General features: G+C 37.9%; 1 protein-coding gene across 1 annotated transcript; it reads left to right on the top strand.

Moving 5' to 3' along the window:
• The first annotated feature begins 4,286 nt into the window (after window positions 1-4,286).
• LOC127082271 (uncharacterized) lies at window positions 4,287-6,622 on the top strand. The gene is made up of 2 exons (XM_051022510.1): window positions 4,287-4,394; window positions 6,098-6,622. Exons 1-2 carry the CDS (start codon window positions 4,287-4,289, stop codon window positions 6,620-6,622), a joined length of 633 nt encoding a protein of 210 aa, XP_050878467.1.
• Window positions 6,623-60,948: the final 54,326 nt, after the last annotated feature.

The following is a 60,948-nucleotide window of genomic DNA, read 5'->3' as shown; positions in this document are numbered from 1 at the left end:
ACCGCATCCAGTATCTAGTACCCATGATGCAGAAGTAGATAAATTAATTTCAATAACAAAAATACCTGAAGTTGAAGTCTCTACTCAATTCTTCTTATCTTCCAGGTACTTTGGGAAGTTTCTCTTCCAGTGTCTTGTCTTACCGCAATGGAAGCATGTGCCTTCCTTTGCAATGCCTCCACTAGGCTTCAAAGCAGCAACAGTGGGTTTGGGTTTGGCATCTTCCTTACCTTTCCCTTTATCACCCTGCTTGGTGGGTCTTTTGTTCTGTCTATTTCCATTTCCGATCATCAGAATGGACTTCCCTTTTGACTTCAGATTCTGCTCAGCATTTCTTAACATGGCTAGCAGTTCAGAAAGAGATTTGTCCATATCATTCATATTGAAATTAAGGACAAATTGATTGAATCTATCTGGCAACGATTGCAAGATCAAATCAGTCGCAAGTTCCTTTCCGATGGGAAAACCCAACCTCTCAAGGTTTTCCACATACTCAATCATCTTGAGCACATGGGGACCTACAGGGGATCCCTCAGCTAACTTGCCTTGAAAAAAGGATTTTGAAACTTCAAACCTTTCATGTCTTGCTTGCTCTTGATAGAGCATCTTCAGGTGTTCGATCATATCGAACGCTGCCATATTCTCATGTTGCTTTTGCAACTCTGAGTTCATGGTAGCTAGCATGAGGCAAGCAGTTTCATTGCTATCATCGACATGCTTCTTATAAGCATCTCTTTCTGCCTTAGGTGCAGAACTAGGGGGTTCCTCTTCAGGAACAGGTTTCTCCATGACATACATTTTTCTATCATGTTTGAGGATAATCCTCAGATTTCGGTGTCAATCCAGAAAATTTGTCCTAGACAATTTTTCCTTGTCAAGGATTGATCGTAAAATGTTGTTAGAGGTGTTTGTTGTCATGGTAATCTACATGAAAATAATGAAAATATAAGTATCAATAACATATTTAATTAGGCCTTTAATTAAATATGCTCCCACTATTTTACTCAAAACAAATGACCCTCACCATTTGATTCAGAAAATCCCGTTGGAAGATTTTCTAGTGGGTCAAGATCCACATTTCACTTTGTTTTAAGTCCGGGTAGGCGGATTACACAAGACTAGGTTATTTAGGTAGGAACTCCTTCCAATCGTATCTAATACAACTTTCAAATATTTTAGTTGGGTGAATAACTCCTTATTCCAATCCATCTCATGGATCATTTCCAACTCTTGCTTCTAAACATATATAATCTTATTATAATTTGTTTAGTTAAGTTTGACCCATTGTTTTAGCAATTGGATATTACAATTATCCCATCGCACCTTATTAATATAGAACATGCACCTCACGTAGGTGAAATCTACATTATCCGATACTAGTCTTGATGAGTGCTAAAACTTGGAAAGCATAAACTTAATATTTAATTTGAGGGAATTTGCAATTATTCTGATCTCACCGACTTATTTATCATATAAATCGTCTCTCACATGTATCAACATACATTCACATGCATCAACATACATAATGAAACAGTTATGGCCCCTAGCGCAATTATTCTCCCAAGCCAATGAGAGAACCTAAGCTAACCTAATAACGATCTAAGCTTCTCCAAGCAAGACCTTCAAGGTTGTCCTCCTTTGATATTGTCTTCTTCTCTTTCTTCATAACATTAATTACATAAAAGAAACTCGTTTTACATACGAGGGGGTGAGATGAGAAAAGAAGTTACATTAAGAGATTAAAAGAGAGGCACGACACGCAGGTCGTATTTTAAAATCCCAAAATAAAATAAAGGAAAACTAAGGTCATAACCGATCACCATAAGACAATAATAATAAACACATTATTATTATTAATTTAAATTCTGTTAATTAATTAAAACCAAATTAAATTTCGGCGACCGATCACACTAAGCAAACTTTTAATGAACAATTCATTTGAAATCGACGTCGATTTTCGCATCAACACTTGATACTTTATAGCACAGCTCTTGCGCAGTCACAACCCTAATTGCATAACTCTTTGACAGCATAACCATTGTGTCGTCATGAACCCTAATGCACCAATTTCAGACCGTCAAGCATACCTCGATTGTTAATTCAGTATGATTGATCAATATGTCATTGCTTCACCATACTAATGTCGGATCAAGAAGCAAATGACCATTGATCGCTCAAAGGAAAACAATCATTAAGTGTTTGAATGAATGAAACAGAAGCAGTATATCATATGTACCGTATTTTGCATCAGGATTACTTATATCATATATATAACTTGATCGATCTCAATTGTGTAACCTACGGGCGATCGATGTATCGCTGCTTCACCATACTAACGTCGGATTCCGAAGCATAGTCAACATCAATCATCCAAATCGTACACACATGATGCCAAATTTAATTACTCGTTTATTCTTTGATTCATTCTGTCTTTCAATCGTATTAATACAAAAAATACAGAAAATAAACAACTATCAGATGCATGGTTTCGCAAGTGGCTCTGATACCACTGAAGGAGAAGGGCGATCCAAAACGCAGCGGAATTTTAAAAAAAAAATCTCCTTTAGTGATCCTTACGAATGGACATGATCAGTGATAGAATCGTTACCTCTTGTGACGATTGAAACCTTTGATGCAGATCTACGGAGCAATCACGAACGTTGAACGATGACAACGCCTCTACTCAGTCCACACGAACGGATTCCTTCAATCTCAGTCCTAGCTGCTACGAATGAAGGCTTTAAGAGAGAAAGAGAGAGAGAGAGAGAGAGAGAGAGAGAGAGAGAGAGAGAGAGAAACGAAATTGCAACAATATAAATGCTTTTGCACAAGGGTTCTATTTATAGAACCACTTATGTGGGCTGCAAGCTAAAAAGCCCATTTAAGTGTATGTGGCCCATATCTTATAATATGCCAAAATCACTTAAGCGTGTGGTACCTTACCATATTTCGTATTCTACTTAAGTACATATTACCTTAAGATGTTCTACAATTCACTTAAGTTCACCGTACCTTACGGTGTTCCTTAGTTACTCTATCTCTCATCAATCCGTCCTTTTGTTTGTGATCCTGTAGGTTTTCGCGGCATTGGCAATTATATTAAATCACGTATTTAACATAATAAACAGTGAGCGGTATCTAGCAACACATCACTGTTACCCAAGACACGAAAATATCATGTGATATGACAAATCCTTTTGTGATAATACTTATGTGTACAATTACCCTTTTGCCCTTATGTCTATATTGAACACAAGGCATAGACCGTGTCATCCTTGTCCAGTTCAATATTGGGCCCATAGACATTTATCCTATTACGCAGGATGGGAAAATTCCATCTAGGTCACTCATGTCCCTTAGCATGCTTCGTGGAGTACCCATCAACTATCTTTATGGTCGTCTAGTTACGGACAATGTTTGATCAACAATAAGGTACTCGACTCTACATCTAGGGCCCATAGTGGTTTCAGGTCGAAGGGTGGTATACACCATTATCACCATGAGAATAACTTATGACACTTTGTATAACATTCTATATAGTATTCTCATAGCGGGTCAATCCAGTATAAATATTACTCTTAATATTTATACATATGTTTAAGACTTGATAACTCCTTATCCATGATCCATGAGATGTGATCATCAGTCTATATACATAATAGTCTTAATGCTTTAATATTATCCCACTTCACAATAAGGCTCGACTATGGATACTTTAAGAATAGTGTCCTTATGTTTAATGTGATCTCATGATTAAGTCACACTTGATACATTAAACGGACTAGCTATTCTAGGGACTTTATTAGACAACCATAATAAAGAAAAAGCCTTTTATTATTAATAAATAATTCGATACAAGTACCAAAAGTATTGGCCTCTAGGGCTTACACCAACATTCCACACCATTGAAGATGAATGGAAATGGTAATCTGGGTACTAAACTTCCAGTATTTTATGGCAAGAATTAGAACCAGTGGATGATTCAGATGTATGTGTTGTTTGGTGCTCAAGATGTTCTTGATCTCATCAACGACGGTTACGTTCCAGTTTCACTTCCAGAAAATGCAACAGATGCACAGAGGAATGCTTAGCGTTATCTGAGAAAGAAGGATCAGAAGGTGTTGTTTTACATTCATCAGTGTGTGGGTATAAACGTATTTGAGAAAATCGTTTATTCGACTACGACAAAGGCTACGTGGGATACACTGCTAGGATGCTACGGAGATGAAGCATTAGTGAAGAATGTAAAGCTTTAGTCTTTATGTAAGCAGTATGAGAATATCAACATGAAGGACAATGTGAAGGTACCTTACTACATCTCTAGAGTGATTCAATTCATAAATGAGATGAAGTTGTGTGGAGAAACTCTCTCTGATGAAAGGATCATTGAAGTGGTACTTAGATCTCTTACTCCTCAGTTTGATTAGATTGTTGTAGCAATCGAACATTCTAAGTATCTTAGCACCATGAGAATTTAAGAGATGCAAAGCATTCTATAGGCACAAGAGTTGCGTCTAACCGAGAGAAACTATAAAATGGAGGTAGAGCAGCAGGCTCTGAAAGCAGCTTCTGGTAAGAAATATCAGAAGCAGTCTTGGTCAGAAGCCAGGAAGAGATCTGATGATGTTCAGAAGTCATAAACCTCAACTTCTGAAAGGAAGAAGAGTGCTCATAGGGGGGATGAGAAGTATGACAAGAGGAAAACTCAATGCTATTGTTGTAAGAAGTTTGGTCATTTCGTTGCTGATTGTTGGTAAAATAAGGAAAGGAAGTCAGAAAAAGCAAACGTAGTCAGAGGAGATTCTGATGATGAATATATACTATTGCTGACTTCTGAATCTGATGATGCGTATTTGACATACTGATGGTTTATGGATACTGGCTTCTCAAATCATCTAACTCGAAATAAGAAATGGCTGGTTGATTTTGACTCTAGAAAGAGGATATAAATCAGATATGTTGATGATAAATACCTTAATGCTGAAGGTATGGGAAATGTCAGATTTGTTCTGAATAATGGTAAAACATCATTGATTCAGAATGTGTGGTATGTTCCTAGAATGAAAAGTAATTTGATGAGTGTAGGTCAATTAACTAAGAAAGGATTTTCAGTTACCATGAAGGACAATCTTTTGAAGTTGTATGACTGTAATCAAAAGCTGATTATGAAGACATAACAAGGGAGGAATAGAACATTCAAAGTGAATATTAAAACTGCAGACTTTGGATGCCTTAGTGAAACAAGTGTTGTGAAGGAAAGTGAGTTATGGCATACAAGATTTGGCCATCTGAACTTCATAAGCTTAGGGCATCTGAGTTCAAAGAAGTTGGTACATGGAATTCATGCAATTAAGAATCCAGAGAAGTCATTCAATGTGTGCATGAGAGGGAAGCAACCAAGATTGTTGTTTGCATCTGAAATGCCTCCAAGAGTAAAGCATGCTCTAGGTGTGGTGCATTCTGATGTGCGTGGACCATTTGCAGTACCTTCACTTAGAGGGAATAAATACTTTGTGTCATTTGTTGATGAGTTCACAAGGATGATATGGGTATCCCTTATAAATTTCAAACACAGGGTGTTTGCTGAATTTAAGAAATTCATAATCAAGGTTGAGAATTAGTATGGTCAGAAGCTAAAAATTCTCAGAACTTATGGTGGAGGTGAGTATAACTCTACAGAATTCAGAAAGTTTTGTGAGGAGAATGTAATTGAGCATGAGGTGACTGCTTCATACACTCCTCAATACAATAGTCTTTTTTAAAGAAGAAACTAAACTTTGCTTGATATGACAAGGAACATGCTGAAGGAGAAGAAGCTACCTCACACGTTGTTGGGAGAAGCTGGTGCGACTGTAGCATATGTGCTCAACAGGTGTCCAAAAAAAATGAAGGAAATTGTTCCTTTAGAAAAGTGGACTGGAGATAAGAAAAGTGTGAGCCATCTGAAGGTGTTTGGTTATGTTTGTTACAAACATGTTCTAGATGCTAAGAGAAGGAAGTTGGATAACATAAGCAAAGTTATGTTGCTTGTAGGGTACCACAGTACATGTGCTTATACGCTCTATTATCCTGTCACTAACAAGGTTGAATTTATCAGAGATATGTCATTATTAAGGAATCAAAAGCGTGGGATTGGAGTAAATCTCAATCCAACTTTGGTGTAGTGCTAACTTCTGAAGATACTCTAGAGCTCAAAGGTTTTGAAGATGAGTCAGAATCAGAAGATGATTCTGAAGGTAACTCTGAAGGTGAGTTTGGCTCTGAAGGTGAGTCTGAATCTGAAGATGAATTTGATTCTGATCCAGATTCTGATGGTGATTCGGACTCTAGTGAAGATCCAGACTCTGGGAATATTCTAGACTCTGAAGATGGTCATGCCTCAAAAGGTGGTACTTTTGGGGTTCCAACATCTGATAACGTTCCAGCGTCTGAAGAAGATTCTGAACAAGTTCATATGTTACAAAGAATCAGACAAATATCAAGGAGATTTGAAGAGATTTATGAATTTGAAGGAGAATCTTATTCTGATGGGGATTCTGCCTCTAAAGATGAGTCAGAGTCTGACGGGGATTCTGAGTCTGAAGATGAGTCAGAGTCTGATAATATCTCTGAAGCTGAATAAGACTCAAATGTATCTGATGATAATTCAGATTCTGGTGGTAATCCAACCTATAACAGTGGTCATGCCTATGAAGGTGAAGCTTTTGAAGGTAGTCTAGTCTCTGAAACCATACCATAGGGAATTCTTCAGACACCACAGAGATTTGCAGAGTTTGACATGTTGCAAGATATTGAGATAGACTCTGAAGAAGAAGTCATTCAGTATGCCATGTTAGTAGACTCTGAACTAGTTAGTACTAAAGAAGCTCTCAAGAAGAAAGTGTGGATGAAGGCCATGGAAGAAGAACTTGAGATTCTGAAGAAATTTGACCTGCTGAATTGTAAGGCCACAGTCACACCTTCAGAAACAAATCACAAATTGGATTATGATCCTGAAGGTGATGATGTAGATGCTACAAGTTTCAAGCATTTGGTTGGATTTCTAAGGTATTTGTGTAATACCAGACCTGATAGTTGTTATGCAGTTGGAATGGTCAATAGGTTCATGAGTAAACCGAAGTGGTCTCATTACCAAGTTGTTGTCAGGATTCTGAGGTATATTGAGGGAACTCTGAAATATGGAGTTTTGTTCCCTTCTGGAGAAAAGACTAATTCAGAGTTGATGTGTTACTCAGACTATGATTGGTGTGGAGATAGAGTTGATAGAAGAAGTGCTTCTAGATATTTGTTTAAGTATCTCGGAGATCTTATTTCTTGGTGTTACAAGAAGTAACCAGTTGTTGCTTTATCAACCTGTGAAGATGAACATATTATAGGTGTTATGGCTGCATGCAAGTTGTTTGGCTTTTGAATTTACTACAGGATCTGAAGATCAAGGTAAACAAGCCTTTAAAGCTGATGATTGATAACAAGTTTGTAATCAATCTTACCAAGAACCTGGTGCTGCACGGATGAAGCAAGCATATTGAGACTAAGTATCATTTTATGAGAAGTCAGGTTCATAATAGAGTGCTAGAAGTTATGCATTGTAGCACCCAGAAGCAGCTGGCAGATATTCTGACGAAAGCGGTCAAAACTGATCAATTTCTCCACTTGAGGGATGGAATTAGTGTTGTTAGTTTCGATTAGCTGAATATAAATTAAGAGATGATGTTAGAAGTAATTCATATTCAGTAGTAGTAGTAGTATTAGTTTTTGTTAAGCTTAACCTAGATAGTGTAGGTTATCACTTTTGCCTACGTGGATTATTGTTGTGTATATATAAATAGTGTAGTTGTTAACAATAGGTAACATCATTAAGCAGCACAGTACTGAGTGTGTGCATTGTGTACAATGTGTGCAACCATTTGTTGTAACCATTTAGTAAGAGTAGTAGAAGTTTGTTATTCTCTCTCTTCTGTCTCTTATTCCATCTTCATCTTCTTCACCTTGTGCACCAACACTTTCCATCTCATAGATCACTATTAAAAAACACCTATTTTATTTTAATTAATAATTTTTATTATTTGAGATAAAAAATTCTTATTTTCAAATGTCAAAATTTCTCTTTTTCTCACTGGTTATTATCAACAAAATACCTATTTTATTTTAATTAACAATTGTCTTTTATTTGAGACACAAATTTTTTATTTTCAAGTGTCAAGATTTCTTTTTTTCTCACGGACCACTATCAGCAAAATACCTATTTTATTTTAATTAACAATTGTCTTTATTTGAGAAACACAATTCTTATTTTTAAATGTCAAAACTTTACTTTTTCTCACGGGTTACTATCAGTAAAATACTTATTTTATTGGCTTAATTGCAATTTTGGTCCCCCTATTTTGTCTTTTTTTGAGTCTTATCCCTTTTTTAAGTTTTGGGTTGAATTTTGGTCCTTGTTTGGGGACTAAAATCTAACCCAAAAACTTTAAAAAAGGACTAAAATGTGGTTTTTAAAATAGCGGGACCAAAATCCAAAAAATAAAATAAAATAAGGGGACCAAAATTGCAATTAAGCCTATTTTATTTTTATTAACAATTGTCTTTATTTGAGAAACAAATTTTTTATTTTCAAATGTCAAAATTTCTATTTTTCTCACGTGTCACTATCAACAAAATATATGTTTTATTATAATTAATAATTGTTTTTATTTGAGATACAAAATTATTATTTTTAAATGTTAAAATTTCTTCTTTTTTTCTTTCTCTATTTCACGGGTTCTATTTTTATATAATTATTTAATACAATTGAGTTTATATTATTATTGATTATTGTAATTAAATAATCTATTTTAAATTTACATGTATATTTAAATATAATTTATATTGTATTCTATAATTTCACTCGTGCAGATGTAGGGGTATCTTCCTAGTACTAAGAATAAGAAAGGTGACAAAGAATCACCTTAAAATTTAGTTTGTTCAAAATGGGGATAGGTCCCATCAATGCGAAACCTAATTATAATATTAAAAATAGGTCTAAAAAATATTAATTTTTATCGAATTTAAAAAAATAGTATAAAATCATAGATTTTAAAAATAATTTATAAATCTACACTTGTAAAAAAAAAACATGTGTAAAATAGATTTTAAAAACAAACTACAATTTTACTCCTGTTATTAAAAAACAAATGTAAAATGTATTTTTTTAGGAATTAAAAATATGGATCCTCCAGTATTTCGGGCCAATGTTTTAGCACTTGTTGCACTAGGCATGCTCGGCTCAAAACAAAATAAAGTTTTTGACATATTTAAAAAAATTGAGAATTTACTTCAAAACTTATTTTTGAATAAATATAATTTTTCTAAATTTTTTTTTTTAATAAAATATTAGATTTTTTACGAAAATAAAAATATCAATTTTTTAAAAACTAATTGGAAATAAAAAAAACTTGATTTTTTTTCAACTTTTTGTTTTATAAAAAAATAAAATTATAATTTTTGTAAAAATGAAAAATATTTTTTTAGAAAATGAAAAAAAATGATTTTTTTTAAAAAACAATCTATTTTTTCAAAAAACTAAAAAGCAATTGATTTTTTTCGAAAAAAAAAATATCATTTTAGAAAAAAAAAATTAGTTTTTAAAACTTATTTTTTTAAAGAAATTAAAAAAAATGATTTTTAGTTTTGTAATCATAAATAATTATAAATATTATTTTTTAAAAAAAAAATTAAAATCGAAAAATTGTGAAAAAATTAGGCATTTAAGTCCTTCTTGAATTTTGGAGGCCTTTAGTTTAGGGTACATTCTTTTTATGGATTTCATTTATTTTTAAAATATTAAACGGCTTAAAATTTGGAAATTGCTTCACACACAATAACACCATATGGAAATATGAAAATTGTCATTTGATTCTGGAAAGGCATTTTCAGACACACCCTAAGACTGCATTTATGTTCCTCATAGGACAAATATCGAACTCGATACTTCGACAACTGGTTCGACAAGATACACCAAAACCAAAATAATAACAAGTACTAGATTATGGAGTAGAAAAGCAATAAAGAACACAACCCAAAAAAAGAAAATTCATTATTAGTAGCATAGTATAATTGAACTTACAAGCAAAAACAAACCTTATGTTGTTCAATGCCTACCTTCCCTTGAACATGAGAACCTACTCACTTTCTTCTCGGCCACACAACCCATGATAGGGGCAAACAATCACTAAACCCTAGTGATCAACTTCAATCTTAACAAGATGAAATAATATTGAAAATTACAACTCAAATAGATAAACATTCTATGTCAAGTTACTGGTACATAGAGGTGTACATAACAATGTTGAATTTACAACTCAACTAGACAAACTTTCTATGTCAAGTTACTGAAACATAGAGATGTACATAAAAATAACACGGACTCTTATAAACCCTATCCAGCTATATCATCCTCAACATTAAGAGGTTTATTATGGAGTGAATTATCTGATTCATATTTCTTGTAGTTCAATTTCAATCCACTACTTCCAGCTTTACTAACTAGTCTTGAGTCATAACCATTCTTCCTCTTTATCTTATTCCTCTAAACCAATCTAGGCTATTCAAAGTTGGGAGGACCTCCAGCCTGACCATAAGCCTTCCCTTCAATGATATCATCTTGCTTAAGTCTAAAATCATCCTCAAGAGATGATTCAGACTTCTGAGACAGATGTTGGAACATTTATTTTGACATCTTGGTAAACCTTTCTTCTTCATACCAATTAGCTCTATCAGTCTTAAGGTCTTTCAAACTCGCAATGTCCTTTTCAGATATGACCCTTTTCGAACAAACTTTTTTACCCTTGTTGGTTACATTACTCTTGGAGTTGTTGAAGTTCTTATCCGTCCTTTGAAAACATAGTTGGTTCACATTGGTAGATAAGTTTTTTCACAGTGGAACCTCTTCTTGACCCAGATTAACTATTTTCCCTGAGCCCTTGATTCCTCATTTTTCTCGATTTCCATGAGTTGTCTTATCTTTAGTCGTGTGCATGGTACCCTCACTCTTACCATACCATTCTTTCCTTGAGAAACCTTTGTGTTCTGTATGAACTCTGGTGCTGGTTGATCCAGTATTGGATTTCCACTTCTTCTTGGCATTGTCTTCCTTTCTTCCTCTGATATTTAACTTAAGCCATTAAAAACAATAAGGCCTTGTATGTCCATATATACCACAGTGGTGACATATCAAAGGTTGTTTCTTATTGTGATGGGATGACACATGTCGAGCCTGATGCCGTGACATGTGATCCAACCTCTGAACTTCAGTCTGCTCTATAGGAATAAAAACTTTCACTTGGGGATTCTTTTTGTGTTTATCTTTAATGTTGACCCAATATTGATTCCCTTCATGTCTCTAGTCATCTCACCAAATTCTAACTTTTCATCAAGTAAATTTGAATCACCATTCAAGTTACTTTCAGAAAGTGTCATGATTTCAAGATTGGAATTTAGTGAAGTTTCCTCTTCTATACATGCGATGGTAAAGGTAAGCTTCTTTGTTTCCTTCTAAAGTCCACTAATGATTTCCTTCTGGATGTCTATTCTTAAGCATGTTGCTTTCCACTTGTCATGCAAGATCTAGAACAATGTTTCGAACTCTTATTCAGATAGGTCTTCAATACTGGATACACTCACATATTCACTTCTTCCAGAATAAGCCATTATATTGTTGGTTGTTTCTCCCTCACCTTCACTTTCAAAATCAGACCAAGTGATGTTTAATCCATTTTTCTGTCTTCTTAGAAAGTTAGGAAATTCTAATCTAATATGCGCATAGCCTCTACATTCAAAGCACTAAGTATCCTTCCCACTCTTGGATTCTTCTTCATTCATGTATTTGTTATGGGGAATGATGTTGGACCTTTGTCCAGGATATTGGTCCTCCACTTCCTGTCCAGATGCTTCAAGGTATTGGTGAATTTTCCCCTAGAAGAGCAATATCACTTGACAAGCTTTCTTCTTTGACACATTGGCTTCCAAATGCCTCAGTGTTGGATACAAAGGCTATACCTTTGTTCTTCTTTTCTGACCTTTCATTGATGGATATCTCAAAGGTTTATAGGGAATCAATGAGTTCATAAACCTTTATACTACTTAGGTCCTGAGCTTTTTCAATAATAATCATTTTCATATCAAACCACTTAGGAAATGATATGAGAATCTTTCTGGCAAGCTTTTCTTCAGACATATTTTCACCTAAGGAAAAGGATGTGTTGGAAATGTCACAGAATTTGATGTGAAACTCACTCACAATTTCATCTTCATTCATCCCCAGATTCTCAAATTTTGTTGTTAGGAGCTGCAACCTTGACATACGAACCTTGGATGTGCCTTCATGTGCAGTTTTCAGAATCTCTCATGCTTATTTAGCTTCTGAACATGTGTTCACTAGCCTGAATTGGTTCTTGTCCACACTATTGAAAATCACATTCAATGCCTTGGAGTCCCCAGGGGCTTCATCATCTTCAGCGTTAGTTCAATCAACCTCTAGTTTTAGGCTGGTTGTACATTCTCTAGAGGCAATCATTGTATGTTTCCATCCATTGATCATAACTTTCCATGCTTTGTTTTCCAAGGTTTTGAGAAAATCCAGCATAATTTTTACCATCCAAAATAAGTGGTTTATTGACTAATCCTCCAATTTGAATTGTCTACATTTAAGCATAACTTATCTTCCTGGAGAGCACCCAACATCTTAGGGTGTCCTCTCTGATGCCAATTGTTCTTGTGTTCCCCAGGGTACAAATGTCGAACTCTATACTTCAACATCTGGTTCGACAAGAAACACAAGAACCACCATAATAATAAGTACTAGATAATGGAGCAGAAAAGCAATAAAGAACACAATTAATTATTTACCCAGTACGGTGAAACTACGCCTACATCTGGGGGGTTGATTCCACAATCTAAGAAAGGAAATTCATTGTTAGTAACTTAGTACAATTAAACTTATAAGCAATAATAAACCATGTGTTATTCAATGCCTCTTTCTAACACTATCCAATAACTTTCTATTTAGAGTCTCCCCTTAAACATGAGAACCTACTCAATTTCTTCTCTGTCACACAACCCGTAATAGGGGAAAACAATCACTAAACCCTAGTGATCAACTTCAATCTTAACAAGATAAAAGAATATTGAAAATTACAACTCAACTAGACAAACCTTCTATGTCAAGTTACTGAAACATAGAGGTGTACATAACAATATTTAATTTTCAACTCAACAAGACAAACCTTCCATTCCAAATTACTAAAACATAGAGGTATAAATAAAAATAGCAAGGACTCTTTTAAACCCTATCACTATAAAACCTTCAATGGGAATGCTTTCTTTCTAATATAGGTTTGAGCTCCTTATATAGCAAACTAACTCTGTGCTTTTTCTTTGTGGATCTGCAGTTATTTTCGTCTAGAATCTTTGCATAATCTGTTGGATATTTGAGTTTCTCCTTTAATATTTCCAACAAAAAGATATGATTTGGTTTTTTACAAACTCAAATTTAATTCTCTTTTAAATTTGATTTGATCTTCACAGTTTTACATAAAATCATATAATCATATTGATAAACCAATAGCAATAAAACATAACTAAATCTTCTCAAAAGATTCGGTTAAAACACATCAATATGGCGTATGTTGCACAAGGACCAGATGTCGTGCCAACATGCTTAAGCATCACGCCCATCATGTGTCTTTTTTACAGTTCCACACAACTTGTAGCAAGCTAGATCAATCTTGAGTACTTGACATTTCTCCAAGTGGTTGTTTTGCTAAATGTTGTCAATCCAAATGACCAATCCACTAGGAACAACAGAGCATCACTGAAATATGCCCCAATTGAGTCTCATCCAAAAAATTTCTTCAAATTTAGTTTGGAGATGCATATTCGGACTCACCCTATCAATTTATTTCTAATTTAACAACTTAGTGACAAATCTGGAAATACATTTCTGGAGTTGTGAAGTGGGAATTTTAAAGCTTGTCACCTTTGCATGTCATCCAATTCTGGATGTACATTTCAGGAACTGTTAAATTTTATTTTTAATAAAACAAAACTCTACATGTTCTACTTCATCATGATAAAAAATGATTACCATTTTGTCTCAAAACCCTTACAAAAAATCATTCTGTTATCAATCAAAATATTCACTCCAAAAATCATTCTTGTGTTTCATCATATCAAAAGGAGTAAAAGAATTTGGAATTCAAGATAAAAATCATTTATTTTATTTCTCATTGCTCACATTAATCTGGTTTTTGAGGTGAAAAAGTTATGTTGTATCCGGAAACACATTTTTGGATTCTATATGGATTCTTATGGAAGTGTATTTCCAGAATCGTTAAATGTTCATTTTAGATTGTTTTTAAACATTTAGTGTTATTGTTTGCTTTAGATATGGTGTACCCCAATGGTTCCCTCAAAAATATTGTGTCTACGAATGTCAAACGTGTTGACATGAAGGAGGTAGATGTTGGCAACCAATTTATAAATGGACAAGAGTTTGAGTTTCGCGATCATATGCTCCAATAGATTTGCACGGAGGCATCCAAATTGGGGTTTAGTGTTGTAATCGGAACATCCGATAATAGTTCAAATAGAAGAGTTGCTTTTGTGACAATGAGATGTGAAAGAGACGGGAAGTACGTAATTCCTCTCCGAAAATTCAAACGAGATGACATCGGTTCAAGAAAATGCGAGTGTCCCTTTAAGTTGAGTGGCTATCTTTTTGCAAATAAGAAATGGTAATTTAATGTGATTTGTGGTGTAACATAACCATAAAACGTTTGACAAGTAGGATACCATCCCATTGCATGTCACCTTATGCCGGAAGAGAAGGAAATCGTTACAGACATTACATTGAATATGGTGCAGCCCAAAAACATACTTGCAACTTTGAAACGTAAAAACCCCATAAATATCTCAAATATCAAGCTAGTATAAAATATTCGTGCCCTTAACAACAAGGCATTAAAGGGGGTAGAATTGAAATGCAACAACTATTGAAACTTCTTAATGATAACAATTATGTATCTAGGTATCGAATGTGCGAGGATGGAGTAACCGTTCAAGATATATTTTGGACTCATCCTGATTCAATAAAGTTGTTTAAGACGTTTCCCACTATACTCATCATTGATTCAACTTATAAAACCAACAAGTACATGCTTCTACTATTATATGTTGTTGGTGTTACCACTATCGAGAAGACTTATTCTGTCAGGTTTGCATTTTTGGAGAGCGAAAAAAAGGAAAATGTTACTTGGGCTTTAGAAGTGTGTTATAGAATGTTGAAGGACAAAGAAGACATTCTGAAAATCATTGTCACCGACCGCGATACCACATTGATGAATCCGATTGCAAAGGTCTTTCCTACTTCATATGTATTAATTTGTAGGTATTACATCACAAAGAATGTGAGAAGTCGAGTTAAACCCGCAGTAGGGACCAAACAAATTAAAGGTGAAGACGAAAAAATGGTCAAATCTAGCGTGAATATGGAAAGAATAATGGATGCTTGGGATGTTATAATAAATTCTTCTACGGAAGAATTATATGTCGATGTTGTTATACTTTTCAAGAAGGTGTGTGAGAAATATTCAGATTTGTTGAAATATTTTGAAACTACAATTTTAGACCAGGTGAATGAGAATATTATTTGTGCTTGGACCGATCAGGTTAGACACCTTAGAAATGTAACAACTAACCAAGTTGAGTCTACCCATGCTACACTAAAGAATTGATTGGGAAATAGTAAGGGTGATTTATGTAGAGATTGGGACTCTGTGAACTAAATTATCCTAAATTAGTATAATAAGATACATACATCATTTGGTTGTAGCATCACAGTGTTGGAACATAGATTCAAAGACAAAAAACTTTATTCTCAACTTTTCGGTAACATATCTAAAGCAGGATTGGATTTTTTTCACAAGCCAAATGAGCAAAGAATGTATCTTTCGATAGCTCAAAGTATGGTTGCACACTTAGGAAAATATATGGTCTCCCATGTGCTTGTCTAATTTCAAAGAAGGTGAAACATGATAGCTCGATATGAATGAATGAGTTTTGTAGTCACTAGAAAAAGGCTCAAGTTTGATGATGATGGTGTGATGAAGGACGACAAATCAAATATTTGTATCTTGGTCGAATGAGAAGTGATACAAGAGGGATTTTTGAAAGCTTATGACAATATGAAACTCCACATCAAAGAGAAAATGAGAAAGATTGCTTATCCATAAACCATAGGTTTGGAACCACCGTCTTAACCAGTAAAAACAAAAGATGCTCCAAAGAAGGTCAAACCAACACCGAGTGACAATTAAACGATACAGTCTCCTTCCTATTTTGAACATGTTGACAAACTTTTTTCGGATTATCAAACTTTAAAATCTTTAAAAAGTTCTTTTATTAGCAAACCACCTTCTTCATCGCCTTTACCAAAAATCCAGTTCATCAACGAGATGCTGGATTTTATACATAAATACATTGAAAGAATCGTCAATGTTAAGGGTGACAGTAACTGCAATTTTTGAGTTGTTTCTACTTTTCTCGGTAAAGGAGACGATGATCATCCATTTGTCAGCCAACATCTTATCAAATAGTTGAAGGGACATAAAGAATCATACATATGGCTATACAGGAAAAAATAAGTGTTAGATGTATTCCACATAACCCTTAAATATGCATTCATCTTCAGCTCAAAGTTGCTAAATTGAATCTTCCTTTCATTGTCAATCGAGGGTGAGCAATACTCGAGCTTCACAATTCTTCAATTGTATGAGTATTGTAGGAGATCCTCCAATATGGATTTCATATCTACAAGAGGGGTGTAGTTTGTGAACTTAAATGCAATTGAGGGTCCTACGCCATTGAATTAGACATATGTGACATGCCAAATTATCTTCATTCTGGTGTAACGTGATTTTGTAAAAAATATGAGATGAGAGACCCATATTTATACAAGTATTTATGGAAATGTGACTTTGTAGGGGGTTAAATTTACATAAATGAACCAAGTGTAAACGTAAAAAAAATAAGGAGATAAGGCCGTGGCTATCCCTGAGCAAAACAATTTTCCCATCTTTAACTGTCTAATTTGGTTGTACTTGCTCCCTCAAAATGCGCAAAGGAGAGAAAAAATGCTCCACTTGCAATAAAGTATTCTCAAAAGAGTTGGAGATATATGCAAGGACGACATTAGTCAGTTCATCTAATTTTTTAGCCAAAGAGACATTCTCAAGGTGCAAATTCCTGAGATCCCCTTGAGAGATTGACATAGATGCCTTTATAGCAGATAGAGAAGCCAAAGTTTTATCTTCGTTTTCCACTTCTCTCTCTAGTAACTTTACGTCGTCAACTAATGATCTAGGGAGAGTGAAAGCACTCAAGGCGTCTCCTATTTTGGTAAGAGAAGAGAAAGCCTTCTATACTTTTTGCAGGTATGCACCACGTTGAAGCTTCAAATCACAAACTCTTGCAACAATTGTCTCTCCTTAAAATGTCGATCAAGTAAAAGAACATACATATGTCCGACTCCACCAATGGTTAGAACGAAAGAGGCTTGTAAGGTGTAATACATCGGGGTCAACTATCCTTGAGAGCTTCGTCAGTTAGGCTGGCAAGGTAGGAGTAATTCTATTTCGAAGTAGACGCCTAATGCTCTTTTAGAGTATGAGGTCTCAGTCGAGCCAATAAGACAAAAGCATGAATACCTAGAGCCATACCCTTCATATATCACCAAGAATCTCAACATCAAGGGAGGACATCAGAGCAGTTCCTCCTCGAGACCATGGTAAGTCTGGTTGAGAAGAACGAGTTAACTTCCTCACCATATTTATCGGAGCAAGAGCATTGGCCTAGGTTGGAGCATTAGAAAGGCCATCAATTGTCGTGATAACTAAAGCTCCCATATTAATTTGGTTAGTTGTGATGCATGAGAAATTGTAATTGATCGAGAAAATTTAAACTTGGGGGATAATTTCCAGACCTAATGATACAAATGTCATTAAAGTGGAATGAGTATATATAACAAAATGCAACCCCGACAACTTTATACAAAACACAATGCAATGCTTGTGGTGAATGATTATTCTCAAATATTTGGAAATGATTACTTCGATACACTAGAATTAGACTAGTGTTTTCCATTGATGCACGAAAGGGGTGGCAAGTATTCCATATGGGCTTTAAGCCAACTTTCCTTAACAATTTTATGCAAGATGAGATATATGTTGAGAACATGTTGGTACAATCTGTCGCGTCGCGAAAAGTACCTAAGCGCATCGCATGCTCGAAGATACAATAGAGCCACCACCGAACTTTATTTATTCCAAAAGGAAAGGGAAAATATCGATAAAACCCAGGGGAAGAGAAGTTGGATAAGGAAGTTGGTTATGCAAGGGGAAGGTATTAGCACCCCTCACGTTTGTTGTACTCAACGAGAACCATTTTGATTGTTCTTTGCTCGAATGGTTGTTACTACCTAAAGGTTACTTGCAAAAGGGAAAAAAAGTTAATAATTAGTATGCTCGCCAAGGATTTGAACCCTCATGCCTACGTATTCTCATAGTGCAATGAGAAAATCGAAGCTCCGTAGTTCGTTGTAGAAAATAAGTGTGTGTTAGTTGATTTTAAGGAACAAATATAATCATATCCTAGAAGTGTGTAGATGTTAGTTGAATTGATCCTAGTTCGGATGCTCTAAGCTTTCAGTATGACTGCTAAGAAACGAATTATAGAAGTTCTTTTTATGAAAATAAGAGTTGTTTTACAAAAGGTTTGAGTGATAAAAGAAAAAGAAAGAGTTGATTGATTTTAAAGAAAGAGCTTTCATTGCTAAGAGTTGTGAAGTGAAAGGTATTGTGAAAGTGTTATTTGAACCAATGATTATGTTGTTTGTATCCATAAGGTAGATGTGTTTGAATCAAAGAATGTGTGGCTAATGCAGAATTGTAGGATTTTTCCTAGATCCAAGGATCAAGACCTACAAAAAGGACTTGCCATAGTATAAGGCTCCACAGGGCAATGCATGGGAGTTAGCTCCACATGGAAATGTATGAAGGTTTCCAGAGCACAGGCTCCACAAGAAAATACATAAAGGTATGCCAAAGCATAGGCTCCATAGGGCAATACATGAAGGTTTTCCAGAGCACAGGCTCCACAGGGCAATGTATGAACTTTTCCAGAGGCCTCACATGTCAATGCATGAAGTTTGTCAGAGCACAGGCTCCACATGGCAATACATGAAGGTTTCCAGAGCATAGGCTCTACAGAGTAATGCATGAAGTTTTCCAGAGCACAAGCTACATAGGGCAATGCATGAAGTTTTCCAGAGCACATGCTCCACAGGGCAATGCATGAAAGGTATTGGTTTAGAGATGAGTGTTTAACCATGAGGTGATTAACCCAAAGAATGTATGGATGCCAAAGAGAATGTGTGTTTGGTCCAAAGAGACAAGGTATGGTGAGTGTGGATTATTGCAGTGTGATGAGGTGTTGAAGAAGACTTGACAGTTATTCAATTTGAATTGCACTAAAGTCTATGAGTAGAGGTGAATACTTTGAACAACTAGGTCATTCGTCCCGTGTCCAAAGGTATTCAGAATGAGGATATGAATTCTCCATCTTATTCCTTCTATACTACTTAAGGCTCGTGGCACACAATTAGAATTAGAATTGACATGTCTTGAGAAGACGATCTTTTTGTTGTTCTTGAATAATAGTTCAATGTCCAGTCTGTCTGCAATGTTTTGTCTGACTTGTATTGACTTGAAAGTGAAGTCTTGAGTTGTTCGTCTTGAAAGATTCAATACAGTTCCAGTACAGGGGACTAGTCTTATCACGGGATCAAGAGACTTCTGATCATATGACTAACTGAGGTAATAGGCACATGTTAAAGGATTTAGTTAATCAAAGAAAACTGTGATCAACTTAATAAATCAGGGTAAAAATCCAGTTGTAAGTTAGGCACAAGGATTTATAAACCTAAAACATGAAAGAATGAAAGTATTAACAAGCTTTAATTTTTAAAGTTAACCTACAACTAAGAGGAAAATGGTTAACTCATTGATTAAAATCTAGTTAAAAAGTCAATCCTAAAAAAATAGCGGTTAATTCTAAACAATATGCATTATTTTGGTTAATTTTTGAAGTATGAATTAAATAAAAAAACAGATAAAACCTAAAATCTAAGTATCATTTTCTAAGTATTTCATATTAAAAAGTATTAAAAGCATTCTAAAAATATGAAATTGACAATCAAACAAAGAGAGTGAGACATGGGTGTATGCGCTGAATTATGGTGTGTACTGAGAAAATCCAAGTTAGGCCTAAGATGAGGCCCAAACTGCTTCAACAAGGTTCAGAAGGGAGGCACAACTTAGAATACTAAGGGTACAACAAGTAATTGACTCCATGGGCTTGGGTATTGGCCCACCGCACTCATCTAGGTGAAGGGAAGGAAAAAGCCTCAATAAACTTTGTCCATTTTCCATGTTCATCTCACGTTACATTTTCACCTCATCACTTTAGGCTTAGGCATCCGCCGCACCGAAAGTCACCTCTGGCGGCGAAGGTGCAAACACATTCAAACAAGCACTAATCCATTCATCTTGGCTTTGCTTTCCATTATATAAACATGATTTTATCCGATTCTTACTCTAAACTCCAAACAGGACCAAAATCACCATGAATCCTAAACTACCAAATAAGGAATTAAAAGCTAACATGGAGGAATCAAAGCCTATAATGTTAGGGCTTTGATTCCTCAGGTACCAAGCTACACGACTGTTGGTGTAAGCCCTAGAGGCCAATACTTTTGGTACTTGTATCAAATTATTTATTAATAATAAAAGGCTTTTTCTTTATTATGTTTGTTTAATAAAGTCCCTAGAATAGCTAGTCCGTTTAAAGTATAGAGTATGACTTAATCATGATATCACATTAAACATAAGGACATTATTCTTAAAGTATCTGTAGTCGAGCTTTATTGTGAAGTGGGATAACATTAAAGCATTAAGACTATTATGTATATAGACTGATGATCACATCTCATGGATCATGGATAAGGAGTTATCAAGTCTTAAACATAGGTATGAATATTAAGAGTAATATTTATACTGGATTGACCCACTATGAGAATACTATATAGAATGTTATGCAAAGTGTCATAAGTTATTCTCATGGTGATAATGGTGTATACCACCCTTCGACCTGAAACCACTATGGACCCTAGATGTAGAGTCAAGTGCCTTATTGTTGATCAAACATTGTCCGTAATTGGATGAACATAAAGACAGTTGATGGGTACTCCACGAAGCATGCTAAGGGACATGAGTGACCTAGATGGAATTTGCCCATCCTGCATAACAGGATAAATGTCTATGGGTCCAATATTGAACTGGACAAGGATGACACGGTCTATGCCTTGTGTTCAATATAGACATAAGGGCAAAAGAGTAATTATACACATAATTATTATCACAGAAGGATTTTTCAGATCACATGACATTTTAGTGTCTTGGGTAGCAGTGATGTGTTGCTAGATACCGCTCACTGTTTATTATGTTAAATACGTGATTCAATATAATTGCCAATGCCGCGAAAACCTACAGGGTCACACACAAAGGACGGATTGATGAGAGATAGAGTAACTAAGGAATACCGTAATGTATGGTGTCCTTAAGTGAATTGTAGAACATCGTAAGGTACGATGTACTTAAGTAGAATACGAAATATGGTAAGGTACCACGCGCTTAAGTGATTTTGACATATTATAAGATATGGGTCATATACACTTGAGTTGGCTTTTTAACTTATAGCCCACACAAGTGGTTCTATAAATAGAACCCTTGTGCAGAAGCATTAATGGAGTTGCAATTTCGTTTCTCTCTCTCTCTCTCACTCAAAGCCTTCATTCGTAGCAGTTAGCACTGAGATTGAAGGAATCCGTTCGTGTGGACTGAGTAGAGGCGTTGTCATTGTTCAACGTTCGTGATCGCTGCGTAGATCTGCATTAAAGGTTAGAATCGACACAAGAGGTAACGATTCTATCACTGGTCATGCTCATTCGTAAGGATCATTAAAGGAGAAATTTTAAATTCCGCTGCGTTTTGGATCGCCCTTCTCCTTCAATGACTGCAACTTGAATTAAGACAAAATTGAAGAAGAGCAAATAGATCTTACCTATGAGGATGAGAAGTTCCCTGGTCAAGGTTGAATTTGAAGCTGATGAAGATGAAGATGAAGAAGTTGCACTCAGGTAAACGCAAGCTCCTTCTATCTTCGATTCTTTCTTCTTCCTCTTCTACACCTTCTTTAGTCTTGTAGGGATTCTGTGATGTTCTTGTGTGTGTGAGAAGAGAGAGTTTTCAGGAAGATGCTTTAGTGAGGTTGAGAGAGGGTGATGTAGAGTGAATTTGAGATGTTAAAGATGATGATGTGGCTGAGTTCTACTCCATTAAGGATTCAATATGAAGCTTTGATGGAGTATTTTGAAGGAGCTTTTGTGAGGCTTGGTGAGAAATTCATAGAGAATTATGGTAATTTCTGGAATTGTGATTAACCCTTATTGAATGATGAAGGAACAAATTTATAGGAGTGTGAGAGTGTAACAAAATTGGGCAATTCGGGTAGCAGTTAGGGTAGTCCTTAAATCTGTTAAATTTTCACAATGTAAGTTGGTTTATGAGATATTAATTTTGTTAATTGTTAGTTTGTTAGTTCTTAGATGCTCCAATTAGTTAGTGCAACTAGAAATTGGTTTGAAGTTAGAATGTGAATGAACTTGTTATGAAGTTAGAATGTGAATGAACTTGTTATGAAGTTAGCATGATCTGTTATGTCAATTGCTGCTTGAATCCAATTAATTAAGGTTTGGATTGAAGTTAGTTTGAGTTGTTAGGTCCTGTTATGAATTCCGGTTCAGTTAATTAAACATTATAACTCTGTTAAAAATTTCAATTAGTATGGGATTTGTTTGGTTAAAAGAAAGTTAGTCAAAACTAGTTATAGTTAATAGCTGAATTAATTAGGGACAATTATTGTTTGGTGGAAACCTTGATGATTGAACTGGTTTGGACTGTTAGAAGGATGTTAGTGTTGAAAGTTTAATTAAACTGCAATGTTAAAATAGCTTGAAATATAGCTCTGTTAGAAAAATCGAATGTTGCTATGTGACCCCTGTTAAATATATGCAATTGGTTTGAAGGTTAGTTTGTTGCGTTTATTTGACAGTTAGCATAAAATCAACTAGCTAAGAGTGTTAGAAGTTAGCATAGTAGGGTTAGATGCAATCAGTGAGAAAAGTTGAATTGCTTTGCTGTTATTGTGGTTGCATATGCTTTTGAATTGACTATTATGTGAATTGGGATTGGCTTGCTTGATGGTTTGAAATATGATGATATGAAAATTAATCTAGGATATTGTTTTAATATAGGTGCACGTTTTTTTAGTGTTCAGAGAAGGAAAAGGTTGTAGCTCAGTCAACAACAGAAGTTGAGTTCATAGCTGCAACTATGTTTGGTTTATTGAAAAGCCAAAGATCAAGTTGCAAGTATGTTTACGGAATCTTTTTCATCAAACAAGTTTGATTTTTTAAGAAATATGTTAGGAATTTGCAACCTCCATAGCAAACAAAAGTGTTGAAAAGCATCTTTAGATGCTAACAATATTTTTAGTTTGAATAAATCAAGACAAAAAATATCTATAATTTTAGCATTACATCAATTCTCTCTCTTAAGTTCTTCCCTACCATTTTTTTTCTTATTCAAGACAAAAATATACATAAGTTTCTACTATATAAAACATAATAATGTAAATAATAGTTGTGAAAGATAAAGAAAATTAGTTATGAGTAACTTGCATTCAGTTACTTGCTTCCAAAATAATAATTGTCATAACTGTTTTCTGTTATTAGTTAGCTTTCATCTATGTAACTACTAGCTGACATTTGACTCACACAATGTGTATATAAGTAGATCCACCCCTTTGTAATAGTTATATTTTGTGAGTAATAAAGATCTTCTAACTTTAGGCTTAAAATATGCCTAAGTCTTTTGCTTCATCTTCTTCTTTTATATGCTTATTTATCAACAATGGTGAATTACAATTAGTTTTTACATGGTATCAAAGCGTGGTTTAACGATTCGATGGGCCACCTATACTGAGGTTTCAGCTATCAGGTCATCCATCATTTATTTCCATGCTCCAGATGTCAAGTACTGGACGTGACAGGTGTGTTCAGAGTCCCACGTCGGATAATATATGGCATGAACACGTGTTTATAAGTGGGGAAAATCCTCACTCTACAATCCAGTTTTGTAAGGTTGAGTTAGGCCAAAATCTAATTCTATCAATAATAGTATTACTTTTCATTCTATTTTGTTTGCTGGATCTATGTTTTCATTTAGGCATATTATGCTAGTCAACATGATTGGTTTCTGGGTGGGACAAATGCCATTTTCTTATTTGGGGGTCCCTATTTTCAAAGGGAGGCCTAAAGCCATTCACTTTCTCCCTATTGTTGACAAAATTAAAAGTAAACTTGCGGCGTAGAAGGCTAGCCTTTTGCCTATAGCTGATAGAGTTCAATTGGTGAAATCGATCATTCAAAGTATGTTTATCTACTATATTAGAATATATTCTTGGCCTGCTAGGCTCATTTATATGGTTGAAAAATGACTTAGAAACTTTATCTGGAGTGCTGACATTCAAAGGAGAAAGATGGCTACAATGTCTTGGAAGCATTGTTGCAATGGTTACCAAAGTGGTGGTGTGGGATTGAGGTCTCTTAGAATCATCAACGAGGCCACAAACCTTTAGTGGTATTGGTCCATAGTTAATAAAACGGGTTGTTGGGGCTCTATTTTGAAAGCTAGAGTTTTCAAGCATGGGAGACAAATGAGATATCATGTATTTTCTTCTATTGGGACTGATACAAAAGCCTGTTTGGAAAATTTAATGGATAATCATGTCTGGATGATTAAAAATGAGGAGAATATAAATCTTTAGAAGGATAATTGGTGTGGTCAATCCTTAGTTTCCCTGCTGCAAATTCTTGAAGATAGTCTACATAATTTGAAATCTAAGCCAAGTGAAATTATTCCGGATAATTCAATTGTTCTGCCTAGTAATTTAGCTCAGTTACACTTGGATCTACCTCAGCTAGTAACATATATTTATCCAAGTGCGATGCTGGAAGATAGGCTCATGTAGAATTTGATTTATAGTGGCCAACTATCAGTTAAAAATGCTTACAATCATTTAAAACGCAACACTCGTGATTCTAAATAGGGCATGCTTATATAGTGTTCTTCTATTCCTCCATCTCATTCTTTGGTATTTTGGAGATTGAGCCTTGCGAAGCTTCCTACTGATAAAAAACTTGTTTTAAGGGGTATGCATATGCCTTATATTTGCATATTATGTTTCAATGGGGAGGAAGATTTAACTCACCTATTTTTCACTTGTACTTATGCTAGAGCTGTTTGGAACTGGTTGCAGCATATGCTTGAGTTTGGTTCACCTATTGGTTGTTTGGATGATTGCAAATTGGTCATGGACAACAGCGTCTCTGTGCAGTGCAAATTAGTGTCAATTGTTACTATTGTGAGCATTGTGCAGGCTATTTGGCATGCGCGTAATTAGAAGAGGTTTTAAAATGTGTTAATTTTGTGGAAGTTTGCTTGCTCCCCCATTGCTTATATGACTGCAATGGCATGTAATAATTACAAATCTTCTGCCAGCTCTTCCATGCGGGTGTTTGTGATCATGAAAAAATTATGTGTCCAAATTCACCTTCCTAGCCCCAAAATGTTGAAAGAAATTTTGTGGAGTCCTCCTCATCCAGGTTGGATCAAAGTAAATATTGGTGGAGCCTCAGGTGGCACACCTCTTAGAGAAGTTTGTGGTGGGATGTTTAGAAATCATCTTGGTGTGCATTTATGTAGTTTTGCTTACAATATGCCTCATAATAATGTGTTTTATGCAGAGATTATGGGAGCGATTCATGCAATGGAATATGTTGTTAGTTGTAACTGGTCTAATTTGTGGTTGGAGAGGGATTCAATGTTACTTGTTAAAGCCTACAGTAAATCATCTGTAGTGCCTTAGATGTTAAGAAACAAATGGGACAAGTGTATGATCAAGATTAGAGATTTTAATTTTTTGGTAACTCAAATTTACAGGGAATGAAATCATTGTGCCGATAAGTTAGATAACTTAGACTTTTTAGTTTCTAATTTTAAGTGGTTGTCTAGTATACACACTAATGTAGTGTTTGATTTCAATCGAAACAAGTTAAAAATCTCTAACTTTAGAATTAAATAATTTGAGGTTTAGACTTTATACCCCTCATTTTTTACCCTAATTTTCTTCTTCAATATATCGAACTAAAACCCTCTTTTGGTTTTAGAAAAAACATCACATAATTAGCATTGCGTATTTGACCTTGAACTATCGTTATAATAATTTGTTCATGTTTACTAATTATATTATTAAATTTATTCATGTGTTCAATTTGTTTTATAAGATTGTTTTACCACAATTTTAATTAGTGTCATTTTTTATAAATAAATTTAAAAAAAAACAAGTTTCCCATTTATGTTTGGCTCCCATTCTACTTTATTTTATGGTGAGTTTAAATGGAACAAGTTGCCATTTTTTAATCCCTAATTCTGACTGCTAGACGTACTATAAGAGACTATAGTGACAACACTTAAAACATTGAAGGGTCTCAATTATTATTTCCACTTGTAGTGTGTGGCGCACTAATTAAATCAAATTGAAAGAGTGGAATTCACACACTGGCATAAAATTTACATATGTATATAAGTAATTTTTATGGTTATAGTGTAAAACAGATCTAATACCACTTAAAAAAATATATTAAATAATCAAGATTTTACTGTTTAAATCTGAAATAATAAAAAAAAACATTATTTTATTCATTCGTACACTACTGCATTTTACATTAAAGGTGATGCTTCGTACTAGTTTAAATGGATGCATCAAAATCAATAGTTGCTGGATTGATTTTTCATTTACAGAAGTTTTAGAATTATAATTTCGCCATTCAACTTATGCTAATCATCAAGTAAGATTATTTAAATTGAAACAAGGGGGTTCAATTTGATTACCAGCTAAATTTGAAAAGTTTTAAGATTATCTCAAAAGACTATTCCTAATTATTTTATTTCTAATTTTACACCTGAAATTAGAAATGAAATGAATATTAAAAGACCAATTTCAATCTAGGGCTACCCCAAATAATTTGAAGGTTTTGTTCTAATTTTACAAACTTAAGAAAATCATTTTTAATTAAATTATAAATAAAATTTAAATCTAGAGAAAAAAATGAAATTACTAAAAATATTTCAAAAATAATTTAATTCATACAAATATTATTTCTGTCTATTTATAAATTTGTGTTGCCATCTTACTATCATTAAATCAATTGTAATCATATGTCAATTCACATACAAAAATTTATTATAATAACTTATACGGACAATAATTAGTGATAAAAACTAGTGATTTTATTAATTTTCTTGAGAGAAAATGCATATAATAAATATATAGATAATGTTTTCAACCTATAATTTTGAATTGGTGTATTGTTTTAATTTTTGAACCATTAAACTCCTCTGACAATACATAAAAACCAATTTCGAGTCCTCCCACGACAATTTCATAAATAATAGAACAGTTAAATTACAAAAAGGTGAATCCCATATTCAAACGAGTGACGTTTCCAATATTCTACATATTATACATTAATTGGTGCGCCATATAACCTTATCTCAATTTTGAACAAACAATATATACATATTTATCATTTTATTTGTATTAAAAAGTAGTTCCTCCTTCTTATAAAAATATCCTATTTAAATAATTCATAGTTTTAAAAAAAATAATTGGATGTATTTGTTTCGGTAATAAAACTAATATCATTTATTAGAATACTTCTATTAATTGTAGTTAAAAGAGTGACTGGATCAGATGAAAGTTAATAAATAGAGATATGATAGTGGAACAATAATAATAAATGTTGCATTGATATTTTTTTTTGATAAGCACTTGATAAATGTTGCATTGATATTGGAAAATGATATTTATTTTGAAACAGAAAAAAATGCAAATAAGACATTTTTTATGAGACGGAGAGAGTAAATAATATGGAGATTTTGTGCAATTGTACTTGCCAATGATAACCAAATTAAGAGATGTTGAACTCAAATTCCAAAATCCACCTCACAAAACACCCACATTTTACCCCTTTCAACCGCACAAACCCCACCTCACAAAACACCCACTTTAAAAAAACCCTCAAACTTAAACTTTCCAATAAAACACTTCTAACTCTAAACCTCCATCAACATCCCAACCACCAAAATTATCCATAAGACGCCTCCCACAAGTTCAATTACAAGATCAATGTGCTCAAAATCTTTATTATAATTATGATAAAAAAATTATTTGTGCTCAAAATCTTTATTATAATTATGATAAAAAAATTATTTATGAACACAAGTTTACTTCTAGTAAGTTTCTCCTACTCCTGGTTGTGGATGGCACACAAGCAATAAAACAATTGACATATTTAAGTGATGCATAAGAAGTTGTTGATGTGGGTCAAATTAATTCTTATTTTCAACTCTCATCTCAAACTTAGATTGATCAATTTTTATCCTAAACATTAAAATTTCATGGACTAATTGGCAAATTTTCTATGATGGTTCTTGTTGACACATGCAACCCTTATAATATATTGCAACCTCATATTGCACACCATTAAACCTATCCCCCACACCAATTTCTCAATTTTCAGTTATGGTTTGTAATGGCTCTCATCTACAATATCAAGACATTTGTAATAATATTCTTATTTACTTACAAGACCAACCTTTTACCCTACCCTTTTACTTGTTACCTATTAAATATGTTGATTTTTTTCTCGGCATGACCTAGTTGCATACTCTAGGACCTATACATACAAACTTTTTAATTATCTCAATCAGATTTACCCATAATAACATTTCAATAACTTTGAAGGGTGATACTAAATCATATCCTACACATACAACCTTTCACCGGATATGTCAACTAATTCATACAAATTTCATTGCCTCATTACACCTTATGACCTTTCAAAGTATAGACTTTTCAAAAGACCCCATTGAACTTACTATGCCTACTCTTGACAACCTCGGTACTAATCTTCCAACAAAAATTACTACCCTTACCAATCACTACCCAACTATTTTCCAATGTACACATGGCCTCCAACCATTAAGACCACATGACGACCATATCCCACTCCTTCCCAAATACACCACTCATCAATGTAAAACCCTATCACTATCCTCACTCCCCAAAAGAGGCCATGGCATCTATGATATTTTGGATCGAACTCTAGTGTCGACAAGGGTAGCTTCATAGTTTGACAAGAGTTATGCATATTATAATTGAAGCCTGTTGAAGCATGTTGTTGAAATGTGTTTTGTTTTAAAGCATGTCGAATTGGGTCTTGCTTATAAAGCCCAATTGTTAAGTTAGATTGTAGCCTAAATTAGCTTAGTAGTTTATAAATAAACTAGCTCTCTCAGGTTGTTGAGAGAGGTTAATTGTTGTTATTCACTTGTAATCTTTGAACCCTGTCATACCCCAAAATTTGCCCATTAATCTTGCCAAACATTCTCGAGGCACCCCAACTTATTTTGCAAGGCCCTGACATTAAAGGAACAAAAGCCCAGCTCACAACAGGCCCAATCCAGAAAATGGCCCAAACTAGCTCGCTCGCTAGGCGAGCAATTCCTTCGCCTAGCGAACCCCTCGTTATGACACTCGCCCCAGCGAAGCACCAGATCCAGAAAAAGCCCAAACTAGCTGGCTCGCTAGGCGAGCAATTCCTTTGCCTAGCGAAGCTTGCGAATATCAGAATTTCTGGGCTTCATTCTGAGCCCATTAGGTCATCACAATCACTATAAATAGCCAAGTTTCAGTCACGAAAAGGGGAGGAACAAAAACGGAGAGAGGAGAGCCCTGGCAAGCAAACCCTGATACTCACTGGAGACAAACCCTGAAGGAACCCGGCGGCGCCAAGGTCTACCTCTGCCCATTCAATCCGATTTGTCGATTCGAAGTCGCAATTCAGCTGCCAACAGGTTTACATTGCTATTACTGCATTATGTTCTTAATTTGCATATGGCTTTATGATTAGATTTATGAAAATAGCTTAAGTTTGGCATGTGAACTTTAGTATGTACCTGAATACCTTAAATGATTAACCATATAATTGCAGTAATGAAAGCCATAAGGCATAAAATTGGTTGAAATTGTACTGATATCAAAACCAGAATCCGCCGCCGCTCGCTAGCACATCGCTAAGCGAGCATGCAGCGAGTATTCGCTACGCCTTCGCTAGGCGAGGCAGGAGCGAACGTGACAGTAGCTGACTTTTCTGTTCTGATTTTTCACTCATGTTTTAGCATAGCCATGCATCATTTATCAGACCCTATTTACTGTTGTGATCTTTTTCCTTGTGGTGTAATCCTCGATTGCACCCTGATTTGGTGTTCTGACATGTTTTGTTGAGTTTTGTAAAGGTTCACATCCCCCAGGAAAGGATTGCTTGTTAGGTATCCCACTTTATTTATGGGGGTACCCTTATGGAGATTCACCCAGAATTACTCAATTGGTTTTAATGTATTAATTTCATGGCGAAGATCCACCCTAATGGCTTAATCGATCTTAATGTATTAATTTTAATGTGGACCTAATTACCTACTTGATTACGGTTACCTAATTAATTGTAAAACTTTGCCTTTAAATAAGTGATCTTGGACCTCTCTTTGTTACCCTCCGATTACGGTATTACGATCATGCCCCGCGAATATGGGGATACACTTAGCAAAGACCCTTCGGTTAAATCATCATAGTCCCTCGAATGTTGCCTTTGTCCCTCGATGACCCTTCGGTGTAGCCTACGGTTAAATGATGATAGTCCCTTCGAATGCTAAGGTATCCTCACAACTGTTGCCTTCGATGACCAATCAATGACCCTTCGATGACCCTTCTGCATCCAAAGGATGAAACTACTTACTTCTCAATAGTAAGGACAGTTTTACCCTCATGAGGATAGGAAATGTCTGTAAAGACCTCGGATAGGTATAACTCTTAATTGCTTATTCATAACCTAAAATACTTCTCGCACCTCACACATTTCAAAACATCTTTTTTTTAGAAAATCACCACTTGGCATACATCCGTACTAGGATCATTGCCGAGTTATATTTTTCTAAACGACTTTCAAAACTAAACGAGATAACCACTTTGTATACATTCATACAAGAATCATTACAAAGTTAAATTCTCCTTTTCAAAACATTTCCTACACATTTCTCAAACACCTTTTTCAAACAAGAAAAACATAAATGATTGAGCAATTAAGAGCCCATGGATAACCATGGATACAAAGGGTGCTAACACCTTCCCTTTGTATAATGTACCTCCCGAACTCAAAATCTAAGTTAAGGTCTTTCCTGTTCTTTTCCACCTTTCCTTATTGGATAAAAGAAAAGTCGGTGACGACTCTTGCTAACCGCGACATTGCGATTAAAAACACATTAAAGTCAGTTCACCGTATGACAGAACTGGCGACTCTGCTGGGGACTTCAAAGAGAGGTCACCTTAAAAAAATCATTTATGTTTTTAAATTGTTCCTTCTTTTAAGGGAGTTTTTGTGTGAAAGATCCTACACCCGGATCTAGTGTACCTTAGGTAAGTAGCAATAGATTATCGCGACTATCCGGCGTATACTGGAATGGTTAAAATGATGGCTACGGTTAATGTGACACTTTGGATGTCCTGATGTTCCTCATGTTTACTTGAGGAAAAATTTGGCATTCGTGTGGTGTCATCAAAGCATTAACCACACCTTTAGAACCCTAATTGACTCATCCTAGCCATTAGAAAGTAGTGAGATAACTGACTTCGGTTCTGACTGGGGTTGGTTGATACTCGATACTACACTCCTTGAGATTGGACTTTAGGGAAGCTTTGGTCAACCACTTGGTGTTGCACTGAAGTGGACTTAAAGGAAGGTCAATGATTGGAGATCCTTCTAGGACCCGGTCACTATTCTAGGACAGGTTGAACCAACCAAACTTCAGTGGGGAGGGTACTCACCTATGGAACTCATGCAAGCCTTAAAACTTAGGAATGATTGTTGTGTGACTTGCTTGTGCTTGCTATTTACATAACATCATAACATCATGACATTACACTAACCATTTCAAGGACTTAGGAATTTAGCTTTGCTCTGTTAAACAGGTTATGGCTTCCAGGAAGACTATCCGGATTAATCTTGTAGCAATCTCTCCTCAACTCAAGGATTTAGTGTCAGAACTTCCCGATCATGCTCAGTTCATCAAGAGACATGGTTCTATCCTCAATTTGGTTACCACTGGTTTCAGAGAAGATATGATGAGAGTTCTATTCTAGTTCTTCGATCCTAAACATCATTGCTTCACCTTCCCAGATTATCAGTTGGTACCCACATTAGAAGAATTCTCCAAGTTGCTTGGGATACCTATTCTTGATCAGACACCTTTCAGTGGTTTAGAAAAGATTCCGAAGTATGAAGAAGTTGCCGCATCTTTACACATGACAAAGTCCGACATTGAAACTAATTGGGTAACAAGAAGTGGAGTTAAGGGTTTACTTGCCAAATTTCTGATAAATAAGGCCCGAGAATTCCTAAAAGTTATGGATGTCCATGCTTTCGAGGATGTTCTAGCATTACTAATCTATGGTTTGGTGTTATTCCCTAATCCAGACCAATTCATAGACGTGAATGCTATTAAGATATTCCTCACTCATAACCCTGTGCCTACCTTGCTCGGAGATATTTTGCATTCCCTTCACACCCGTACTATGAAGAGACAAGGGACTCTCATGTGCTGCATACCTTTATTGTCTAGGTGGTTTATTTCGCACCTCCCTCAATCAGTCCTGAAGAATGATCAAAATCTGAAATGGTCTCAAAGGATAATGGCACTCTCCCATTCAGACATCCGTTGGTGTTCTAATCTCAGAGAAAATGTTATCCTCATCGACCGTTGTGGAGAATTCCCTAATGTACTACTCATGGGGATAAGAGGAGGTATTACTTATAATCCTGCCTTAGCCCTACGTCAGTTTGGGTATGCGCGAAGAGATGGTCCGCATGAAATGATTATTCAAGGTACAGTGTTTGACTATGACAATGACTCTCAAGGTCTCCGTCAAAGGTTTGTACGAGCTTGGGGCATGGTGAAAAGAAGCACTTTAGGACAGAAAAATTCTATTCCTATGGAGCCTTATCTCAGATGGGTACGCGCAAGAGCTCGTGAACTTATCATGCCATATCTTGCGGTCGGACCATTGATTGTTGAACCAGGAGATGAAGGAGGTACTTCTCAGATCATTCCCTATCCAGATATGCCTACTGATGTTGAGGAATTGAAGAGATCCTGGACCCAGTTGAGAGAGGAAAGGGATACTTTTGAAGCCCAGTTCAATGCAGAAAGGAAGAAAGTACTAGAGCTCACCAGCCAGCTTAGTGAGGAACGAAGACTCAATACATATCTTCGCCCAAAAAGAAGCCGTCCCTGGGAGACTTGAGCTTTTATTGTATTTTTATTTTTCCCCTTTTGTAATGAACGTTGATTAAAGAAATTATTAAAAAAAAAAAGTTTCCTTTTTGGTAGTTTATGCAAAGTTAAATTCCAAAGGTCCTTGAAAACATTTCATACATTGCATAGCATAACATAGCATTGCATAACAGGTATTCAAAAGATCAATGTTCTCACGGTCTTCCTTCTAAACAGAAAAATGGCTCTCGAACAAACTGTCAAAGATCTCCAGGCTCAGAATGCTCAATTCCAGGAGATGATGCTGAGCTTATCCAAGGGGCAGGAAGAACTGAAGGCTCTCTTGCTCGAGAAGAAGAAAGACCCGAAACCTGTGAGTTACATTAACCCGGGAAGGAGGCGTAAAGGACAGGCTGCAGGAATCAAGATTAGACTTCCGAAAGAGCAAGAAGAGGAGACAGAAAATGATTCAGGAGAGGAGGATGTTGATCTCTTCAACTCTGAGGACGACGATGAAGATTATGAGAAGGAACAGTACTCTCCAAAAGATGGCAAGTACAAGTTGCTGGAAGAACGTATGCTAGCTATGGAGGGTCAGAAGGCGCCCGGTCTGGATTTCGAAAGCTTGGGATTGGTCTCTGATGTGGTCATTCCTCGCAAATTCAAGATCCCCACTTTCACTAAGTACGATGGTGCGTCTTGTCCTCAGATGCACCTGAGAGCTTATGTGAGAAAGATTCAGCTGTATACCACTGATAGGAAGCTATGGATCCATTTCTTCCAAGAGAGTCTGTCTGGCACACAGTTGGAATGGTATTATCAGCTCGAAAGTTCTAACATCCGCACTTGGACTGATTTAGCGACAGCTTTCTACAAACACTACCAGTATAATTCTGAATTGGCGCCTACTCGGCTACAGTTCCAGAATATGACTATGGGATCTAAAGAAAGCTTCAAAGAATATGCCCAAAAATGGAGAGATTTGGCTGGCAGAGTCAAACCCCCTATGATTGATCGAGAACTAGTAGATGATCAGTCACCATTTATGCTAGACATTCCACTATTTAACCGTAAATAAGTCAGGTAAACTGTGTAAACTGAAGCATTTTTAGTTAGATATAAGCTCAATTCTATAATATGAAGTGTGTTGTTAATTATGAGTTTCTTGAGGATATTTTACACTTTTTGGTATGTTAGCAGGTAAAAAACTAGTTTGGAAGCTCAGGGAATCAAACGTCAGATGAGAAATTGAGCCCGAGCAAGAAAACGGAAGAAAAAATCATTTTTTGAAGAACCTGCTGTCCATACGCGTATGGCCTTACATGATACGCGTATGGACCTTCCCAGTACGCGTAGCATACGTAAATGACCAGAGGGATGAAAAATTCAGCCAAAAGACAAGCTTCTGGTGATACGCGTACCAGACTGGGCAATACGCGTATCAGAGGCTGTGTTACGTGCAGTACGCGTTTGAGACCAGCCAATACGCGTATGGGACAGCTCAATACGCGTATGGAGCACAAAATCAGGAAAAATCCAACTGAAGAGCTATTAAGAGGCCAGACCACGATTTTCCGGGGGTTGGACGTTTTGGAGAGAAAAAAGACGCGTTTTGAGAGCTGGAGACTCGACGAATATCAAAGGATTCATATGTTCAAGAGTTTTCCGACTATTGACGATTGATTCCTCACGAAATTCTGTAATGACAACAATATTAATCTTTGTTTTTATTTCTATTATGAGTAGCTAAACCCCCCATTGCTAGGGGGGTGACCCTGATTCTGAATGTGACAGATTTGATGTTTATGAATGCATTGACCAGTTATTCTTTTCCATTGATTTGTTCTTATTACCGTTCTGTATGCTTTATTCGTCGGACCAACGAGTGATGATTAATATGAATAGTTTAAGCTGGACAGCGATTATTCATTGACCTGGATAAGAACTTTGGATAGTAAAAATAACCTAGGACTAGTGATTTTCTGTCTGATCGGTAATTCTTGATATTTGAATGCTTGAGTATGAACTTAATTGTTTATGGACATAGTAATTAGGTTACATAATCAAAGGTCTGTTTACTAAGGACTTAGGAATAGATACCCTTGAGGACCGGAATTAATTTGACAGGAATGTTGTCTAAGCCTTCATAAATTATATCTGCTACAGGAAGTTTCATTCACCGACCCTAGCAATCGTCTCTCATTTGTATCTCGTTCAACCTTTTTACTTGCTTTACTTATTTGCAATTGGTAGGATAATTACTCACAACACAAAAACCAAAGGCTTTTGTCTAATTGAAACAATCTATAAACTCTGTATCGTCAAGCAGTCCTTGAGATCGACAAACGGGGAATTTCCCTTTTATTACTACAGTGAGAAAAATAGTACACTTGCTATTTTCCCATCAAGTTTTTGGCGCCGTTGCCGGGGACTGCCAAAGATAATAGAGTTTATTAATTTATTTTCAATTAGAATTTTGTTGCTCTGCTTCCAAAATTTTATTTACTGCTAATTTTAATTTTTTTATTTTTATTGTTATTATAACTAATTTCTTTCTAATCTGTGTATGCGAGGTAAGGCCTCAGCTGATTTTCATTTTGACGCAGAACCAGAGAGAACATTGCGTGCAAAGCTCAGAGAGGCTAGAAGAAAGAAACTGGAAAACTCTGACACCGAAGAACCGGCCACACCGAGAACACCAGTCTCTGTTCACTCCGAAAAATCTGAGTTAGACACAGATTCACATCCAGACACTGTAAACATGGCTGCAGACCCACCCCCAGCGGAAAGACTTTTAGGTGACTATGGCAGACAGAATAACCCAGCAGTGCGGTTGACCATTGTTAACCAACCTGTTAATGTTGCTCACTTCCAGTTACACTCGTCAACTATCCGTCAGTTAGAAAGCAAACCTTTTGCAGGAAAGATCAATGAGGATGCAAACAAGCATCTGCAGAGGTTTCTGACTATGACTACATCCTTGAAAATTGATGGGCATTCTGAAGAGGCAAAGAGATTGGTCATGTTCCCATTCACGTTATCTGAGGACGTTGAGGAATGGTTCTATTCCCTACCCGCAGGAAGCATTACTACTTGGCAACAAATGGAAACAGCATTTTTGAACGAGTATTTTCCTGCTTCTGTGTATATCCGTAAGAGGTATGACATTGTGAATTTTAAACAGAAAGACGGAGAGACACTTGGAGATGCATACAAAAGATTCAAGAGATGTTTAGTTGCATGTCCTACACATAATCTGGATGAAACTGAACAAATGCAGAATTTTGTAAACGGGCTGAAGATGAAGACTAAGCAACTCATTGATACAGCTGCTGGTGGCTCATCTAATTTTTCAACAGCAACCGGTATCAAAAAGATCATCGAAGCTATTGCAGCGAATGAGCATTTGGAATTATATGACCGTACTGTGAATCAGCCGGAGGGAAAAATTGACTTGAAATTAGCAAATCAGGTAGTGAAAATGGAAGACCAGGTTGCTGCTGAGGTTGAAAGAAGATTGAAAGCTATGAATTTAGGTACCCAGACTGTTGCTCAAGTGCAACCGGTTCCAACAATGATTTGTGAGATTTGTAGTGGACCACACTTTACCATGCATTGTGTTGCCACCGCAGAACAGGTGCAAGCAATAAATTACCTGAGGCAGAATAATCCGTACTCAAATACTTATAATCCGGGGTGGAAAAATCATCCAAATTTCTCTTGGAAAGATCAGCAAGGTAATATTCAGAACCAAGGACCTCCACAACAACAACCACCGTACCAACAGCAACCTTACCAGCAACAAGTACCTAAGAAAGCGGATTGGGAGATTGCTATAGAGAAGATGGCAACTCAGAGTATGCAATTTCAGGAAGAAACCAGGAATAATCAGAAGAACACCAATGCATCCATTAAAAATCTGGAGATTCAATTGGGTCAGATAGCACAACAGATAACAAATTCCCAAACACCAGGCGCATTACCTAGTGCAACAGTGACAAATCCAAGGGAGCACAATAATGTGAGTGCGGTAACAACAAGAAGCGGGAAATCTGTTGCAGATCTTAAGAAGAAGGATGAAGAAGAAGATCAATTGCTTGAAGTGGACCTGAAAATCTTAGAAAACAAGACACCAACTCAGGAAGATAGTGTGACACTGCCGGTGGTGCAAGAAAAGCTACCTGAACCAAAACCCATCATTAAGCTTCCATTCCCACAAAGAAACAAAAAGAAGAAGCAAGATGAGAAAATTTTTCAGAAATTCATGGAGTTGTTCAGGAAACTAGAAATCAATATTCCATTCTCTGAGGCACTCGAGCAGATGCCTATCTATGCGAAGTTCATGAAAGACATCATCTCCAAGAAGCGCACCACTGACACTGACCCTGTTATATTAACTGAAACTTGTAGTGCTATTTTGCAGGGTATGAAGATTCCAGTAAAGAAGCCAGATAGAGGTTCTGTGACCATCCCGTGTACCATTGGAGATAGGTCTTTTAAAAGGGCGCTGATTGATTTGGGGGCTAGTGTTAGCCTTATGCCTTTGTCTACAGGAAGCTAGGAATTGGAAATGTTCAAGATACCAGAATGACACTTCAATTTGCTGACCACTCAGTGAAGAGACCTTTTGGGGTAGTTGAGGATGTTCTGGTCAAAGTTGATAAATTTGTTTTTCCTGTTGATTTTGTAATTTTGGAAATGCCAGAAGATGAAGAGATACCTCTGATTCTGGGCAGACCTTTCTTAGAAACAGGTAGATGCATGATAGACATTGAGGGAGGTACCTTGACCCTAAAGGTATATGATGAAGAGCTCAGAATTGATGTCCGAGATACTATGAAACATAAAGAGAATAGGTGTACAAATCACTCTGTGGAAGTCATTGATCAAATAGTAACTAGCACAATGCAAAGAAAGTTTCCTGAATTACCGTTGGAAAGAGTTCTTAGTCTGTCGGTCAGAGAGGATGAAGAGAATGATGATGAAACAGAAAAAGAAGTGATTGCCATGCTGGATACACAACCTCTTTGGATGAAATCCAAACCACGCCGGTGGGAGGATCTGAGATCTGCACCAGAATCAGAAAATGAAAAGGTAGGTAAACCAGGTATAAATTTTGAATTAAAACAATTACCTGTAAATCTTAAATATGTCTTTCTAGGATCTGGAACAAATTATCCTGCGATTATCAGTGCTGAGCTAAATGCAACAGATGAGGAAAAGTTGATACAGGTACTAAAGAAACATAAAAGTGCTATTGGGTGGACCATTGAGGATTTAAAAGGTATTAGCCCCACAGTATGCATGCATAAGATACTGATGGAGGATAATCAGAAACCAGTAGTACAACCACAAAGGAGGTTAAATCCAGCAATGAAAGAAGTGGTAAGGAAAGAGGTTGTAAAGTTGTTAGATTCGGGAATGATTTACCCCATTTCTGACAGCTCGTGGGTAAGTCCAGTGCACGTGGTACCAAAGAAAGGAGGAACCACAGTAATTTTAAATGAAAAGAATGAACTGATCCCAACTCGCACAGTGACCGGGTGGCGAGTATGCATTGATTACAGAAGACTGAACACAACAACAAGAAAGGATCATTTTCCTCTCCCTTTTATTGATCAAATGTTAGAAAGACTTGCAGGTCATGAGTATTATTGCTTTCTGGACGGATATTCGGGATACAATCAAATTGTTGTAGCCCCGGAAGATCAGGAAAAAACTGCATTTACATGTCCTTATGGTATTTTCGCTTACAGACGGATGCCATTTGGGCTATGCAATGCCCCAACTACTTTTCAGAGGTGTATGACATCTATATTCTCCGACATGCTTGAAAAGTATATGGAGGTGTTTATGGATGATTTCTCTGTGTTTGGTTCTTCTTTTGATAATTGTTTAGCTAACTTGTCTCTTGTTTTGCAAAGATGTCAGGAAACTAACCTTATTCTCAATTGGGAGAAATGTCATTTCATGGTGCAGGAAGGAATTGTGCTAGGACACAAAATTTCCAACAAAGGAATTGAAGTGGACAAAGCCAAAGTGGAGGTTATAGCTAACCTCCCACCTCCGGTGAATGAAAAAGGGATAAGGAGTTTTTTGGGTCATGCAGGTTTTTATCGCAGGTTTATCAGGGACTTTTCAAAAGTAGCCAAACCATTGACTGATTTGCTAGTCAAGGACAAGCAATTTAATTTTGATAAAAACTGCATGGTAGCTTTCGAAACGTTAAAGAGTAAGTTGATCAGTGCACCTGTTGTAATCGCCCCCGATTGGTCCTTGCCTTTCGAAATAATGTGTGATGCAAGTGACCTTGCTGTGGGGGCTGTCCTAGGACAGAGAAAGGACAAATTATTGCATGTGATTTATTATGCTAGTCATGTCCTTAACCCGGCCCAAATGAATTATGCAACTACCGAAAAGGAGTTGTTGGCCGTGGTTTATGCTTTTGACAAATTTAGATCGTATTTGCTTGGTTCAAAAGTTATTGTGTATACTGATCATGCTGCGTTAAAGTATTTGTTTGCTAAGCAGGAATCAAAGCCGAGACTTTTGAGATGGATCCTCCTCCTTCAGGAGTTTGATTTGGAAATCAAAGACAAAAAGGGGTGCGAGAACACGGTCGCAGACCACTTATCTCGCATGCCCCCAATCGAAGAAACGGAGGAGGACCATCCTATTCTGGACACATTCGCTGATGAGAAAATACTTGTTGTTCAGGAGATACCATGGTTTGCTGACTATGCCAACTATGTGGTAGGTGGGGTTATACCTGATGACTTTAATTCTCACCAAAAGAAAAAGTTTCTTTATGATTGCAGGTTATACCTATGGGATGATCCATTTCTCTATAAAAAGGGAGTGGATGGTTTGATCAGAAGATGTGTTCCAGAAAGAGAGCAAGCCGATATTCTGAAAGCTTGTCATAATTCGGAGTATGGTGGACATTTCAGTGGAGATAGAACTGCAGCAAAAGTCCTCCAATCGGGTTTGTATTGGTCGTCGCTCTTCAAGGATGCAAATTCTATAGTCCGAGAATGTGATAGGTGCCAACGAATAGGTAACATTACAAAGCGGAATCAAATGCCGCAAAACTCCATGCTAGAAGTGGAGCTGTTTGATGTTTGGGGCATTGATTTTATGGGACCGTTTCCGCCATCATCGGGTAAGAATTACATATTGGTTGCGGTCGATTATGTGTCAAAGTGGGTAGAGGCTGTGGCATTACCAACAAATGATGTTAAAGTGGTGGTGAAGTTCTTGAGGCATAACATCTTCTCTAGGTTTGGGGTACCACGGGCTTTAATTAGTGACCAAGGTACGCATTTTATAAATAAACTCTTGGAGAATCTGTTGAAGAAGTATAATGTCAAACATAAGATAGCCACACCATATCACCCCCAGACGAGTGGGCAAGTGGAAGTATCCAACCGTCAAATAAAGCAGATCTTAGAAAAAACGGTAAGTGCTTCTCGGAAAGATTGGTCAGTAAAGCTGGATGATGCATTGTGGGCATACAGGACTGCATTTAAAACACCAATAGGTATGTCCCCCTATCAATTAGTTTACGGTAAGGCTTGTCATTTACCACTCGAACTCGAGCACAGAGCCTTTTGGGCCTCCAAATTCCTAAACTGTGATCTTTTTAAAGCTGGTGAATCCCGAATTCTTCAACTTCATGAGTTGGAAGAATTCAGGAATCAAGCTTATGAAAATGCCAAAATTTACAAAGAACAAACAAAAAAATGGCATGATCAAAAGATACAGAAGAGGGAATTTCGGGAGGGACAACTTGTACTGCTGTTTAATTCCAGGTTGAAGCTGTTCCAAGGGAAATTGAGGTCAAGATGGTCAGGACCGTTCGTCATTAACAAAGTACTTCCTTATGGAGCAATAGAGCTTAAAAATGAGGAGAATGGCGACACCTTCAAAGTCAATGGTCAGAGGTTGAAACCATACAATCCCGGTGAAGGGGGACCAATTGAAACTGTTAAACTCATCTGAGTATGAGGTGTCCCGTCGAGCCATGCGACGTTAAATGAAGCGCTGCTTGTGAGGCAACCCAAGGGAGGTTTGATTGATTTTGTCATTTTATTTTTCCCGAGTCAGTTTCTTTTAAGAAAAAAATTAAAAAAAAAAAAAAAAATTGTGTGAAGATGAATCTGCCAATACGCGTATGGATCTCATGATACGCGTATTGGACAAAAAAATGCACCCCTATGGTGAAACGCGTATGATACGCGTAAAGAAGAAGAATACGCGTATGATACGCGTAAGGGACCAGGCCATACGCGTATCACATTATGATACGTGATCTGTTACGCAAATCACTTTTTACACTTGTTTCAGCAGCGTATGATACGCGTATGGCATATTGATACGCATATGGTACGCGTATGGTCATCAGATACGCGTATTGGCAGCGTATGATACGCGTATCAGTCTTATGGGCATGCTTATATAATTTTTGTCCGTACGGACTTCATTTTCTCACTTTTTCGTTACGTGTTTTGTGCGTATTGCTGTGATTTTTCTCTGTTTTCTTCCCTTTCATTCAGTTTACAGATCAATATCATGTCTCAATCACCAAACGAAGTCAACACATTCCGTACCACCTACCATGAAGATAGATATGAGCAAATCAAGAGTCGAAGTATGGTCGAAGAAAAACATTGGATGTATCAGAATGACACGTATCCAGAGGTCACTAATATTCTAAAAAGGCAGAAGTTGATCTACTTCAATGACAAAATCCAACCGGTTTCACTGGATCTGATCTGGGAGTTTTACGCTAATGCACTACGGGTAACATCCGATGAAGACGATCCCACTGGAAATGCAGCGTTCGTTTCATGGGTAAGGGGCAAAGTTATCAAATATGATGGGAAGACGATTAACAGTGTGCTGAAATGCAAATTCTATGATTCCGTTTGCCCGTTTGCCGAAATGAAACGGTCTGACAAGAACTACTGGCCATACACTGATATGAAAAACTCACTGATTAGGCCAGGTCACGATTGGGCTCCCACTTCAAAAATCTCTCCGGCGAAGATTATGGTAGTTGATCTAGCTCCGATTCCTAAGGCATTGGCATATTTCATTCATCATAATTTGAGCACTAATCGGAGCGGGTCGGAATTGATATCAGAGCGTGCCCTACTGCTCCATCAGATCCTGCTTCAGAAACAAGTGAATATTGGCCAGATCATCGCTGCTGATATGGATGACATCGCTCAGTCGCCTAAGAAATCCTTAGGCCATGCGACTGTGATTTACCTGCTGTGCAAGAAAGCGGGTGTTCCGGATTTCTCTGATTCGCTGATGTTGCGACCGGCTGCACCGCTGAACGCCCATTGGATGAAGAAGAGGACGGTCACAGATGATCCGCCCCGACCTCTGAGGCGACCACGAGACAGGGAGGGAAGCACCAGTGCTCCGCACCAGGAGGCTCAGCCGAATGCAGCAGAGACACAGCCACCTCAGCCTCCTCCAATTGATGAGAACTCCAGAGAGTACCGGATGCAGATGTCACAGTTTTGTGTTATGCAGGACTTCTGCTTTCAGTATGGACTGTCAGGGAGAGTTCTTACTCATCAGACAGATCTGTGGGAGGAGGCACAGCGCTTTAGATATAGATTCTCCGGACCGCCTCCAGCACCTCACTTTGGCCAGTTCACATTTCCTTGGTGGAACCAGCCAGTTCAGATAGGGGGAGAGATTCTGCAGCAGCCACCGCAGCAGCCACCGCACCAGACACCACCTCAGCAGCAGCATACTCCGTCGGGCAACACAGAGACATTGACGCCGATCTCTGCCTTCGTACGAGGGCACACTATGTTGGATCCGACAGATATGATTAACTTTGATACCCATATGCAGGACGGTGGACAGAGTGATTGATTTTGATTATGTTTTTTTTGGTACTTTTGGTTTTCTTTGTGTAACTTTTGTTTTTTTATGTATTCAGTTGTTAATTTCTGTTGCTTTGATGTAACCACCTATTATAGGTTGGCTTATTCTAATGAATTTGATTTGGTTTACCTCCAGTTTCCTGTTTATTTCATTAGATACGTGACTATGTCTGGCTATTGGTTTTCTTGATCATTTACACCAACTACTTGGGGCGTCCTCTCTTTCAGTCCCCTGACTGTAGATACTGTTGTTTATGATTGGACGCACTGGTTAAGATTAACATCAGAACCACGAGCATGAGCTTTGAACTCAGAGGTATGATAGAACAAGTCAGCTTAACCCGTCCTGGTGAGTTCATAAAAAGCCAAACACTTATCATCATATGAGAGATATCAGGTATGTCTTTATCAATCTTGGTTTGTGTACGTTCTTTTGTTATTATTAGCTGTACGAATACACACACTGAGGCATGTTTTTTGTTTATCACCTAGAGCCTTTCTAGCCATCCCATTCTTATTATTATCCATTGTTTTACCCTGTTGAGCCTGTTAATCATTTCTTTTTGATAGACCCGTTTTTTTTCTAAAGCCATGACCTTGTACCTATCCTACCTGGTTCAGAGTATGTGAGGATTGATTTCAGCTCTACGGTTCTATCTAAGTTTGGGGTTGCTGTTGGAATAGCAACCTTTAAGTTTGGGGTAGCTTTGCAGTACATGAATAGTAAGTGAATGTCGTATAAAAAAAAAAAAAAAAACAACAACAACATGAAAAGAAAGAAAGAGAAAAGCGAAAAACAATAAAAGAACAGCTTTTGAAAGATGCTACATTCACTATAGATAAAAGGAAAAGAGGATTGCATAACCCTACAGGAATAATAGAAAAGAAACGTAGTGAGAGAATGATTTCATGTACTCTAAACCAAAAACCTTTGTTCAAATTTCATACCCTACCTAAACCAAGACCCCGTTACAACCCTAAAAGACCTCAAAAAGTGTGTGTGATTGTACATGTTGATAGGATGAGAGAATTTATTCAAACTTCTGATTTGATATTGCATATTGTGATTTGAGAGTAATAACACTTTAACCCCGAGAGACTTGGTGAGAGTGTGATATAAGCTGACAGGTAAAGTCATATATCTGAGGGAAAGAGTTTCTAGCTCGTTGGCTATGTGGAAGAATCAGAAAACCTGAAAAACATCAAGAGGTCCAGTGCGAAAGATTTCAGCAGTATTGTGGTAAGAACTGTTTTACAGTAAGTTTGGGGTGACATGATCTTTGCTGGTAACAAAATGTTACTTGAGGACAAGCAACAAGCTAAGTTTGGGGTTGTGATCAGTCACCATTTATGCTAGACATTCCACTATTTAACCGTAAATAAGTCAGGTAAACTGTGTAAACTGAAGCATTTTTAGTTAGATATAAGCTCAATTCTATAATATGAAGTGTGTTGTTAATTATGAGTTTCTTGAGGATATTTTACACTTTTTGGTATGTTAGCAGGTAAAAAACTAGTTTGGAAGCTCAGGGAATCAAACGTCAGATGAGAAATTGAGCCCGAGCAAGAAAACGGAAGAAAAAATCATTTTTTGGAGAACCTGCTGTCCATACGCGTATGGCCTTACATGATACGCGTATGGACCTTCCCAGTACGCGTAGCATACGTAAATGACCAGAGGGATGAAAAATTCAGCCAAAAGACAAGCTTCTGGTGATACGCGTACCAGACTGGGCAATACGCGTATCAGAGGCTGTGTTACGTGCAGTACGCGTTTGAGACCAGCCAATACGCGTATGGGACAGCTCAATACGCGTATGGAGCACAAAATCAGGAAAAATCCAACTAAAGAGCTATTAAGAGGCCAGACCACGATTTTCCGGGGGTTGGACGTTTTGGAGAGAAAAAAGACGCGTTTTGAGAGCTGGAGACTCGACGAATATCAAAGGATTCATATGTTCAAGAGTTTTCCGACTATTGACGATTGATTCCTCACGAAATTTTGTAATGACAACAATATTAATCTTTGTTTTTATTTCTATTATGAGTAGCTAAACCCCCCATTGCTAGGGGGGTGACCCTGATTCTGAATGTGACAGATTTGATGTTTATGAATGCATTGACCAGTTATTCTTTTCCATTGATTTGTTCTTATTACCGTTCTGTATGCTTTATTCGTCGGACCAACGAGTGATGATTAATATGAATAGTTTAAGCTGGACAGCGATTATTCATTGACCTGGATAAGAACTTTGGATAGTAAAAATAACCTAGGACTAGTGATTTTCTGTCTGATCGGTAATTCTTGATATTTGAATGCTTGAGTATGAACTTAATTGTTTATGGACATAGTAATTAGGTTACATAATCAAAGGTCTGTTTACTAAGGACTTAGGAATAGATACCCTTGAGGACCGGAATTAATTTGACAGGAATGTTGTCTAAGCCTTCATAAATTATATCTGCTACAGGAAGTTTCATTCACCGACCCTAGCAATCGTCTCTCATTTGTATCTCGTTCAACCTTTTTACTTGCTTTACTTATTTGCAATTGGTAGGATAATTACTCACAACATAAAAACCAAAGGCTTTTGTCTAATTGAAACAATCTATAAACTCTGTATCGTCAAGCAGTCCTTGAGATCGACAAACGGGGAATTTCCCTTTTATTACTACAGTGAGAAAAATAGTACACTTGCTATTTTCCCATCAGTAGACATGTTCATGGGTACACTGACTGGCCCATTCTACAGCCATCTACTGGGAAGTTCTTCATCAAGTTTCACTGAACTTATATTGACAGGTGAACGGGTGGAGAGCGGCATTCGAAGTGGAAAGATACAGGCGGCTACCTCTGCAAGCAGCAAAAAGTCCTATCAGGGGAAGAATGAATCAAATGCTGTGTGTCGCATCCTGCGAAAAATCAACCGGCGAGACTCAAAAGAAATACACACAGAGCCGCCACTAAACGTTATTTATCCCAAGATAGGGAAAGGAAACGCTCAGAGAAACCTGGAAAGACATGGTCTCGCGACCAGAGAGAAAAGGTTCGGGAGTCGGTTACGCGAGGGGAAGGTATTAGCACCCCTCACGTCCTAGGTACTCCTAGGGATCCACGTCCTAGAATAAAGAAAAGGTTGCTAAACATCACACACACACACGGGGAATGCAGGTGGGGTTAGGAGAAACGGGCTCGATAAGGCGTCGCACCTTATGCCTACATATCTTGTCTGGAACAAGAATCAGAGCCACTGTAGTTCGGCTTACGCACGCCAAACAACACAAAACATACAAACAAGCAAAGGTGGCAAACATGGAGCCCGACAACCACTGGATGGAATTACGTCGGCATCCGAACCAAAACACACTCACAAGGGCAAACGTGGAGCCCGACTGCCAATCACTGGGCTTACGTCGGCCTCCGAACCCAAACACACAGTCAGATAACAAGTAAACGCACGCAAAAAAGAAAAAGGTTGCCCGGAGCGGTCTCGCGCGACCACCTGCCTACATACCTCGTCTGGCAAGAGGATCAGGGCGATGTAGTTCCCCTGAAAGGGATTAAATTGCTAACCAGAAACCGGGGAAAGACGCACGACTAGGGAGCTGAGACTCGAGCCTAATGTTGTCATGTATCGCTTACCCTAAGTTCAGTTTTCTACCCTACTTGCATAAGCAAACTAACCTAACCAGGAAAGAAGCTAGCACACAAGCATACAACATATATCAAATGAGAACAGGCATCTCAAACAAGCATGTCAATCAGAGATTCACAGAGCACGCACTATAGCCAAAACAAGGGGGCTCAATCAATCAGGTTTGACTGCCTAAGCAATCGTCTGTACAGGCTGTGTTTGCTCTTAACCTTGCCATTACGAGGCTAAGGTGAAGCAGATGAAGAGGTGAAGTGAGGATCAGACCTCACAGCTCATATCCCTAACCAGGGAGAGCGTCTGACAAATGAGCATGGGTCCAGAATGGGGGGGACCCCTCTATACTCGGAGACTCTGACTCAATGTGCACTGCACAGATCTTGGGCTTTTGATCTCAATGCTACAACCATGTAATGGGAGCAAGGAGAAGACTCAACTGAATAGTGGGGGGTAGGCTGCATACCCCTACCTTCCACCAATTGCCTTATTTAAAGGACTTTCACCTGCTTGGGCTTAAAAATAAACAACCACAATCATTGCCTCTTAAGGAGGACTTCAGACATTTATTTGCCCGGCCCGGTAACAGCCGGGTCTCCAGACTACATGAAGTTAGGAAGTTATACCTCTATGCAAGTTGCTTAAGCAAAGCAAAGCAAAAGTTCACAAGGAACTGAGCAACTAAAGTACCTGGAAACAATCAAACACAGTTAGTACTCAGACAGACAAAACCAAACAGCAAGTTCAATCAGACAAACTATACAAGCTATGCACAACAAAGCAAGCTCAAAGCTTAAGCCTAAGCTTCATCACCTACAAAACAATGTTATGTTAGTGTACAAACATCAACAACATCAATTAAAATTGATTTGAATCATTCTCCATGTGCATTATGCCTTTGATCCTGAAAAATCAAGCAAACATTAGCAACTAGACCACTAGGCTAAGCCTAGGGTCCAAAGGCAATAAAAACTCCTAAACAGCAAGGTATTCACCAACCAAACTCAAATTAATGTCAAACAAGAGCAAACATCCTTGGACTCATGTTTATATCATTCATCATGCTCATGTTATGCACAAAACAATCCATATTGGTCCAAATGAAGCATCAAACATGCAAACAGAACTATTGCATTCAAATCCACACCAAAACACTTCCAAAAATTCTCAAATAAATTACACCTAAACAGGGCCTAATCCAGGTATGGCACACCAAATTTGAGCTTAATTGGGAAACTGGAACCATGTCAATGAAAATCAACAAAAACAGACACAACTATATGCTCCAAATCACAACATCAACACATGCAGCCACTTCAAAAATTCATAACTCAATGAAAACAGTAAAGAAATGAGTGAGACCAAAACAGGGAGGTCCTAACATGTGTCTACTACAAGCATATCAAATTTCATGGCTATCCAATACCATATGAGCATTTCACAATGATTCTACCAACCTATGTCACATGAGCTTGCACAATTGGTCAACAGAAATGAAAAATCACAATCAAATTGAAAATGCAATGTAAAATTCTACAAAAATTCACAAATCTTCCTAACATGTTAACTAAGCATCATGCAAAATTTCAATCAATTTCAACATGTATAGGTCACTCAAATAATTCCAGCACTTTGACATCAAGAGGTGTGACACAAATTGTCACACCTAAGTTCCATAATTTTCTGCTCAATGACCAGGTATCAAAAATTCATGAAATTTATATGGAAATGAGCATCAATGAGTCAACAATCATCACAAAAATTTTCAAGAATTTATTCTACATTATGAGCATTTCATGAGCAAATTGGTAGAATGTAGCAAAAATGGATACATGTGAAACAAGCCTAGGTCAAACAATATTTTTGCCATGCACAACTTTGACCAATAGGTCAAAAAAATTCTACACTCAACAACAAAGTCAACACAACAATTTCCACATTTTTCTGATTTTTCTACAATTTTTTATGAATTATTTCATGTGTTAATGATTTTTTTTAACATTTTTTAGAATTAATTATAATTAACTTAAAACTACAGTGGCATTCCTGTAAATACAGAAACGCGGGGGAGGGAAACACATTATTTGAAAATTCAAAACGAATTTCAGATCAAACATCGTTTCTTCATCGTCTTCAACCCAGCCAACTCAAGAACACGCAAGTACATGGATTTCTCAAATCATCACCAAAACAAGCAAACAAATAACCGTTAGAATCGTCTGAGTACACACAACACGAATATCAACTTATTTTTGGCTAAAAGTTCCTAAATCGTGCAAATCGAAGAAGTTAGGGTTTATGTTCATATCTTAAAATCCAGATTTCTTCCTACCTAGTCATCCATTCACAAAATCAAAGGTATCACCATGCTCTACATGAAACACTCTACACAAAGCATATATCAATCGATCAAAACATGAGATTCGAATTTTCGAGTTACCGGCTATGGCAGTGCTGAATTCGACATCCTTTGCTCGCTTTTCTTCCAAACAGTCAAAGAAGGATGATGAGGAAGATGTTTGATGCGCTTGCTTCAAGTCCGGATCGCTTCTAGTGCTTGAATTCGAGTTTCGCCATTGATGAGGCACTTTTGGACAGCCACGGTTTCGTATTCCTTTCTTTCCAAACTATCAAAACAGATCTAGAGGAAGGGGAATAGGGATTGAAGCAACAAAAATCACACGATTTGGTGAAGAAATGAGAGAGTTTCAATCCAATTTGCTCTTGATGAGTTCTTGAGTTTTTGAGAGAATTTGATGAGTTTTAGATCCAATCTTGGTAAATGTAATTTTCTGTTATGATTATGAAGATGATTAAGTTTATATATGATCCTTAAACCATGCTTAAGTGTGTGATTAACCAAATCAACATTGTAAGTGAAAAATGGTAATTTCAAGTGAGGGGTAAAAATGGTATTTCCACATAACAGCCAATGCCACCTGTTTTGACAGCACATACGCCTTCCAATTATCATATGTGAGTTGTAGAAACTTTCCTCATGCTCATTGGTTGTGTAAATCTCAAAATCACCATGTGGATGCATTTGTCCATTTTTAACCATTCCACTTTTCAAGCCAAATCTCAATTTACAAGGCCTATGCAAGAAATGATGATTCCAACACACTCCAAATTCCATTTATGAGGTGTAGAAAAAAGTCCCATCTCCAAATTCCAATTATTTTGAGAGTTGGACAATTTTGCCCCTGGTCCAATTCAGCTGTCCAGTTGAAAAGTGACTTTTTGCATTGACCACTTTTGGGAAAATCCAATTATGCACCCTCAAAGTACATGTCAAATGGAGTTTGTGCATATAAAGAACTTGCAATTTGGACAAACCATGTGGAAATTATGGCCTCCTGATTATGGGTCATTTTTGAATTTCACTGAGCCCTAATTTTCCAACCATACATGGGATTTTCAAGTTCTTGGACTTTTTGGAAAGGTGAGAACAAGATCTACAACTTTCATGTTGAACAAATTTTCATTTGAAGCTTCCTTGGACACGTGGCTTGGAGGTCCAAAACTTTCCATTTTTGGAAACTTCAGTTACAAGTCACTTTCTATTTTTGGCAGTTTTTGTCCTGACTTGATTTTCTTCATTCTTAAGCTTTGAGATGTCATTTAACACTTGTTCCAACATGAATGAAGTGTATCCAACTCGTTTTCACCTCCAAATCCATCAGATCATGTACAGTCGACCACAGTTGACTTTTTCATCTGATAGATGAATTTTGCCAAGCATAGATCAATCTGAGCTCCAATCTTCAACTGAAATGGCTCAAGGGTGAAACCCTAGCCTCAATAATCTCCATATAATCACAAAATGAACCCCATAATCATCAGAAACCTCATCTCCTGATCCAGCCCAGACTGGCCCAATACAACTGATTAGGGTTGACCAGTGGTCAAAACCCTAATCTCAAGGAATCAGCCTCAATCTTCTGATGAAATCAAACCATGATGATGATGATGTATCATTGCAATCAAGATGAAGACCAATATCCATTGAGAACCATGAAACCCTAATTTGACAGCCCAATCCTCAGATGGCCAATGATCAATCAATAAAACCCTAGGCTTACACTTTGACTTCCTCATCTTCTGAACAAGACTTGGGAGGATGGCTTGCACAATGTAACCACATGATATGCAATATGTAATGCCTAATGTCCTAAAATAATATGCAATATGATAATGCTAGTCCCAAGAGAAGAGGGCAAATTTTGAGGTGTTACACTGTGTACGGTCAAAGGAGTCGTAATAAGAAAAATAGTGACCATGCCGTTGGAGCAGTTACAATTGCAGCCCCGCCAGCTCAAAACTTCCAGCACAGACAAGACAGACCAAGAAGGCAGTTTACCAAGATCAATATGACTTTAGCACAAGCACTGCAAAGTATGCTAAAGGCAAACTTAATCACTCTCAGAGGTCCTCCTGCAAATGTCAACACTACTTCGCCTCGTTATAATCCCAATGCCAGGTGTGCATATCACTCCGATAGCCCCGGGCATGATACAAACGATTGTTGGTTGTTGAAGAACAAAATTCAGGATATGATCGACGCTGGGGAAATTGAATTCGAGCCTCCGGAGACTCCTAATGTCATCACTGCACCCATGCCTAATCATGACAAGGCTGTTAATGTTGTGGATGACAATTCTCACATTTCTAATGTAGCTAACTTAGCATCTCCTCTCCTGGCCATCAAGAAGAAGTTGGTGCAAGCTGGTTTATTTCCAGGTTGTGCGGAAAATTGCGATCTCTGTATACTCCGACCCAATGATTGCCTGAAATTGAGGAATGGTATTCAACGGCTGATAGATGATCGTACAATTCTCTTTGAAAGGATTCCTAAGGTGGGAAACACTGTTGAGGAAATATTTGTGATTGCAAGGTCCAAAGTTCCGGTGAAGATTACCGCTCCCAGAGTACCTGTGAAGATTACTGCTGAGCCCAAGGTAGCTCCCCTAATCATTACTGCACCTGGCCCAGTACCGTATTCCTCAAGCAAAGCCATTCCGTGGAATTATGGAGGTGATGTTTACATCCATGGCGTAAAGCAAGTTGATAATTCTGCTAATCCTAATGACATTGTTGGGACTAGTAAAGTTACTCGAAGCGGAAGGATCTTTTCTCCAGAGATCTCACCTCCAGTTCCCGAAAACCGAGGAAAGGAACCAGTCCACCCTTCTCAGTCAGAGACATCGGTCGAAGTCACTACTGAAGATGTTGCCAAACAAGAAATGGAAGAAGTGCTGAAAATCATCCGCAAGAGTGATTTTGATGTGGTAGAACAGTTGGGGCATACCCCGTCTAAGATCTCAATGTTATCCTTGTTGTTATCTTATGAATCTCATGCCAATGCCTTGGTAAAATTCTTGAAGACCTCTCATGTATCTCAGGAGACCTCCGTCGATCAGTTCGAAAACTATGTTGCCAACCTGACTGTTGACAACGGCCTAGGCTTTTCCGATGCTGACCTGACACCAGCAGGAAAGAATCACAATAAAGCCCTGCATATCTCCATTGAGTGTAAAGGGATCACTTTGGCACATGTATTGATCGATAATGGCTCTTCTTTGAACGTGCTGCCAACAACTGTGCTCGATAAACTTGATTGTAAAAGCATTGAACTGAAGCCTAGCGACATTGTGGTGCGTGCTTACGATGGTGCAAAGAGCGTTGTCCACGGTGAAGTGGTCCTCCCTATCAAGATAGGACCTCAAGTCTTCAACACTACCTTTCATGTAATGAACATTCGTCCTGCCTATTCCTGCTTGCTGGGACGCCCTTGGATTCACGGGGCAAGTGCTGTAGCTTCGTCTCTCCATCAAAAGCTGAGATATCCAATAGAGGGTAAGATCGTCACTGTGTGTGGGGAAGAATAGTATATCGTCAGTAGTGTGCATACCTTCAGATACGTTGAGATGGATGGTGAATTCTTCGAGACTCCGTCTCAGTCATTTGAAATGGTTCCTCCACCCAGTCCTGTCCTTAAGCCAACTCCCTTTGTGCCCGAGGTTATTCTAGCTCCTCCTGCCATGATTTCTCTGAAAGATGCTCAAGCTGTGGTCGAAAATGGTGGTCGTACTGGTTGGGGTCAACTGATCAACGTACCCTACAAGTCTGATAAATCTGGTCTGGGATTTAACTCTGAAAAGATGGTCAAAGATCAAATTAATGCTGTAGAAGATGCTGATAGCGATTGCGACCTGGATAGCTGGATTTTCCCAATAATTGGTGACGGACTCAATAATTGGAAGGCTGAAGACACTATCCCGATTTCCTTTAGTCAGGAGTAATTGTTATTGTCTGTTTTATTGTTGCAAATTTTTTGTTTTTAGTTTTTCAATTAAACTTCTTAAAGCATTTTGTCTATGCCCGGGGCACAATTGCTAATTTGTTAAGGGTTTGTCATTTCATAAGCATATTTACATTCAATGAATCAATGGACGTTTTGCATTCAAATATTGCGCTCTTTATCTTTCCTGTCATCTTCCAAACAAGCTATGTTTTCTTACACACACTCACGTCACAAATTGCAGATCCGTATCCACTCTGGATCCTATTGATAATAATTCCGCTACTGTTCATTATGACTTTGAAAATCCGATCTACCAAGCCGAGGATGGAAGTGAGGAAGATTGTGAAGTACCTGGAGAGCTTGCCAGACTGTTACTGCAAGAAGAAAGGACTATACAGCCGCACGAAGAGTCAATCGAAATTGTAAATCTGGGTACTGAAGTAGACAAGAAAGAAGTCAAAATAGGAGCAGGCTTGGAAAACAGTATCAAAGAAAGATTGATTCAGATGTTACATGACTATGTAGAGATTTTTGCTTAGTCTTATGAAGACATGCCAGGATTGGGTACTGACATAGTAGTGCATCGTCTGCCAATGAAGGAAGACTGTCGTCCCGTCAAGCAAAAGGTTCGCCGCATGCGTCCTGAAATGTCTGAGAAAATCAAAGCCGAGGTTATGAAACAATTCAATGCCGGTTTTCTAGCCGTTACTTCTTATCCCCAATGGGTTGCTAATGTGGTACCAGTGCCGAAGAAGGATGGTAAGGTGCGAATGTGCGTAGATTACAGGGATTTGAATAAAGCGAGTCCCAAAGATGACTTTCCACTCCCGCACATCGATGTTCTGGTAGATAACACCGCTCAACACAAAGTATTCTCCTTCATGGATGGATTCTCGGGTTATAACCAGATTAAAATGGCACCTGAGGACATGGAGAAAACTACGTTTGTGACGCAATGGGGCACTTTCTGTTACAAAGTAATGCCATTCGGTTTAAAGAACGTCGGGGCAACGTACCAGCGCGCTATGGTGGTTTTGTTCCATGATATGATTCATCATGAAATAGAAGTATATGTGGATGACATGATAGCCAGATCTCATACTGAAGAAGAACATCTCGATCATTTATACAAACTGTTCGAGAGGTTGAAGAAATATAAGTTGAGATTGAATCCGAACAAATGCACCTTTGGAGTAAGATTCGGTAAACTCTTGGGCTTTATTGTCAGTGATAAAGGAATTGAGGTCGACCCGGCGAAGGTGAGAGCTATTCAAGAAATGCCAGTTCCTCGTACGGATAAAGAAGTCAGAGGTTTCTTGGGACGGTTGAATTACATTGCCCGATTTATCTCCCATTTGACTGCTACCTGCAAACCCATCTTCAAACTACTGAAGAAAAATCAAGAGATGGTATGGAATGATGAATGTCAAGAAGCTTTTGACAAGATCAAGAAGTATCTCCAAGAACCTCCAATTCTGATACCACCAATTGAAGGAAGACCTCTAATCATGTATTTGACCGTGTTAGAAAGTTCAATGGGGTGCGTGTTGGGGCAACATGACGAGTCTGGTCGAAAAGAGCATGCCATATACTACCTTAGCAAAAAGTTTACCGACTGTGAAACAAGATACTCACTGCTCGAGAAAACTTGATGTGCTTTGGCCTGGGCTGCTCGCCGACTAAGACAGTATATGTTGCATCATACCACTTTATTGATTTCTAAGATGGATCCTATCAAATACATATTTGAGAAGCCCGCTCTCTCCGGGAGAATAGCAAGATGGCAGATGATTTTAACAGAGTATGATATCCAGTATACTACCCAGAAAGCAATCAAAGGAAGCGTGCTAGCTGATCATTTGGCTCATCAAGCGGTGGACGATTACCAATCTATGAATTTTGAGTTTCCAGATGAGGATGTCATGCTTGTGACTGATGATGAAAAACCTGGACCGGATGAAGGACCCGAACTGGGATCCCGATGGACTATGGTGTTTGATGGATCTTCTAATGCATTGGGCAATGGTGTTGGTGTTGTAATTATTTCTCCCAGGGGTGGCCATACTCCTTTCACTGCTAGACTATGTTTTGATTGTACCAATAATATGGCTGAGTTTGAAGCATGTATTTTGGGACTCAAGGCTGCTATAGACCTGCGAATCAAGTTTTTGAGTGTGTACGGAGATTCAGCCTTGGTAATCAGTCAGATCAAAGGAGAATGGGATACTAAACATCCAAATCTCATCCCTTATCGGGAGCGGGTGATGACGTTAATCCCATACTTCGAAGAGATTACATTTGAACATATTCCACGGGAAGAGAATCAGTTGGCGGACGCACTGGCTACCATGTCATATATGTTCAGAGTCAGATGGGACAATGAAGCTCCCAGGATCACTATTGAACGATTAGATGAACCGGCATACTGTTATGAACTTAACACTGAGGGAGTACAGGAGAAACCTTGGTTCCACGAAGTGAAAAGATATTTAGAGACTCAGGAATACCCTGAAGGAGCATCCATCAATGACAGAAAATTTCTGAGGAAGTTCTCCGCTAAATTCTTTTTGAGTAATGGAATATTATACAAACGTAATCAGGATTCGACCTTGCTTCGCTGTGTGGATAAAAAGGAAGCAGAAAAGATTATGGAAGACATGCATGACGGTATTTTTGGGACTCATTCTAGTGGACATACGATGGCCAAGAAGATTCTGAGATCAGGGTATTATTGGTCTACCATGGAAGCTGATTGCCACCATCACTCCAGAACCTGTCACAAGTGCCAGATCTATGCGGACAAAGTACATGTACCTCCTGCTCCATTGAACGTGTTGACAGCCCCTTGGCCCTTTGCAATGTGGGGCATTGATATGATTGGAGAGATTAAACCTACGGCTTCTAATGGACATCGTTTCGTCCTCGTGGCTATTGATTACTTTACAAAGTGGGTAGAGGCGACCTCATTTGCTTCTGTCACCAGGAATGCGGTGGCACGGTTCATCAAGAATAGTCTCATTTGTCGGTATGGCATCCCTGAAAGAATTATCACTGACAACGGTACTAACTTGAACAACAAGATGATTACTGAACTCTACACGCAGTTCAAAATAAAACACCATAACTCTTCTCCGTACCGGCCAAAGATGAACGGCGCCGTGGAGGCTGCTAATAAGAATATCAAGAAGATCATACAAAAGATGACAGTAACGTACAAAGACTGGCATGAGATGTTACCATTCGCTCTCCATGGTTATCGCACTTCAGTGCGCACTTCGACAGGAGCAACTCCGTTCTCTTTAGTCTACGGAACGGAAGCCGTTTTACCAGTGGAAGTTCAGATTCCCTCTCTAAGAATCATGAAAGAGGCAGGCTTAGACGAAGATGAATGGATTCGAACTCGACTCGACCAGATAAATTTGATTGATGAGAAGAGGTTGGCAGCTGTTTGTCATGGTCAGATGTACCAGAAACGGATGATCAAAGCTTTCAATAAGAAGGTTAAGCCAAAGGTATATCAGGCTGGTAACTTGGTAATCAAGCGTATCATACTACCACAGGGTGATCCTAGGGGCAAGTGGACTCCTACATATGAAGGACCATTTGTGGTCAAAAGAGTATTCTCAGGAGGTGCCATAATGCTCACTACTATGGATGGTGAAGACTTCCCGCATCCGGTGAACGCGGACATAGTTAAAAAATACTACGCATAAAAGAGACCCGCTAGGTCGATGTATCTAGGCAAAAGTAAGGGCATCCCGGCGAACCAAAAAGGTTCGGGCAAAAATTAGGGATAAACATATAAAAAGGTACACCCGGCAAGTCGAAAACCTGAAAAGGTGGCTTGGGCAAAAAAATGGGTATCCTGGTGGACTGAAAACCTGAAAAGGCGGTCCAGGCAAAAATTAGGGATTAAAGCGTATGACTATGTCCCGTTCTCCGTCAGCTTCACCCAAGTTTCAAGGGACCGAACAAGCCAATCACTTCTATCCGACAGCAGGAGATGAGATGCTTGAAGACATAATGACAGTGGTGGAATTAGAACCGATAGGACTTTTTCTGCATAGCTTTCTCTTTGTTTGCCTGACAATTTCCTCTTACTAGGATTTCTGTCTCCTTGTACACAAATTGCCTGTTTATAGGCCCTCTTTCAAAATCAATACAATTTTATCTCCAAAAAAGATGCTTTTGTTTTCACTTTTTCTGTTTTGTTTGCGTAAGCGTCCATTGATTTAATTTGAATTGATTTATGCATTTGAATATGATCAATGTTTACAAACAATTGCATGCCTAGAATAGTAATAGCAATCACTATACGACTTCAGGATCGAGGAGAAGGTCTAACCAGGCTTTCCAATGAATCTGTTGCCAATTCTATTCCCCGGCTAAGCCAGTTATTCCCCAGAAGAAATGGGCATCACTAGACGAATTGGTCATCTCTTCTATCCCCAGCCAGGCTCTGTCGAATGTTTCTACCATCAGACAGAAATCAAATACCCCAGCTGAGACAGGGTCATCAATACAAATATCTCCGACCAGCAGACTAGATTTATTTCCCCAGTAGAGTCCCCTGGAAGAACGTTTCAGACGCATAGTGCATTCATTACATCATTTCACATCACATACCTGCATACAATGTTCACATTTATTTCATTCCGCATCATATACCTTACACCGTTTCATAGCATGCACATGCATACCATGTTCGCAGGCATAAAGCATCTCATGCACCATGACATTGCATGAAACTAACTTGATCTTTCAGGTTAATTATCCTCCTGATCACATTCAAGATTCGAATACAGCTCTCGGATATAATCCATGTGACAAACTCTGACATTCTCCTAATGATGGCATCTTTTACAACAAATATTATCAGATACAGCCTAACGTACGGTTCATTCTGATTCAGCTCAACATATGACTCCTTCAACTCAGATGCGATCTAACGTACGATCCATTCTGATCTTCAAATCCTCAGATACTGCCTAGCGTATGGTACATTCCGGGGTGTAGTCTAGCGTACGACTACTTTCTTCTTCAGATACAGCCTAACGTACGGTTCATTCTGATTCAGCCCAACATATGACTCCTTCAATTCGGATGCGATCTAACGTACGATCCATTCTGACTTTCAGTAACTCCAATACGGTCTAACGTACGACCCATTTGGATCTTCAAACCCTCAGATACTGCCTAGCGTACGGTACATTCCGAGTTGTAGTCTAGCGTACGACTACTTTCTTCTTCAGATACAGCCTAACGTACGGCTCATTCTGCAACTCCAATACGGTCTAACGTACGACCCATTTGGATCTTCAGCTCCAATACGGTCTAACGTATGACCCATTTGGACCTTCAACTCAGATACGATCTAGCGTACGATCCATTCTAATTCTACCTTCGTCAGATACAGCCTAACGTATGACTCATTCTGCAACTCAGATACGATCTAGCGTATGATCCATTCTGATCTTTCATCCCCAGCAAAGTCATCCGCCTAATGGACAATTCACTCAGATGCGGTCTAGTGTATGATCCATTCTGATCACTTATCCCCAGCAGCGTATAACACACTCTGACTCCCCAGCGAAGTCGATGGCATAATGAAGGACTCACTGTACGGTCTAGCGTATGACCCAGTATGACATCCCTGCCTTCGGATATCGTCTAATGTACGACGCACTCTGAAGCCCTCATCATCAAACTTCCTGGATGGCATCTTTAAGCCCACCTCTCGATTGACAAGTGCAAATTTTTGGGGCATTCTAGTGTTCAATAATCTTCCACCTCCAGACCACGAACGGCATACTGGCCGTCCTAACTCTCTCGGTTCAAGAATATTGAACAGGGGCAGCTGTCATACCCCAAAATTTGCCCATTAATCTTGCCAAACATTCTCGAGGCACCCCAACTTATTTTGCAAGGCCCTGACATTAAAGGAACAAAAGCCCAGCTCACAACAGGCCCAATCCAGAAAATGGCCCAAACTAGCTCGCTCGCTAGGCGAGCAATTCCTTTGCCTAGCGAACCCCTCGTTATGACACTCGCCCCAGCGAAGCACCAGATCCAGAAAAAGCCCAAACTAGCTGGCTCGCTAGGCGAGCAATTCCTTCGCCTAGCGAAGCTTGCGAATATCAGAATTTCTGGGCTTCATTCTGAGCCCATTAGGTCATCACAATCACTATAAATAGCCAAGTTTCAGTCACGAAAAGGGGAGGAACGAAAACGGAGAGAGGAGAGCCCTGGCAAGCAAACCCTGATACTCACTGGAGACAAACCCTGAAGGAACCCGGCGGCGCCAAGGTCTACCTCTGCCCATTCAATCCGATTTGCCGATTCGAAGTCGCAATTCAGTTGCCAACAGGTTTACATTGCTATTACTGCATTATGTTCTTAATTTGCATATGGCTTTATGATTAGATTTATGAAAATAGCTTAAGTTTGACATGTGAACTTTAGTATGTACCTGAATACCTTAAATGATTAACCATATAATTGCAGTAATGAAAGCCATAAGGCATAAAATTGGTTGAAATTGTACTGATATCAAAACCAGAATCCGCCGCCGCTCGCTAGCACATCGCTAAGCGAGCATGCAGCGAGTATTCGCTACGCCTTCGCTAGGCGAGGCAGGAGCGAACGTGACAGTAGCTGACTTTTCTGTTCTGATTTTTCACTCATGTTTTAGCATAGCCATGCATCATTTATCAGACCCTATTTACTGTTGTGATCTTTTTCCTTGTGGTGTAATCCTCGATTGCACCCTGATTTGGTGTTCTGACATGTTTTGTTGAGTTTTGTAAAGGTTCACATCCCCCAGAAAAGGATTGCTTGTTAGGTATCCCACTTTATTTGTGGGGGTACCCTTATGGAGATTCACCCAGAATTACTCAATTGGTTTTAATGTATTAATTTCATGGTGAAGATCCACCCTAATGGCTTAATCGATCTTAATGTATTAATTTTAATGTGGACCTAATTACCTACTTGATTACGGTTACCTAATTAATTGTAAAACTTTGCCTTTAAATAAGTGATCTTGGACCTCTCTTTGTTACCCTCCGATTACGGTATTACGATCATGCCCCGCGAATATGGGGATACACTTAGCAAAGACCCTTCGGTTAAATCATCATAGTCCCTCGAATGTTGCCTTTGTCCCTCGATGACCCTTCGGTGTAGCCTACGGTTAAATGATGATAGTCCCTTCGAATGCTAAGGTATCCTCACAACGGTTGCCTTCGATGACCAATCAATGACCCTTCTGCATCCAAAGGATGAAACTACTTACTTCTCAATAGTAAGGACAGTTTTACCCTCATAAGGATAGGAAATGCCTGTAAAGACCTCGGATAGGTATAACTCTTAATTGCTTATTCATAACCTAAAATACTTCTCGCACCTCACACATTTCAAAACATCTT

The sequence above is a fragment of the Lathyrus oleraceus genome, chromosome 5 (genome assembly GCF_024323335.1).
Source record: "Lathyrus oleraceus cultivar Zhongwan6 chromosome 5, CAAS_Psat_ZW6_1.0, whole genome shotgun sequence".
NCBI lineage: Eukaryota > Viridiplantae > Streptophyta > Magnoliopsida > Fabales > Fabaceae > Lathyrus > Lathyrus oleraceus.
Note: the sequence above shows the minus strand (reverse complement) of the source record. Positions and strands in the feature narration are given on the sequence as shown.

What these genes read in the sequence shown, in the direction of transcription:
- LOC127082271 (XM_051022510.1), top strand. Translation starts at nt 4,287, where the DNA reads ATGAAGGACAATGTGAAGGTACCTTACTACATCTCTAGAGTGATTCAA. An exon ending in ATGAAAGGATCATTGAAGTG is followed by an intron (nt 4,395 to 6,097) that starts GTACTTAGATCT and finishes TGAATTTATCAG; the next exon opens with AGATATGTCATTATTAAGGA.